The sequence below is a fragment of the Canis aureus genome, chromosome 29 (genome assembly GCF_053574225.1).
Source record: "Canis aureus isolate CA01 chromosome 29, VMU_Caureus_v.1.0, whole genome shotgun sequence".
Lineage (NCBI taxonomy): Eukaryota > Metazoa > Chordata > Mammalia > Carnivora > Canidae > Canis > Canis aureus.
This window is the reverse complement of record NC_135639.1, coordinates 14,254,680-14,316,717: the sequence shown is the minus strand read 5'-3', so window position 1 is coordinate 14,316,717 and position 62,038 is coordinate 14,254,680. Positions and strand designations below refer to the sequence as shown.

Here is a 62,038-nt window from a genome sequence, read left to right as displayed (position 1 = left end):
TGGCTCCATCTAACTCTCTGCTTTTTTTCTCCCTGACTTGCTATCTATTGAAGTCACATCCTCCTTGGAAATGCAGCTCATATTCTCAACCCCTACTGGTAAGTCTCTCAGATCACCTATATCAGACTTAGTCTTTCTCCCTCTGCCATATTCCCCTAGCACAAGCTCTTGTACACAGCCTGCTTAGGAGTTATTTGTGCATGTTATGTCCCATTTGATAGATGATGACCTCCAGGAGGGCAGGGCTTGTACCTTTCAATTTTGTGTCCTCTCTGTAGTACCTAGCAGAGGTTTTTTAATACTTAGTATATACTCAATAAATGGTTGTTAAACTTGGTTGAACCTACATTTTGTTTTTCTTTTTTGGCAGATGCCCTGAGAAAAACATAAAATAAATGAATTACTTTTCGTCTTTTCATTGCAATATATATGCCCTGGGCTAGGGGTATTTGCAAGCCTGGTTTAGAACCTAGGGAAGTCATCAATCTAAGAATGGACAGGAAATGCATTTTAAATCACAAGAGCAATATAGCCTTATGTAAGGCCTTCTAGCAAAGCAATTATCAATGGCTCAATAACCCAGGTGCTAGAGTTATTATGAACAAAAGTCTGAGGTTGAGAGACAATGAGTGATCTTAACTTTTATATTCCATAGGTATGCAATTCAATGAAACATGTACAGATGGAAGGTTTAGATCTGAAAATCATATGTGGGTATCATAATGCAAATAATTGGCTTTCTTTCTAAAGAACATCTGTTGAAACATCTGAAAGCAGTTGTTTATACTGATGCCAAAATGCTGAAAAATATAATAATTCTCCTATGAGGTTAGAAATATCCGGGGGAAGAAAAATAGTTTTTATGTAGTTCTGTTTTTATTAAATCCTGTTGTTGCTTCTCTAATATGGCACATAGGAGATGCTCAATAATATTTGTTGAATGAATGTTGAATGAATAGCAGAGACTCATTAAACAGTTGTTGGATGAATCATTTTTTTAAGACTTCTAAGATAACATTTTCAGAAAATGGTATGCCCTAGTTTTACCATGCCATATACCATTTTTATTTGGCATAAATTGAAGCAATGCTACCCTTGCTCTGAATATTATAGAATGTAATCAGCATGTATATCTAAAAGAATAAATATCTTACTGAAGAAAATATATGAATAAAGCTAGTACATGATTGAATAAATCTAGTGTATGATAATACTATTTTAATATCCTAACATGTTACTTTTACCCATTATTATAAAAGACTTAAAATTGGAATTGTGGGCTTGTATAATCATGTTTCAACAAATAAAAGAAAATAAAAATCCCTGCTGATATCTATAGTGGTGGCACCCCTAAGACTAATTGAACTTGGCATTTCAAAGCATCACAATATTCTGTGATATGAAGACTGCAGAAGAGGAAGAAGTCATTTCTCCCCATAATCCCATTCCAGAATTTCCAGCAGTTCTTCCTTTGCATACGCCTGTGTGAGGGAGGCAACTGGGCTCCCCAAAGGCTGCCCAAATTCCACTCTGCCAAGTTTTCAGTACAGAAAGAACATGTTAAATAATAAATGTGAGTTTGAATGTAACTAATAAAATTGGAATGTTAAAGAGCAGCATGCTTTTGAAAAGCAGCCTCCTTGTAAGAATGCCCCCTGTGCAAGTCCACGGGAAATAATTCTGAAGGGAGTGATATTAATTAGTAATATAATTTATCTTCTGGAAGCCCTTTCCTTTGATAGCGCCATGGCACAGTTCATAAGCTTCCAAACGAGTGCTCAAAGAAAATGGTTCAAACCACAATTTCAGTTTTGTTTTCCATCCTTGAACAGATAAAAGAGTCAAATTTATTTCAGTATATCTAAGTTTTACACATGCATCACATGATGGAGAATTATGAAGATATAAAAGTGTATTTATGAAGAGTTTTCAATGAAATGGTAAAAGGCTTATGATGTAATCAAAGGAAAACCCAGCAGTATCCAAAATTAAATTCATGGCCTCTGATCTCAGATTTCTTGGTTTCAGCTCTAGCTCTGTCATGTACTAGGTATGCCACCTCGGCAAGATACTTAACTGTTCTGTTCTCCGTTTTCTCATCAAATGCTATGAAGGTAATAGTAAAAATCATTATTTGGAATAGTGCCCAGCAAATAAGAAATAATACTAATAGTAATTAATATTATTATTTATTCACAATATTTTCAAGCTTGTAAAAGAAAATGCAAGGTGAGGAGGATTAGCTGGAAGGCAGTAGCCAAAATGCTATTCATATTTGCATCTGAATGGTAAGTTTATAGATAATTCTTTTCTAAGCATTACACTTTTCCATATGTATTCTTTTATAATAACAGTTTAAAAATGAAGTTTTGGGCAGCCCGGGTGGCTCAGCAGTTTAGCGCCACCTTTGGCCCAGGGCCTGATCTGTAGACCCAGGATCGAGTCCCCTGTCGGGCTCCCTGCATGGAGCCTGCTTCTCTCTCCGCCTGTGTCTCTGCCTCTCTCTTTCTCTGTGTCTCTCATGAATAAATAAATGAAGTCTTTAAAAAAAAAAAAAAGAACCTTTATGCACACATGGCTTGGTGGAAGTTGAGGTGGAAATTTGGAATAGGTTAAAAACTCATAGCCCAATATACTACAGCATTAATGAAATATCAATTCTTTTATACAGATGATGTGAAGGAATTCATATTTACCATCTTTCAATTCTAATACAATCTAATTAAAAATCATTTTTTAAAGTTTAGCCAATGTCAATTCTACAGTCACAAATGATGTCAGATGTTTATTATAATCTTACAATTTTGGCCTACTAAAACTAAAAATGCTTTATTTTTTAATTTAAAAATCCCATGCAAAAGTCCCAAAGGTGCCTTTCATGTTTAAGCTTTAATTAGCAAGCACTTTGGTCTCTGACACATATTGTGCAGATGCTGAAGTGTTAATATTACCGAAGCTTGATTACAAAAGGCAATGATTAATGTTAAAGCAGACTAAAAAGATATGCCCTGATTACAAAGGAATGATTAAGGCGGAATGTCAGGCATCGCACATTTATAGCAGCCTTTGGCACAAAGGATAAGACGCTGCAGTCTATACTTAGCATCATGAGGTCTTAGCTCTCTGTAACGCGGGGGTTCGCGGGGCGCAGGAAGCTCCCCCAAGCGCAGGCGAGGCCCGCGCACCTCGGCCGCCACGTGGCCAAAGCGAAAGAGCCGCAGGCGCGGACTGGGCCCAACGCGCCGCCGTAGCTCGGTGCCACCCGCGGGACCAGGCCAGGCACCTGGGGGCGGCTGCGGAGGGTCCCGCGCACGGTATTGTCCGCACGGACACAGCCCGGGGCGGGGGGGGGGGGGGACGGGGAGCTTAGGAGGACCTGCTCCCGAAGAAGAGGCGGTGGGGCGGAGAGGCCAGCCGCGGCGGGGGCTGCTGCCCGGGCGCTCAGAAGCCGGGCTCGGGGCCTCCATGTTGATTTGGCAGCAGGACGCAGAGGGAACCCGCGGGAGCCCGGGGCCTCCGTGGGGGCGGCCGAGTCCAGACACCCGGGGGAGACGGTGGTGGGTTGTTAGAGACGCGGGGAAGCGAGGCCGGGGCCTGGCGCCCCACCTGGCGCGTCCTGAGCCCAGGCTGATGCAGGTGGTGGTGCGGGTGCGGGTGGGGGTGGGGATGGGGTGCAGGTGGGGGTGCAGGTGGGGGTGCGGGTGGGGGTGCGGGTGCGGGTGGCGGTCCGGGTGCGGGTGGGAGTGCGGGTGTGGATGGGGGTGCAGGTGGTGGTGCGGGCGGGGGTGCGGGTGCGGGTGGCGGTGCGGGTGCGGGTGGGAGTGCGGGTGCGGATGGGGGTGCAGGTGGTGGTGCGGGTGGGGATACGGGTGTGGATGGGGGTGCAGGTGGGAGTGCGGATGGGGGTGCGGGTGAGGATGGGAGTGGGGGTGCGGGTGGCGGTGCGGGTGGGGGTGGGGATGGGGTGCAGGTGGTGGTGCGGGTGGGGGTGCGGGTGGCGGTGCGGATGCAGGTGGGAGTGCAGGTGTGGATGGGGGTGCAGGTGGTGGTGCGGGTGGGGGTGCGAGTGGCGGTGCGGGTGCGGGTGGGAGTGCGGCTGTGGATGGGGGTGCAGGTGGTGGTGCGGGTGGGGATACGGGTGTGGATGGGGGTGCAGGTGGGAGTGCGGATGGGGGTGCGGGTGAGGATGGGAGTGGGGGGTGCGGGTGGCGGTGCGGGTGCGGATGGGGGTGCGGGTGGCGGTGCGGGTGCGCGTAGGGGTGCGGGAGCTCTGAATACCTCTCCTCCTTCGCGGTGCTCTCTGGGGTCCTCACACTCCCGCTGGCAGATCCTGAACCGACCCACGGGCGTCCGGGGCCTGAGATGAGCTTAGAGTCCCTGTTCCAGCACATCATCTTCTCGGAGCATCAGGCCGAGGAGAGTCGCCGCTTAATCCGAGAAGGTCGGTGCTCCCGTCTCGTGCTGGGTCCTGTCTCCTGGGGTGGGGGTGGGAGGGTGGTGCTTCTGGGGGGGGGGTGGGGGCTGGAGCCAAAAGCAGCCCGGAAGGTGCGGTCCGAGCCCTGAGGGGGGCCCTACTGTTCACGTGCACAGAAGTGGGGACTTTGGAAAGATGGAGAGGGCACCTGGGTGGCTCAGCGGTTGAGCACCTGCCTTCAGCCCGGGGTGTGATCTTGGGGTCCTGGGATCGAGTCCCACATCGGGCTCCCTGCATGGAGCCTGCTTCTCTTTCTGCCTTTGTCTCTGAGGCCTCTCTTTCAGTGGCTTTCATGAATAAATATATGAAATCTTGAAAGAAAGAAAGAAAGAAAGGAAGGAAGGAAGGAAGGAAGGAAGGAAGGAAGGAAGGAAGGAAGGAAGGAAGGAGAGAGAGAGAGAGAAAGAAAGAAAGAAAGAAAGAAAGAAAGAAAGAAAGAAAGAAAGAAAGAAAGAAAGAAAGAAAGAAAAGAAAAGAGAAAAGAAAAGAAAAGAAAGATGGAGGTGTTTAAGGATTTCATTTGTATTCCAGTAAGGTCGGAAATAAACAGATGTCGTGAAGAAATTAAGAAAGCAACTGAGTTGCTGAATGAAGAGAAAATCAAGTTGGAATTGAAGGTACCTTGACCTGTAGAGCATGCTCCTTCTCCCTTGGGGGAAAAAAAAAAAATCTATTCTAACTTGACTTTTTGAGGCTCTTTTACTATTTAACTAGTTGTCACGCAATTAGGAAGCACACTACTGGGCCGGTTAGTGCAGTTCAGTGTTGCTGGGTAATATTTCAAGCTCTCAGTCCAGGGACACTCATCCTAATAGGCACTTGTCCTAAAGAAGCCAGTTTAAGTAATGAAGAATTGATGGTCTACGTGGGGTGGTTAACTTTTTTAAAGAGCCCAGTGTCCCTGGAAAAAAACAATTATTCAATAAGTAGTTGGTGCAGTGTGTAAATTTTGAGTAGTAAATAATTTAAGAAGTGTGCTGTGTTGATGCACCATTGAATGTAACTTTCCAAAGAGTCTCTGCCTTTTGTTTTTCAATTCTCTACCACATTTTGGACATTTCTTTCATCCAAAAGGATAATTTTTTTCACTGGCATTTCTCTTTTCTGCATCATTTGTAAAGTTCTGTTATTTTAAATAGAAGCAAGGCAATCTGATGGCTTCTTGAAGGAGGATTTTGAAGGATGGGTAGAGTTTTGGAAAGGCAGAAATAAGTAATAGGAGAAAAGCATTTGGGGAGATGTATGAGAGAGGATATATGAACAAAAGGGAAACATGCCCAAGGCATATTGGGAGAGAAATCTAGTCAAAGCAGAGAGCTATCTGGGAATAGGAGGAAACCATTCCAGGCTTTTGATCAGGGAGTGGCGTGATAAAAGTGGTTTTAGAAAGATTTCCTTGAGCCCTGGGAAGAAGGGAACTAAGAACATCATCCAAGTATGCCCTAAGGAAGGCCTGGCCTATGGGGGAGGGGAGGCGACAGTCATTCAAAAATATTTATTCAACACCTAGAAATAAACTAAGCCAGCTGTGCGCAATGGGAAATCTGTTTGAGGAAGTCTGTTTGCTTAAAATATGTCTATTTTAACTTACCAGTGTAAGGCAGTTCTAGTTTTCTTTGTGAACAAAAGTGTTCATAGATCCCTATCCCTTCTCTACCTGGTGAGATCTTCCTTCAAGGCTTACTCAAATGTCAGCTGTGAACCCTGCCCTTGGCCAGGTTGGGACATTTTTTTAAATTATAGTTCAGTGTACCCTGTTACAATTAAACAACAGTACTTGCATGTTTATATCCCTCACTATTTTGGGAGCAAGATACCTGGAATTTTTTTTTTTCCTGAATCATCTGCTTCCACAGTTTGTATCCAATGCCTAGCACAAAGTTTACTTTGGTGTTTGGATGGATTAATGAGTACTAATAGTAAGATAATAGGGAGAGTGCTGTCTTTTAAAGTAGGATTTGGACTGTTAACTCAGACTGTAGGTCCTGTTTTGCTTATGAGTAGCAGATAAAGTAGCTACTAACAACACTATAGGCTGATGGGAAGGGCAGAGAATTAAGAATGTCATGATAAAAGAATTAAGATACTTTCAGGATTGGTAACTGGAAGCTAATCGAAGCAATAGGCAACACATACAATTAGGTAATGCTTAGCTGATGCTTACTGAGCACTTACTGTATGCTGGGCACTGTTCTAAATGCTTCACCCATATTAACTCCTTTAACCCTGCCAGGAATCCTGTGACAAGGCACCATTATTAATTTCCCTTTATGGATGAGGAAACACAGAGGTTAAATGACTTTCCCATGATACATAATTGAAAACAAGTAAGCTACCATAATGAAAATAACAAGTAATGGTAGCATATTTTATTAAAACATTTCTTGAGCTCATCTTACATTTTTTTCTTCATGAAATCCACATATAATAATGTATCTGATGCTTTTGCAGTTAATTTAGGGCAGTTTTTTAAAAGGTCACTTACATAAGTTTTTATACAAAATGTATTTTTCCCAGATTGGTGAAGATATTGACCTGACAGATAACAAATGTTTAAAAAAAAATTTGCTCTTTATGTGTCTTCTTTGAAAAAAAAAAAAAAAAAAGGTTTACTCTTTGTACTGTTTTCTCTTTTAGCAGCCTATTTTGTTGAAAATGGAAATGAATTTGTTGCTAAATACACATACATAAAAAATGTTGACTCAAATATTTATACTTGAGAAAAGACAGAGCAAATCCTTAACATTGTTTAGAAACATCTGCTGAGATTACTAATTAATATAGGCCCTTAAGTGTGCATTGTTTTTTAATCAGCTCATATATAGGGGTTATAGTACAATTGTCTCTTACTAATAAAATTAACATGAGGTTCACAGTGTATACAATACTAATTTCAAATTGAAATAATTTGATTTATAATATAGTCAAAACGGCTTGTGTGTGTGTGTGTGTGTGTGTGTATATATGTGTATGGACAAAGATTTTAAAAGTGGAATCACAATTATAATGTAAATGACTAATGGGAAGAACTAAAGAAGTAATCATAAATTGATTTCTTGTATATTTTATTCTCAGAGTTAATTATATGTCTGCCAATAACAATGAAAATATATTTACTTGAATATTTGATTTGGCATTTATTGACCAATTTATCAAGTAGAAGCAGCATTGGGAGAAACTAGAACATAATTTGAATAGGCCAGTGCTTGAGCTATTTGTACAGTGATACATTCAGACAATATTTGGGGCATTTATTTTGGAAGTTGCTTGTGGTTAAAAAATGTATTTAGGAAGTACAGTACTCGTGTTTTTTTTTTTTTTTTTTTTTTCTGTTCTGTTCTGTAAAACCCTGGTAGCATGTAATTAGAACTTGAATGATAGCATTTGCCTTTCAGGGCTCAATGAGTCCTTTAAAATATATGGTTGCAAAAGTCTCAGATTATATAGTATGAGTACTTTGTGAATTGGAGAGCTACAGTATGGGTGGTTAGGTTTGGTAATATGAAAACAGAAAGACAGGAACATGCCCTGGATTGCATTAATGCTTACCAATATAACATACCTAAAGCTCCTGATAGTCAAGGAAAGGTTTTTTTAGTATTGATGACAGAGCAAATCAAAATTAAGGACTTATAGAACATTTGTAATTTCTCCTAAGCATTTTTTTTCTGTTTTAAAAGTATTATATAGTTAAAATTTAGGCATTTAATATGTATAAACATATTATAAAAAAAAAATGCCATACTGTCTCAAGAGAAAGTAAAGAGAGGAAAGTCTGAGGCTGGCTACTTTAATTTTTCTTTTCCCAATTTTAACTTACTATGTAAACATTAAAGCAGTACTAAAATAATATGTCATGAATTTTTAAAAGAAAGTTAATTATATTGAAATAAACAAGTAACTTAAGGTAGCTTCATTTACTTTTCTTCAAAATGCACACATTACTTTTTTTTAGTTGGTAAAAACCCTCCCAGTAGGAGACCCTCCCAGAACAGCAGACAAAGTCATATCTGTTAGTACTCTATTACTCTACTACCTAAAGAGGGAAAGAACAAAATCACAAATTGTTATCATGTATAATACTGAAATGGAGTTTTGTTATGGAGATTTTTCCTTTTGTAAAAATTGTGACAAAAATTTATAGCCTTTTTAATTTTATTGATTAGAAGTTACTCAAAAACATAAGTAAAAGGCAGTCTGGGTGGCTCAGCAATTTAGCCCTGCCGTCGGCCCAGGGTGTGATCGAGTCCTGCGTCCGGCTTCAGTCTCCCTGCATGGAGCCTGCTTCTCCCTCTGCCTGTGTCTCTGCCTCTCTCTCTCTCTCTGTCTGTGTCTCTCATGAATAAATAAATAAAATCCTAAAAAAAGTTTAAAAAACATAAGCAATAAAGTGAATTATTTAACCTCAATTTTAGAAAATAACATGAAAATTCTGTTTATCACAATTTAATACTTTTCTATATATAGTTTTGTTCATTGTGACCAAGACACTTTTGAGGGTAGTTATACTTAGTTGCTTGCATTCTCTCTGACTTTTTCACGTGAAAGTCCTTTAAGCAAAATCCCTCCTTGTCCTAAGCATGTATAGCTGATTTTTTAAAAAATATGGTCTAGAACTTTAGGTATTCTGTCTCTTATACATTCACTTTGGTCATATGTACAATTCCATAGCCAGTGGATGTATTTCAGAGTCTGAAGTCCATTCTACAAAGTATTTTTCTTTTACATTCAGGATACTTGATAAAGGTTTGGTAGATGTTTTCTTTACTCCCCAGTGCTACTTCCAGAACATTTCTCTAACCACTTATGATGGCTCTTGCTATGTTCTACCAACTTTTCCCAGCTTCTTTTTTCTGTTATCCTGCTAATTCAGTGATACTCTCTTTTGCTCTTAGGATTTGGTACCTGGTCCCAGGCTTCCACTTTGTCTCAACTCTTGCCATCATTGTGAATAATGTTGTCTGTAGGGACCATTCAGCTACCAATCTGGCCTGTTCTTTGCTCGCCACGGTTTCAGTAACCTTTTTCTCTTTTCCACTGCAGCCACCTATTTCCATAATCATACTGTGCCATCACCTAAAACCATTTCACTTTCAAAATCAATAAAACATTTCACTTTTCTTCCACGCTCTTTGTTCTCTAATTTCATCAGGACCTTGTGTCCATTTCTGTCTTTCTCCACTAGTACTTGTCTGTGTATTCATTTCCTTCTTTATTCTTAGATTTTATGGTTGGTCATTCCACTCTTCTTCCTGACTCCTCTCTCATTTTTTTTCAACCCCTGGCAAGACTCCAACTCCATGTGAACCAATTGTCTGTGTCAGCACTCAGTTCCAGGGGAGATTAGATCCAGTATTCATGAATGTTACCTTCAGTTCAACTGAGATCTCCATACTGCCTGGAAATACTACTACATTCCTTTTTCACTCTGTAATAACTGTTTAAACCTTCACTCTTCTCATACATATTATTCTCTCTTCTGAACTACTTAACTCTCAGGAGATAACTTTGCATTTTGTTTCAGGGAAAATAGACCATCCACCAGGAAATTTTTTATTTTCCTACCTGGTGTTCTCCAAACCCATGGTGAAGATCATCTTCTCCCCTTTTCTTCCTGTTATGAAGGATATGCCCTTCCTCCTGACAAAGGACAATTCTATCTATGTTTCAAATCTCATCATCTCCTGTATCATCATTATCATTGTTATTATGCATATTAATGGGAAGGGACCTATAGAGAGATAGGTTGAAGATAAAGACTAGAGAGAAAAGATAATCATCCCTAAAAGTCCCTAAAAAGGTAGAAGAAGGATGGGTGGGATCCAGATCATAAGGTAAGAATTAGCCTTTGATGAGAGGAGGGATACCTCTTCTGTTGTAAAACTGCCTGGGTGGCTCAGTCCATTAAGCATCTGCCTTTGGCTCAGGTCATAATCCCAGGGTCCTGGGATCCAGCCCAGCTTCAAGCTCCCTGCTCAGCGGGGAGTCTGCTTCTCCCTCTTCCTTTTGTTCATGCTCTCTCTCCCTTGCTCTCTCCAATAAATAAATAAAATGTTTTTAAAAAGCCTTAAAAGTAATAGGTAGTATTGAATAAATCATTATTATATATCAGGTCTTATGCTAAGCATTTTACAAACCTGATCTCAATTAATTCTCACAAGAATCCTGTGAGGTTGGTAGAATTATTCTCCCATTATTCATTTGAGAAAACTGAGACTTGGAAACCAAGTACCTTGCGTGAGATCATGTAAGTGGCAAGCAATAGATGTAAGATTTGAAGGTATATAGGGTTAACTAGAGAGCCCTTACTCTTAAACCCTGTAGTATAGTGCAAAGAATGGAATGAGGAAAAGATGAGGATATAGGAAAGTTTGGAGACAGTGCTAGGGAACTAAAGGCATAGTTCACTAAAAACCTTAGCTTTGTTAGTTCAACAATTTTGATGTATGTGTCATATGCGTTTAATGAAATTATTAATAAGAATGTGTCGTTTCTTTCTTCCTGTGCTTTTCCAGTTGGGTGGCCATATGCAAGCAAGGTAATAGCGTGAGTTTGCAGAAGTTTCCCTGTAATTGTAGGGGCTACTCATCAGGAAAGATCTATTTCAGTCAGGCAGTGGGTTAGCCCCTGAGGGTTTAGTCAGAAGTACTACCCCTTCCTTAGAGAGGGGCTTCATCAGGTTAGGATGCTTTCATTTGCAAACAACTTAAATTGAGATCAAAACAACTTAATATTGAGAAACTATTGACATATATTTGAAAACCCAACATTTGATTCAGCGGTTATATCAGTTGGAATTGCATCAGGTTGCTTATAAAAAAAAAAAAAGTAACCATGGTGGCTTTACCAAATAAGGGGTTATTTGCTCCAGGAAGTCTGAAGTTGGAAACCCGGGGCCATTTATTAAAACTGCTCAAGGAAATCCTGAAAGACCCCAGCATATTCTTTCTGTTCCACTCTCCTTAGCCTGTGGCTTTAGTCCTTATAGTCCTAGTACTGCTCTATCCTCAGGCATCATATCTGAATTCCAGCTGGAAGAAGAGGAGAGCATGAAAATCAAAAAGTCAAAAGACTTCTCCTCATGTGGCTTTTTCATTGTTTTGGTGGAAGGGAAGTCCTCTCTAAGGACTTAGTCCTGAATCTTAAGGATTAGAATTTTGCCACATGATCAACCCTGGAAAATGGAGACTGGGAATGTAAATACTTTTAACTGGATATGTTACTGCTCTGAATAAAATCGGAATTTTATTAATAAAGAATAATGGCAGAATGCTGGTTGTTCTTGTGTTCCCCTAAAAATAACTAACAAGTCCTAGAGTCATGCTTTCTCCTTCTAAATCAGGAAGAGAGGGAAAAGGAAGTTTGTAGAAACTTTCTCTGAAAAGCAAGAAATTATCCTCATCAGATACTTTCTTACATCTCATATCCACAAATTGTGGCCAAGTGTAGTAAATTCTCCCAAATTCAGGGGGCTGTCTAGGGATGGCACAGGTTTCTAAAAACTAATAATTAACCAAGGAAAGGAAGAATGCATATTTTGGAGGCAACTACAGTGTCTACAACAAGTATTTTGGTGGTGGTTAAAGCCAGAATGGCCATGTAAAGAGTCCCTATAGTTGGTTGAAATATGTAAGATTAATAGATTATATTTAACATTTAATCTTAGTATGATTTATCATATATGAAAGAATATAATGCAAAGTTTTCCCTTGTAAGTTATCCCTCAGTCAAGCAAGAGGTCTTTTATGTTCAGGTCGTTATAAAGCCTTTTTTTTTTTTAAAGATTTTATTTATTTATTCATGAGAGACACAACAGAGAGAAAGAGAGAGAGAGAGAGAGAGAGAAAGAGAGAGAGAGAGGCAGAGAGAGAAGCAAGAAGCTCCATGCAGGGAGCCCTACGTGGGACTCGATCCCGGGTCTCCAGGATCACGCCCTGGGCTAAAGGCAGCGCTAAACCGCTGAGCCACCCGGGTTGCCCCTCATTATAAAGTCTTGATGTTACTACATGCGCTTAAAATTCCTTTATTTTATTTTGAAGAAGAACTGAATGATAGTTTGAAATACTTGAAGGAATCACCTGATTGAATTGATTTTTAAAAGTAGACAAAGACATTTAACAGATTTAGTTACTATTCCTGGGACTTTGACCTCAAAATTATAAATGCTAAATTTCATTGTGAAAAAGCCACTAAATAATGACAAAAAAAATCCAAAAATCTCTAAAATATAATAATGTAATTTAAAAAGGGGGTACATAAGTATGATACCATTTAAAAACACACAGAACATCTATGAGGGATTATAAATAAATAGTGGAAGTATAATGACATGCTGGAATGATAAGTAGCAATATCAAGTAGTGATTATCTCTGATGGGGTAGATGATAAATGTAATCAGGGAAGGGTATACAGGGCACTTTATATACATACGGTTTAATTTCTTAAGTTGGGGGTGAGGGCATAGCTGTTATGTGACTTTTAAAAATACGTTTTAAAAATTACAAAGCAGTGTTTTTTAGTCTATTCAAAAAGTTATGCAATCATCCCTAATAGAGAATATTTTCATCACTCCAAAAAAGAAACGCTAAGCACTTAGCACTCCTCCTCCATCCCTTCAAACCCCACCAGCCCTAAGTCACCACTAATCTACTTCTGTCTCCAGATATTGCATAGAAGTAGAATCCTTTGATAGATGGCCTTTTCTGACTGGCTTCTCTCACTGAGCATATTTTCATGGTTCATCCATATTGTAGCATATATCACTACTTCATTCCTTTTTATGGCTGAATACTATATTCCATCACATGGTTATACCAAATTAGTTTATCCATTCATCAGTTAATAGACATATGGTTATTTCCACTTTTTAGCTATAATGAATAATGTCACTATGAATATTTGTCTACAAGTTTGTGTATGAACATATAATTTCAGTTCTCCTGGGTATTCCATCCAGGAGTGGTATTTCTGGTTCACATGGTAAGGATGGGTTTAACTTTTTGAGGAACTGCCAGACTGTTTGCATAGCAGCAGCACCTTCTTACTTTCCACCAGCAGTATACCATGGCTCCAGTTTCTCTATATCCTTGCCAACACTTGTTATTTTCTGGGTTTTTTTTTTTTTTAATTTGTTTTGTTTTTGTGTTATAGTCATCTTAGTGGGAGTAGGGCAGTATCTGCTTTATACTTTGGTTTTGGTTTATATTTCAAGTTCCTTAATGACATTAATGCTGAACATCTTTTCAGGTGCTTATTGGCCGTTTGACACACTCATTCTTAAGATGAGCTGCTTGATTAATGGTTATGTCCATGGTTCCAATTCTTTTATGAGGGGGCCGGTCTCTGAGAAGTAGTGATCTCTCTTCGTTTTGACAGAACTGAAATGATTATATTTCTAAATGAAGTGAAAAATATTATATATAGCATTTATTGAACTCCTTTTTCTCAACTTTGTTTTCATGATCTTAAGAAAATCCAAAGAATATTTCAGGGTAATAGCAGTTTAGAGCAAACTCTACAACAGTATGCTAGATAGCCTTTCTATTTGCAAGTGCTTATAAATCAGAAAAGTTGCACACTTCCTGGCTTGGGCCCACAAAGTGGAAAATCTACTGCACTGCTTCTAATTGTATAAAATCTACCACCAATGTGCCTATTTCTTTCTTTTTTTCTTTTCTTTTTAAAGAGCTACTCTAAGTAAATTGTTTAGGCTAAAATGTTAGAAATGTTCTCAACAGAAAACAAAAAACCAAAAACAAGACTTCCTTTCCAGGAACTGAGAGAAGGGTTCTCTAATTAAAGAACACTACGTTTGTGTCTCAGTGTGCAGAAAGCATGAGATTACATTTAGTTTGCTGACCTCCTAAGACTATACAGCACAAAAGAATGCCCTTTCAAAAGTTTGCTTTTTTGCCTTTTGTGATTTTTTAGAAAATCAATTAACTGTTTTCTTCATTTCTAAATATCTCCAATCACACATTGGATAATTATTCATTTAACAAACATTCATTAAGCAACATCTACATTGCACCATGAATAACTGGAAATAAATTACATAATGACTTTCTACCTTAATTTGGGAGTTGACATCAAATAGCTTCAAGTGCATAAACTTAACTATGAATGCAAAATTCTTGATGTTCTCCTTTCTAAAAAAAATCTGTAATAACTTCTGATGTTTTCTGTGTGGTTCTGTAAGGAAAAACTTCACTTTTGTCATGAGTAATTAAAGCATAAAAATAGATGAGGTCACTGGATGTCCTTAGAGAATAGCATTTGGCATTTTTGTGGGGATAATCTAATTTTCTAAGGGTGTTTACCTTTGTAGTGGGTTCTTTTGTTCTTGGATATGCCAGCCATTTTTTTACTTCAGGGATTTTTTACCTGCTATCTCTTCTGCCTAAATGCTTTTTCCATCAGCTAGTGGGGTTTTGTGTACACTTCTTTGAGGTCTTTTTCAGTAGGGTGACCAACCATTCCACTGGAATATGAAACTTTACATCAAGACAGTTGCATGCAAATCTTGATGGTTGGTTACCTGAGGTTGCAGTTGCCACTTTAGACCTATGGTTTTTGTATGATCTGCAACCATAGGCATCCCCAAGACTCTTTCAGGAGGTCTGGGAGGTCAGACTTTTTTCTTAACAATGCAGAGGCATTTTTTGCCATTTTCACTGTGTGCACATGCACATTGATGCTAAGTAAAGGCAATGATGAGTAAATCTGTTGGTGTCCTAGCACAAATCAAGGCAGTAGCACCAAACTGTACTAGTAGTTATTGTACTCTTCACTGACATAAACTCACAGTAAAGGACAAAACCCGCCAGTTTCACTAAATGCCTTGTTTTGAAGCTGACCGTGGAGTATGAGTTTTTAATATTGCGTGTGATAAAATGATAGGTTCACATAAAGTACTACTGTATTCCAAAGTACAATGATTGTCTCAAGGGTGAGCACTTACGTGATTCAGTTACAAAATGTACTAGCTCTTTTTTTCTGGAACACCATTTTTACTTGAATAACTGACAGACTGTAGTTATTTAAACTTGAATACTTGGCAAAATTTTCTCAAAAAATGAAGTGACCCTGACATTTTAAGGCAAACAACTGATAGTAGTAGTAGTATCTTGCCAATGATAATATTCAGCCTTTCAAACAAAAATTAGAATTTTGGAAGACTCATATCTGTCACTATAAACTTGATAGCATTTTTCCCAATACTTAAGATTTTTCTGATGAGTTTGTTGATGATATTAATGAATGTTATTTTTTAGTATCATATTATGACATGCATCAACATTTGGAGGATCTGAATACTTCAGTGAAGCAGCACTTCCCAAATGGCCAACACATAATGTTACAAAACCACTCATGGATAAAAGATTCTCTGAAAGCACAAGATAGACCAATTGATTTTATTGTAACAGAAGGTGAAAAGTTTATTGAATTAGTTTCAGATTCTACATTGCAACTAACCTTTAAGGAACTACCACTAGTTTAATTTGGGTGCAGTATCAAGCATACCCACAATCATTTGAAAAGGGTATTAAAATATGTTGTGTGAGGCCAGATTTTCTTCATATACTTCAACCAAAAAAACTTATTTTGAAAGATTGAATAAAGAAGCAGATATGAGAATCCAGTTGTCTCCTATTAAGCCAGACATTAAAAAAGATTCACAAAAAATGTAAATGCAACTCTTCTTACTATTTTTGGGGGGGATATTATTTTTTCATAAATATATGTTTTTAAATATGCAATAAATTTATTGGTAGTTCTTAATTAAATGTTTCTTAAAATTTCTCAGTTTTAATATTTGATACAGAAAATATTGATAGGTCTAGCTTATAAAAATAATCAAAAATATCAATAATTTTTTAAGACTATAAAGTCCTTAAAGACAGAAAAGTCTTCAGACCAAAAAGTTTGGTTATGACTACTGAAGAGGATCCTCCCTGACCTCCAGGATATAAAATAGTATCATACCATCCCATCTCTGTCTATTCACAGTCCTTTAGTTTGTAACACTTACTGCATCTTGACATATCTTATATTGATCTGTTTATTACTTGTCTCCCCCACCAATGAACTGTACGCTCCACAAGGAATACAAATTTATTTAATTTGTTCACAACTGTTATTTCCAGTATCTAGAATGGTGCTTGGGTTGCAGTGGTGTTAAATAAATATTGCTGGATGACTATATTAAAACTTTTCTCATATAATTCTGTTTTCTGTGAATTCTGCTTGTTTCAACTGATGGCTTTCTTATGTAGTTGTATTTTGTTATGAGCTTTAAATATTTCTATTGTGAACTTATTTTTCACGGGGTTTATGTTTCTTAGGAATATCACATATTCTTTTGATAAAAAAAGACTGCTATGAAGCAGTTTCACCCCTATTTCCAGGGCCTTAACAAGTTTCACTTGTTCAGGACCATTTTTATGTTAACTTCTGAGCTTAGGATTTCTGCAGTACATGAATAAGAGATATATGAATTTCCTATCCATGAACCGTTCAAGCTTGGGGTTGGAGCTTCTTGGGAATGACTCCTTCCACTCATGACTCAATGGTGGCAGCTTGTTTATGTGCTGCTTCTCTAAAACAGTGAATGGAGTTTTGTTATTCCACGTGCACAACTGGCTAGACACTTCTCAATTCCTGACTTTATCCAGTGAGCCTAGTTCCAGCTCCTTCTGGTCTTGACTTTTGGTCTTATGTGAGCATTTAAAACCTTAACCCCTAACACCTGTATCCAATCTCAAAGATTTCCCTTGGGCTTTAACTCTAGCACAACATCTTTACCTTGAGTCATCTCTTTGTTTCTGGTATGACGATTTCCCATTCTTGCTTTCAGATTGGCTGTGTAAACAGTATCTGTTTTAAATGTAGTTCTAGTTTGTATAGCATTTCTCTATATTTGAGTAAAAAGTGCGTCCTTCCCACATTTTGCTTAGACTGCCATATTAACCAGAATTCTTCACTTTAAAATTTCATAATGCTTCAACTTCCTCATTCTTGAGTTCTTATTTCTTTTTTTATCTTTTGGTCAATCTGTATAATTGTTAAAGTAATTCTTCAGGAAAAATATGTGCATGATGGATTTTCTAAGCCATTAAGATTTTAAATTTCTTTCTATTGTTTTCACACTTAAATGAAAGCTTGTCTGTATACAGAATTCTTGGCTCACACCTGTTTTTAGAAAATTATGTAGATCTAGCGCTCCTGATTTTTTAAGTTTTTACTTAAATTCCAGTTAGTTAACATACAATGTAATATTACTTTCAGGTGGATAATTTAGTGATTCAGTACTTACATATAACACTCAGTGCTCATCACAACAAGTAGCACTACTGATTTTTGAAATTTATTAATGCAGAAGAGATATATTGAAATCAGCCTGGTTTTTAAAAGTCCTTTTCAGGTAACCTGTTTTAATTTTTCTTTCCTGATTGATTGTACAGATTTTTTTTATCCTTATCATTCCAAATTTGTTCACATATGTATCTATTAGTTTTGTCTAGACCATAGATGAGTCTCCCATTTTAACCTCAACTATTAATTGTGATTTCTTTTTCAAGTATTCCTATTGCTTATAAGATTAGATCTTTGCTCTCTCTTCTCTGAACCCATCATCTACTCAGCAGCCTTGGAGAATTCCTTATACTTTACATTACTGATTCCATCTTTTGCGGTATTGGCTGTATTATTTAATACTGTGTAAATTTAAAAGCTCTGTTGGGCTCTTCTTTTTTATATTTCTTTCATTTCCTATCTTCCTTTTTATCTCAGCTTGTATTTTTGTCTAAATCTTTTATGTCCTTACTTGCTCTTGTTTTTTAGGGGACATACCTTTGCATCCTCTTGAGGACATTACATAATTGACTGACAAAATTTATCTTTTTGCACCCTATAGCAGTAATCTATTTTAGAGACTTAAAGTTCTGTAAGCTTTTGGGCAATTCACCATTTATCTACCATTACAGTATTTTTTTGGTGGGGTTTATGCTGTTATTATGTGAGAACTGTCCAGACTTACAGCTTGCCAACAGATACAGTATATACATTGTTCCTTATCCCATCCTTGTTTTCTCTAGTTCTTAAAGAATGAACTGTCTTCCTAAAGCTAAAGCTGCTGGTTGACAAGTTGATGTGAATATCCCCAACCTAGTTTATTGTAGTATACTTGACTGAGGTATGATCTCTTCTTGCTCATGTGCCAAGTTTTCTTACTATGAGGAGGAAAATGTATGTTTTAAAGAATCTGTGAAATTTTATAGTTTTCCATTAAAAGCAGTACGTGAAAAATCACTACCTGCAGCATCCCATTGTTTTATATCCTGACAGAATAGGAAGATGTAGTGATAGGTAAGATAAGGTACTGCCCCCCTGAATTGTCAAATAGCATAGAAGTTACCTTATTTCAAAAAAAAAAAAAAAAAGAAGTTACCTTATTTCAAACTATCTCCACAGTGAGTCTTTCAGATTAAGAAGTATCATTACAGATGTTCTTGGCCTATTAGTATTTGTGCATTACTGCTCTTTCCCTAATCAGATTAATATCTAGCAAAATCAGCAGTTCTTTGGAAATAGGAGTTTTATTTGAGGAAAAGGGGAAGAATATGTTTGGAGTATGGGAGTTATTTTGAGAAGGTTAGACTTAGGTTGTCTATGGATTTTGTAACACCAGATGGTTCAAAAAAGGAGAATGGAAGAGGTTAAAAGCAAACTGGCTACCCACAGTTGTGCCTGTGATCTTGAGGTTGGTAAAAAGAATATCTCATATAGCCTTTGGTACTTAATGTGGTTTTATGAATTGTTATTGCCTGAATTAATATCTCAAGATAAATTGAAAGGTTGCCTACCTCAGCTTCTTTGATTCAGTCTAGTTCCATGGCTTTAAATATAGTCCAGTTTTTCCTGGTTAAAATTCTAATTAATTCCTTCTGAGAAAAGACAGAAAAGAGGAAGGAATGGGAGATATGTGACTGCCACAGTAGGATAAAGGATTAGGTTGTTCCTCTAAAATTGTCTTTTTCTCTTTATTATGAAGCTCCTTTTCCTTTCTCTTTTATGAGGAGCATTTGCTTATGTTGCTAATAAGAGAAGGTTAAATTCTCAGGAAATATAAGGGCCTCCTACCATTATATTTGATGAACATACAGCAGACATTTTTTTTTCTGAATTGAACGAGCTTTGTTTTAATTCTTCATAAAAGTAGTATATGTTTATTGCAAATTATCCCCAAAATAGAAACATGTAAAACACAGTTAAAACTATCAATAGTTCTACTGTATATACTATTTTCACAGGTCTTTCGAAATTATTTAAGTCCATGTATAATTTTCTTAAATGACTTGCTTTTTTCCCATTTACTGGGTTCCACATATCTCAGTAAATCTATATCTAAATAAACAGTTTTTAATAATTGTATAGTATTCCACTCAATGGCTATACCATATTTTAGTTAACTACTTTCCTACTGATAAATATTTATGATTATTATTAATTATTATTAATATCACTGGGGTGGGATGACAGTCTTGCACATGCACCGTGATGCACTTAGATTTTTTAAGGATAAAGTCCTAGAAATCAAGTTTCTCTATCAGTAATTGTATACTTTTAAGACTTTTGATAATTTCTAAATTGTCCTCCAGAAGTTTTTCCAGTTTATTTTTGTATAATTTCACTACTCATATAATTGAAATGATCAATTCTTTTGGTAAGTATAAGAGAAAAATGTCATCCTTTTATGGTTTTAATTTGAATTTTTTGTTTACTTATATTTTTAATTTTGTTCATTGCTAATATTTACCATGTGTTATACCTAGTCATATCCTCTCCTTGTTTTTTTCTTATTGACATCTAGCTTTTTATATGTTACAGATAATTACTCTTCTTTGTCATTTGTTGCAAATGTTATTTGTACAAAGCTTGCATTTTTATGACATATTTTATCTAGTCAAAATTTAGAATGTTTGTGTTGCTAGAATTTTTAATCTTTTTTGTTTGTTTGTTCTGAAATCCATCTCAGACTTGGGAAAGCCTACCCTACTCCAAGATTTTAAACAATGTGTTTTTCCACATTTATTTGTATCTTTTATGTTCTTCAGTAGAGGTTCTTTTTTTTAATATATGTCTTATATTTTCTAAGCTTATTTGTGTTTTCTTTATTTGGTTGCTGTTATGAATGAGATCTTTTCCATGCTTTTTTTCTATTTATTGTTGGTAACTAGAAAAGATGCTTAGTTTTTGATATTTGTTACTAACCTTTTTATTTAATTCTTTTTTTATTTCTAATAGTTTCTCAGTAGATTCATTTGGATTTGTTAGGTATGTGACAATGGCATTTGCGTAAACAAATGAAATTGTATACCAGCTTTTTTGATAATTATATCTTTTTTTTTTTAACCATATTGTACTAATAAGAACTTCCCGAACAGATTTAAATAGCAGTGGTCTTATCTGGCATCCTAATAACCTTCAATGAGAAGATGAGAGATGAGCAAAGACTCAACTGAAGTAAAGGAGCAAACCAGGAGGAATCTGGGAAAAGATTTTCAGGTAGAGAGAACAGCCAGTGCAAAGACTATACGGAGTGAGTGTGCCTGGTATGTCCAAGGAATAATGAGGAAGCCAATGTAGCTACAGAGAGTGAATGAAGAGAATAATAGAAGATAAGGTTGGAGAGTGAATAAGGGAGTGCAGACCACAAAAAGTCTTACGAGCTATTGTAAGGACTAATATTTCCTAATATTGAAACTTCTGACGTTGGATCACTGTGTCATAGTGAATTTTAAGTACTAAATCTGTGGTTAAGAGATACATTTATAAAATATATATATATATATATATTTTTTTACAAAACCTTAAATCTATCGATACAATATTCATTGATGTACTCTAGAATTTACAATGTCTATTATTGTAGTCATAACAAACACAGTCTTTCCCCGATTGCTATGAGCTTACAAATGTGAAATCTACATAACTCTTATGTAAAGTTGCCTTACACTATGAGGCAGACCATTTAATCAGCAAAATGTCAGTTCCTAAAGTCTGAGACTATTTTAAACAACAGCAACCACAACAAAGAGAAGCTTTATACTTTGCTTACTTGGACCTAAACATTAATTTAGAATCCTCAGTCATTTTCAATTTTCAAGTTCTTCTGGTAGAAAAATACCTAAAGGCACCCAGGCAGCAAGAGTAGTGAAGAGTCACAAATCATGGCTATGCTGAAAACTGACCTAGTTGACCAGATAAGTCAGCTCACTGGGAAAACTATAAGCTCTGTTGAAAAATCAAATATCCCAAGAGGAATAAAATGGAAAGAAAAAAATCTTTATTGCTGAGGGAAGCAGAATTAACCAGAATGTTGGCACTGCTATAAATTAAAATTTTCCAAAACAGCAATATTTTCTGACAAAGCTTGGCTGTTTGATTCTAGAATATAACTTTAAGGCTGCATGCAACTATTTTCTCTTCATTTGTAGTCAGGGGAAAAAGAGAGAAGAGAAAGAGAAATTTATATTAGTATAGGAACCTTCTACTCTTTTCTTTTTTTAGTCATACCCCTTGATATTCCTGGGTAACTTAGTTAGGAGATAGAGTTAGTGTCTCTTAAATGTTTATGGTAAGATGTCCAAGCTACCATAGATTATAAGATTGTGCCTCAATTAAAACCTGACTGGGAAAGATATGTTCAAAAATATTTTGGGAGGTGGTTCAAGATGGCAGCATAGGAATACCTGAACTCATCTCCCATGCACACACCAAATCTCCAGCTACATATTGAAAAATTCCTTCTGAAAAAGACCTGGAAACTAGCTGAAAAATTATTCCACAACAAAGGATAACAGACAGGGCCACACTGAAATGGGTGGGGGAGACAGAGACATAGTCTCACCAGACCTCCCTCCCTACATTGGCACAGCAACCCTTGATCAGGAGGGAGCTTACAAATATGGAGCTTCTCCCTGAGTAGCACATCAACATCAGGCACACCAATCCTTGGGACCTACATGGGAATGATGAACCCTCAAAACATCTGGCTTTGAAAACCAGTGGTGCTTATTACATCCAAGAGATCCAAAGGACTGTATGGAACTGAGATTCTGCTCTTAAAGGGCTCATATGTAGAATCATTTGCCCCAGAACTAGTACAAAAGCAGCAGTTTGAAAAGCACCTAGAGTATATATGTGTATATACATGTACACACACACACACACACACACATATGCATGTGTGTAAAGGAGAAATTTATTTCTTAATCATAAAGCAACTGTCAGAGGGACATGGGCCTATGGGACTCTCTCCAGAGATGGCGGCACAGGCGGGGCACCATTTTTTCACTCTTCCTCTACCTTGTGCCATTTTGCTGACTTGCTAGCACCAATGTTGGTGGGAGCCATTTTTGCACTCTCCCTTTACCTTCCTTGTACTGGTAGGTGCACACAGTCATAGCACTTTCCAATTTCCCTGCTAACACTAGTGGATGTGCCCTACCCCTGCACTCTCCTGCTGCCTTGCTAAAACTGGTGAACATACAGAAAAAAAAAAATCACTCTGATTTAAAGATAAGCAGAGAATCTAAATAAATATTTTTCCAGAGAAGACATACAAATGGCCACCAGGCACATGGAAAATGTTCAGCATTACTGATCATCAGTAAAATATAAATCAATATCACAATGAGATATCACTTCATATCTGTTAGGATGGTTATAATAAAAAAGATAAATAAACAAAAGACAAGAAATAACAAGTGTTGGCAAGGATATGAAAACAGAACCCCCTCACACTGTTGGCAGTAATATAAATTGGTACAACTACTATGGAAAATGGTGTGGGGGTTCCTCAAAAAATTAAAAACAACTACCATTATGATCCAGCAATTCCACTTCTGTGTATTTATCCAAAGAAAATAGGAACAATAATTTGAAAAGATATGTGTATCCCTATGATCATTGTGGCACTATTTACAATAGCCAAGATAAGGAAACAATCTAAGTATCCATCAGTGAATGAATGGATAAAGAAGATGTGGTAAGTACATAATGGAATACTACTCAGCCATAAAAAAAGAATGAAATCTTGCCATTTGCAACAACATGGATGGACCTTGAGGGTATTATGCTAAGTGAGGTAAATCAGATAAAGACAAATACTATATGATTTCACTTGTATTTGGAATTTAAACAAACTAACAAAGAAAAACCAAACTAACAGATACAGAGAATAGATTGGTAGTTACCAGTGGGGAGGAGTTTGGGTGATGGGCAAAGTGAGTGAAGAGGGTCAAGAAGTACAGTCTTCCGGTTACAAATAAATCATCATGTCATAGTACTCAGCCTGGTGACCACGTCAGTGATATTGAAAGTTCCTAAGAGGATAAATCTTAAAAAGTTCTCCTAATAAGAAAAAGAAGATTTTATAACTTTGGTGACAAATGGTAACTACACTTGCTCTGGTAATTATTTGACAGTGTATATAAGCATCAGATCATTTTGTTGTACACTCAAAACTAATATAATGTTATATGTCAATTATACCCTAGTTAAAATTATTTTTAAGTCACAGTTTTACATTTCTTCTAATATCTTTCCAATTCTGATCCCCACCCATCACTCTTACAACAAGAGATATTTCTGATAATTTATTCTGTGAAATGACCTTATCTTATGATCATAGCAATATGTTTGGGGTTATATTTGGAATTATTTACCTATTTTACACATCAGAGGGTCTGGTTTTCAAACACAAGAGTGTGAAAAATAGTTTACAGAGTTGGTTGTGATAACAGCAAAAACAAAAGAAATAATGAGAAACACATTCTGCAAGTAGGGGGCCATGAAAAGCTATTTCAGTTTTTAAGAGTAACAACGTATGCTTAGCAAAGAGGAACTGGGAAAATCCAAAAGTCTTTGTCCGTTAATTTTTCATTAAAATATGAAAAAACTCTATTAATAATAGACCTGGGTAGCTACTGCAACTCTAACTTACCTTTGTCTTCACCATGTGAATCATCATATTGTGGACAATAATTTTACTGACTTGAGCTTTCCCAAACTCCAGTCTTTTTTTCTATTATGCTTTTTCTTTTACTTGCCAATTCCTTCTTGTATTAAATGTTCTCATCACAGATCCTAAGTGAATTTAAAAATTAGTGTTACTGTAATTTTTCTGTAGTTATTGACTCTGGAACTTCTTTAGGTTGCTCTACAGAGGAAAATGTGGAAGTAAAAGATAAAGGCAGAGTATAAGACAGAAAGTGGGAATAATGATGAGAAGCAGGCCAATAATAATAATAAAGTAATAATAAAAATAACAACAACAAAGAAGCAGAAAAGACCTCAAAATGATAATTCCCATAGAAGTTTAGGGGAAGAGGAAATTTATAGTTATACCTTTCTTATAAAGCTTTTGAATAGCTGTCTACTTTTCATTTGGGGTATATAGGTTTCATTTTTCAGATTATGGTAAAATATTCCAATTAAATGACAGCTTGTCTAATAGCTCTCTTTAATATTTATTTTCTTTTTTAGGAAAGAGGACATGAGCTCAGTGTAATTTTAGATCTTAGTTGGTAATAGCTGGAATGGGACACCTTAATTTTTTATTTCTTAACATAAGGCTCTTTGAATCTGAATAATAAATTTAGTTATGTCTTACTTAAAAATTTCTTAGTCTGATTAATATTTTCTTCATTTTTGGGTTTCATCATAGGTCTTTCACAACAGATTCTGATTGTGGCAGAAACAATCAGAATTCAGGAACTTTGATTCATACGTGACATACCTTATTGAATTAAAATTTATCCAGCCCAGTATTTGGTCTTAAAGCAATCTTGAATGCATTCATGCTTACCCTCCAGAATAGCAATTCTGAGAGTTGGGTATACTACAAGCACCCTTTTCTCATTAAGTTCTGATACTTTTTGTGTTTCTCAAACTTACATACTTTACCCTTCTACTATTACAGAGAATGGAGTTCCTTTTAGTTCCAAAAGTATCTCAATTACTTTGAAATAGTTCTAGTCCCATAGAAGAAAGGAAATCAGAAGAGCTGGATTTTAGTCCTTGGTTTGCCCATAATTAATTACATTACCTTTGTTGAGGAATTTCACTTTTCTGGACTCATTTTATTCTCATTTATATAATAAATAGTAAATAGCTCTGAAGTGTTTTCTTATTCTAAATAAATATGGTAGATTCATGATCATACTCCTGTTTGCTATTGTTACCATTTTCTATGTGATTTCTTAGATCTGGCCATATGTTTTATGATTTCTTTCTTCTTTGTAAGATAACTAACTGCCTCAGTCCTGCTTCCCCCATTTTAAAAGCCTTTTCTGAGTTTCTTTGGTCATGAAAATTGTATCTCTTTATTCATTCTCTATTGATGTCTTTCTTAAGATAGAGTTGATGAGAACAGCAGCAAGTACTAAAGGTGTGAGTAGATGTGCCATGACATAATATACATGCAAGATCATATTTTATGCTTTATTTCTGTTCCTTTCTTTCTCTTACTTTTTTAATGCCAGTATTTCCAGGACTTTTTAGCCATATCATTTCAAAATCTCTTTCAGGCCAACCCTTTGCCTCTGGACTAGACTATTCCTAAGCTCTTTACTATTCAGTATCTTCTGGGACAGAGATTTCACACTCTGTCTCTCACCTTCAGGAAGTTCTTATGGCTAACATAAATCTTGCTTTCTGCAATTTAAATTGAATTTATTTCCTTTTTCTTTTCACTATGGAGATGGGAACAGCCCCAAACTAAAAGTGATGCTTTCTTATGAGGGCCAGTACTGAATATAGAGGAAAGATTATTCCCAGTCTGGCATCAATTTTAGCTTTTATATATTAAAGCTTCCTGACTTCCATTTCAATATTCATGGTCTCAAGAGATGCTATTCTTTATGGCCCAAATGAAATAATAGTTACATATCCAATATTAATGTTTATTATGTCTCTTGCTAACTAGAACCAAATGAGGTACTAAAATTAAAAAATGAGTTCTCAAAAGCATTTGAGGACTTTAGCAGATTTGTGTTTTTCTTAGTATAACTGTAGTCATGGGACTGGGTTTTTGCCTGTGGTTTGTAGATTTTATCTCATTTTATTAGTCATACTGTATACATGTTTAATTCATCCATATCTTCCTTATAAGTGATGAGAATAGAAACTTGCTCTTTAACACAAGCTGTCTTGAAGCAGATTTCAATGTGTGTAGTTAAAAAGCTTTGGTACCTAAGCTAAGAAATGTGTTAGGTATTGCAAAGAGAAAAGAAAATGCATTTTCTGCCCATAAGGGGCCTATGTCTTATTGGGGGAAAACATTTTAAAACTTGTAATTATAGAACACTTATAAAATAATATATGATAGTGCATTTAAAATAAGATGCTTAATGTGAAATTTATTTTGTTTTTAAGGTTAATATTTGTTCTCTTAACTAAGGCACCCTAATTGTTTCATTCTGATTTCTGTTTTTTTACTTTAAAGGTTCAGCAGTTTTCTGAAAAAGCCTTCCTCTTACAGCTTTGGAAAATTCATGAAAATGCCTTAGAAAGACAGTGTAGTGAAATTACAAACCAGAGGAATATGCTTCTTCAAGCCTTTGTAAGCCTACAGCCACTTAGAAATATCTATTTCACTAGCAGTATTGAAAAGTATTTAAATATACTTAGGTGTACTTTTAGAAAATTATCTGTATGCATATTGGCAGATACTCCTGTTCAGATATGGAAAAGTATTAAGTGCTATTTAAAACCAGTTGGTAGAGTAATATAGTTTGAAAGAATTCTATTGGCAGGAATGCAATATAGAAATTATTTGCAATTGTAATAAGCATAAAAAAATGAGTGAAACTGATTTGAATTGCTCAGGCTTTGAGACCCTGGTTTTAATGCTTTTGAAAGGCAGAGAGTTCACACTTTAGGCATATTTATGGATCTTGGTGAAAAGATTTTGTTTATCTTTTTATCTTAAGTCAGAACCAACAGACTCAGTAGTTTTAAATGACAGGGCCAGTTTAGGAATGTGACTTGTAATTAATTGACATTTTAAAGAAAATACATTTAAAAATATTAAAAATATCTGAAGTCAAAATCAACAGACTTGGTACTTATGTTAACATGGCCAGTGCCCAATGTAGTTCACAACTAATTGACATTTCTTAGAAAAAAAATAGAAAAATACAGTAGTGTTTAGGTTCTAGAGTTTCTGGAAATTCTTATTTCTTTTTCATATTCATGTTTCATAAAATGTAAACTATTTTGTAGAACTGACTTGGAAATAAATATATAATTTTACCTCCTTTGCTATATTTTAAAAGGTTTCCTTCGATTTCCTTGTTTGTTTTTTTTCTATAGAAGTAATTCCCTTGAGTGTACATTTTCATGTTCAGGTTTGGACATTTAATTATTTTACCCAAATTTATATTGCAATGACCAAATGGCACCAATGGCTATAAGTTTAATATATAAACACAGATACAATGATGAGTAGTAGAAATTCTACCTCAATAATATTAAAATATTATATATAAATATATAAAATATTAAAGATAAAACTTCCATGTGTAAATAGTTGGTATGTAATAGCTTCATATTGCTGGAGGAATAAAGCATTTTTGTAATAATAATGGGAATTATAATATTATATATTTGTTGTTAATATTCAAAATGATTGCATTTTGAATCACTAAAGAATAACAGTACAATTACCATCTATATTTCATATTTTGTTTCTGTTTTTCAGGAGGCTGTGAAGAAAAAAGTGACAGAGGAGGAAGAAAAATTTATTAAGGAAATTACAGATTTCAATAATGAGTATGAAGTAACAAAGAAAAGAGAACTTTGGATAAAAGAAAATGTCAAGATTGAAATATCTGACTTAGAAAACCAGACGAACATTTTGAAGAGGGGTATGAGTATATAATACCACCTCATTTTTGTATCATTAATGAAAATAACTTATTTGAATCAATGGATGTTCCAGAAATTTAACCTTTTCATAAGTAAATTGGGTTATTGCATAGCTATTCTTTTACCTTTCTCTTAATTAACCTAATGGAAATGTATCTTTTACTGTGAGCAATCTCAAGTTCTTTAGACGTAGGTGTGACATGAGCATTTTAGTCATTCATTCAATAACAAATATCTATTGCTCCTTCTGTATGTGATAGGCATTGCTCTAGGTCTTTGGGGTATAAAACTAAAAAGTGGAAGAATCAAATATGTAAGCAGATATTTATAGTACAGTGTGATAGAAGCCATATTAGGGGTAGGACTGGTGGGATGTACCTCATTTACCATCAATGTAATTTAAACTAGAAAACAAGGTTACACAGTGGGGTGGGGAGAATTTCATTTCAGGAACCCTAGCATGTAGGTTATTGTAATCTGTGATAAGATCCTGAATTAAAGACCTTGCCAAATAGAAGAGAGGTTGAATTAAAGAAATGTTTAGGAACAATAACAGGACTTCATCACTTTTTAATGTGAACAAAAATAGATAAAGTTAAGGATGAATTATAGTTTTCAAACATCAGAGTTTGGGTAGAATGTGGTACCAGGAGGAAGAGCAGAGATAGAAAAGCCTGTAGGAACTATATAGCCTTTTCTGGACAAAATAAGTTTTGTTTCAGGTATTTTTAGGTGGAGATGTCTATGAAATACACAGAGGGGAATTCCCAGGTGGCAGGGGAAGAGTTGTTTGTGAAGCTGGTAAAAGAAATCAGAGCTAGACCATTAAGTTTGGAACTGAATCCAGAGAAGTCAGTGATATCATTCTGAGAAAACTTATTGGGGGGACACAGATAAGGAACAAAGACCAAAGCCAGAAACATTTAAGGAAAGAAAGAAAAAGAATGGGACAGAGCATTCAAAGAAGGCAAGAGGAGAACCAGCAGAAAGTAATATTTTAGAAACCAAAAACAAAATATGTTTTTCTTTAATTAGTGGAAATCAAAATAGGTTATTAATTTGACAATCAGAAGATGTCAAGTGCAGTAGCATAGAGTAGAGCAGTAGAAGACTGGTAGTAATAGATTGGAATCAATGGGAGTCAAGGAAGTAGAGAATGAAAATATAAATGATATTAAATGGATAATTAGTTTTTAATGGAAGCCTTTCTAAAATATTCTGTTTGTTACTTTGATGCCTTTAGTAAATGGAGAATAATAAATGCATTTAACTTTTTTGACTTGGAGCTATCAGTATGAATAATTTATTGTTTTGCTTTGCATATGACAACTTTTAAGTAATATTTATCAGGCTTATTGTATATAACAACCACTATCCTAAAGACTATAAATGCTAATGTCATGTTAATTTCATTTAAATCTTAATTTTACCATTTGGTAGTTATGTGATTTGGGGCAAGTTGCTTGACTTTTCTTTGGCCCAGTTTCCCCATCTGTAAAGAAAGGGGTTAATAGTAATGACCTTAACAAAGGTTGTTGTGAGAATTCAATGAAATAATATTGAAGCACATAGAATGCTGCCTGCCACATAATTAAGCCCTCAAAAATATGAGAATTATATTTTTAGTTTCTTTTTATAGATGATGGAAATAATGTTATCATAGATAAATTACTTAGAGTAGACAGTGTAGGACAGAGGCACGCATCTGGAAAGCTTCAAAAAATATTGAATGCTTGAGTCTCATTCAAGACCTATTGAATCAGAATCTCTGTGGGATGGGTAGGGAACATAACTTTTTTGTCCTTAGGTGATATTGATGTGTATTTTCAATAACAAGTTAGAATACAAAGTTAAATGGGTACATACTCTGTAACTAACTTTCTATAAAAAAAAGTCACGGATATTTCCACTTCTATTCACATAGTGTTAGAAATTTTAGCCAAATCAATTAGGCAAGAAAAAGAAATAAAGACATCTAAATTGGAAAGGAAAAAGTAGAATTATCTCTATGCCCATGTGATATGCTCTTATATATATAGAACACCTAAGGATACCACAAAAAAATGCTAGAACTAATAAATAAATATAGCAGAGTTGGAATATACAAAATCAACACACAAAAATAAGTTGCATTTCTATGTATGAGCAATAAGTGATCCAAAAAGGAAAAAAAATTAAATTCCACTTACAATAGTATCAGAAAGAATACTTAGGAATAAATTTAACCGAGGAGGTAAAAGACTTGTACATTGAAAACTCTATAAAACATTACTCAAAGAAATTAAGGAATACTCAGATAAATGGAAAGACATTCCATGTCATGGATTGGAAAATTTAGTACTGTTAAGATGATATTATTACCCCAAAATGATGTATGGATTCAATGTAATCCCTATCAAAATCCCAACAGCATTTTTTCATGCACTGAAAGACACATTCTAAAGTTCATATGAAATCCTAAAGGATCCCAAAGAGCCAAAACCATCTTGAAAAAGTGGAACAAAATTGGAGGACTCACACTTCTTGATTTACTAAAATGCTGCAGTAATCAAACAGTGTGGTCCTAGGATAAGGACAGACATATAGAAAAACAGGATAGAACAGAGAGCTCAAATATAAACCCTTTTGTATATGGTCAGATGATTTTTTTTATAAGCGTCCCAAGACTATTCAATGGGAAAGGACAGTTTTTTCAACAAATGGAGCAGGGAAAACTGAATACCACATACAAAAGAATGAAGTTGGGCCCTTACCTTATACAATATACAAAGATTAGCTAAAAATGGATGAAAGTCTTAAGAAGTAAAACCACAAAGGTCTTACAAGAAATCATACAGGAAACATTTCATCATGTTGAGTTTAGATGTGATTTCTTGGATACCAAAAACAGACAACAAAAGAAAAAGAGACCAATTGTATATCATTAAAACTAAGATCTTCTGTATATCACAAAAAAGAATGAGTTGTGTTTTTTATGGAAGAAAATATTTGCAAATCTTATCTTTGATAAGGGATTAATATCCAGAATATTTTTAAACCAGTAGGGCTTGAACTCACAAACCTGAGATCAAGAGTCATATGCTCTACCAACTGAGCCAGCCAGGTGCTCCTACATGTGCAGAATATATGAAGAATTATAACTCAAAGCCAATAAATAAACAACTCAATTAAAAAGTTGGCAAAGGACTTGAACAAACATTTCCCCAAAGGTATGGCCATTAAGCATATGAAAAGATGCTAGTCATTAGAGAAATGGAAATCAAAACCATAATGAGATACCACTTAACACTCATTAGAATTCTATTATCAAAAATATACAAAGTCTCCACAACATGATATTCTCACAAGTTTCAGGATACAATCCAAAATTATTTGACCTCTGAAGAATCAGTGAAATGTGACTTAGTGTCAAAAGAAAACCATGAGATGCCAAACCCCTAATGATCTAGATATTGGAATTATCAAATACTTTATAGCAGCTATTCTTGAGCTATGCTCAGTGAGATAAGGAAAATGCACTTGTAACAGATGAAAAGATAGATCATCTCAGTGGAGAAATAGAAAACGTAAAAAAAGAAAACATTAGAACTGAAAAATCCATTATTTTAAATAAAAATGTCACTGAATAAGCTTGATAGCAGAATGGAACTGATAGAAAAGCCAGTGAACATGAAGATAGATTGATAGAAATTGTCCAATCTTGGGATCCCTGGGTGGCGCAGCGGTTTAGCGCCTGCCCTTGGCCCAGGGCGCGATCCTGGAGACCCGGGATCGAATCCCACATCGGGCTCCCAGTGCATGGAGCCTGCTTCTCCCTCTGCCTATGTCTCTGCCTCTCTCTCTCTCTCTGTGTGACTATCATAAATAAATTTAAAAAAATTAAAAAAAAAAGAAATTGTCCAATCTGAAAAAGAAAAGTTAAAATTAAACAAAAAATTAGAAACATAGGGACCTATGGGACAATTTTAAAAGGTCTAACATTCAAGTAATTGGAATCTCTGAAGGAAAGGAAAGAGAATTGTCAAAATATATTTGAAGAAATCATGGCAGAAAATTTCTTAAATTTTTGAAAAGACATTAATTTGAAGATTCAAGAAGTTCAGCAAACCCAAATAAGATACCTTCAAATAGATCTATGCCTAGCTATTCAATAATAGTCAAACTGTTAAAAAACCAAAGAGAAAGAGAAAACTTTGAAAACGGGGAACAATAACTCTAATGATTATGTACCTGTCACTAGAAATGATAAAGTCAAGAAGACCGTGGAATAACATCTTGGAAGTGTTGAAAGAAAATTTTTCTATATCCAGTGAAAATATCCTTAAAAAAATGAAGTTAAAATAAAGACATTTTCAGATAAATAAAAATTAAGGGAATCCATTGCCATCATGCCTGAATGACAAGAAATGCTAAAGAAGTCCTCAAAATAGAAGCAAAAATGATAACAGAAACTCAGATCATGCTGAATGAATTAAACAGAAATGGCAAATATATAGATAATTATGAATACCTCTTTTTTAAACTTTAAAAGCTACATGTGACAATTTAAGCAAATAATATATTGTCTTGTGGAATTTATAATGTATGCAGAAGCAGTTTGTATACATGTATACCATATGCATATATGACAGCTATAACATAAAGGACTGGAAAAAGAGACTGGCAAATGGATCTAAACAGCCCTATGTGACTTTCAGGAAACCAGGAATAGAGGGGAACTTTCTCAACCAGATAAAGAATCTGTTTGAAAAGCTTACAGCTAATATTACACTTAATGGTGAAATATTGAATACCAATATCATATGTAATGGTAACATATTAAATGCATTCCCCAAAAGGATTGAGAATAAGCCAAGGATGCCCATTCTTACCACTTCCATTCAATACAACTCTGGATGTCCAAGTCATTTTAACCATTTCAAGGAGACAAAATAAATTTGCCTCTATTTACAGGTTACATGATAATTTACATAGAAAATTATAAGGAATTTATAAAACAATTACTAAAATTAATTCAATATAGTAAGATTATAGAATACAATGTATATATTTAAAAATCCATTGAGAGGCACCTGGATGGCTCAGTTGGTTAAGCCTCCAACTTGATTTTGACTCAGATCCTGATCTCAGGGTCATGAAATCAGGTTCCACACTGGGAGTGAAGCTTGCTTAAGATTCTCTTTTTCTCTTTCCCTATACATCCCTCTCCACTCTCTCTCTCCTTCTCTCCCCACCCCACACAAAAAAACAACAGTTGAATTTTTATATATTAACAGCAAACAATAGAAAAGTGGAATAAAAATACCATTTAAACAGCATCAAAAAAAATAGAAACAAATTTAGCAAAAGACATAATGGACTTCTACACTACAAACTACGGAGAATTACTGAGAGAAATTAAGGAAGACCTTACATAAATAGATCTACCAAGTTCATGATTAGAAAATTCAGTTTTGTTAGTAGATCAGTTCTCTTCAAATCATAGGTTTAACAGAATCTCAGTAAAAATCCTAAGTTTTATTAAGCCATGACAAGCTGATTCTAATATTCGTCTGGAAATGTAAATCACTTAGAACAGCCAAAACAATTTTTTAAAAGAACAAAATTTAGGGATTTATACTCCCTGATTTCAAATTTTGCTAAAAAGCTATAGTAATCAAGATAATGTGTCACTGGCTTAAAAATAGGCAGATAGGTACCATTCGAATGAAAGAGTCCAGAAATAGCCTTACTCATGTGAAGTCAATTGATTATCAACAACAGTAACAAGACAATTCAGTGAGGAAAGGAAATTCTTATTCAGTAAATGGTGCTAAAACAATTGGACATCCATTGCAAAACAATGATTTCTAAATCTTACTTCACACCATATTAAATATTAACTCAGAATGGACATACATGTAAACATAAAAGCTAACATCATGGAACTCCTAGAAGAAAACATAATAGGAAATCTTTGCTATCTTGGTTTGGATAGACAATGATTTCTTAGATGGGACACAGAAACATGAACCATAAAAGTAAAAAAAAAAATACATTGGATTTAAAATAAAATTTAAAAACTATTAGGAAAATCAAAAGACAAACCACAACTTGGAGAAAATATTTGCCATGCATATATCTGCTGGTGTACTGTTACCTAGACTATGATGAACTCTTACAACTTAATAATAAGGCAACAAAACTTACTCTAAAAGGGGGAAAAGGGCAGCCCCAGTGGCCCAGAGGTTTAGTGCCACCTTCAGCCTGGGGTGTGATCCTGGAGACCTAGGATCGAGTCCCACGTTGGGCTCCCTGCATGGAGCCTGCTTCTCCCTCTGCCTGTGTCTCTGCCTCTCTCTCTCTCTCTGTGTCTGTCATAAATAAATAAATAAATAAATAATCTTTAAAAAAATTTTTAAAAAGGGGTAAAGATTTGAACTTCACAAAGGGGCATACACTAATGATCAATGAACATTTGAAAAGATACTCAGTATCTTTTAAAATACAAATTAAAACCACAATGTTATATCACTATACATGCATTTAATTAAAAAGACTGGTCATATCAAGTGTTGGCGATAAAGTGGAGCATCTGAAATTCATAAGGTATGATGGGAATGTAAAATAAATGGTACAACTTTGGAAATTGTTTTTCAGTTTCTTAAAACATTAAACATACATTTGCTAGGTGACCCAGCCATTCTACAACTAGATACACCAGAGAACTGAAACATACATCCACACTAAGTTTTTAGTAACTTTATTCACAGTAGCCAAAAACGGAACAGAACATAAATGTCTATTAAGAGGTAAATGGGTAAACAAAATTGGTGTACCCATGCAGTAGAATACTCAAAGATAAAAAATAACAAATCTACTCACACACAACATGGATGCATCTCAAAATGATATGATGAGTAAAAGAAGCTAGACACAAAAGAACACATATACAATACAAAGTGTATGTGACAACAAGCAGGCAAGTGACAACAAGCTGATCAGTGGTTGCCTGGACCAGAATGAATAAATTGCAAAAAAAGTAGAGGAACTTTTCAGGATTGGTAGAAATATATGGTTTCTTGATTGTGGTGGTGGTTTCATGAGTATATGGCAGCCAAAATTCAAAGAATTATATGGATGTGGATGTACTTTACGTAAATGATTCCTCTAAAAAAGTGATAAGGAAAAAAGTCCTTGATACCACAAATACTGTTGTAGGCCTCTTTTTGTATCCTTTCTTCCAGAAATATGCATTTATTTTAATAGATTTACTTCCATGGTCCTGGTACTGTTGGTCTTTGTACTTTCACAAAGCCCATCTCTACGTATATCATAACATTTACATATGAAACTTTAAACTCTGTAATGGCAGGACTTTGTTTAGTTTAATGCTCTGTCTCCAATAGTATGAGAGAGAGAGAGAGTTATGAATCAATGACCGCTTCAAAAGGAGACATGTAAAATGAGGTGAGAACATATAATAAGAGAACTTAACCTGGACTAGGAGTTAGGGAAGATCTCCCCAAGCAAGTGACCTTCAGACTGAGACCTTAAGGGTGGTAGGAATTAGCCACATGACAAATCTGAGTGTAAATATCAGTAAGTCAAGAGCGCTGAGGGAGATTTAGGCTGAGACTGTTAAATTTGGGAGTCACCCAGGAAAAATGTATTGAAAGAAAATAATAGAATCCTGAGGAACACCAGGATTTTCAAAGGAAGAAGAAGAAAAGGGCCAGGGAAGAATGTAAAAGGTAGGCAGGAGATCACCTGTGTGAAATGGAGATCACCTTGGAGACCACCACCGTGTTTGAGGGAGTGATCAGCGCAAGTTAAATGTTGTCAAACTGTCAACCATAAATACTAAGACACAGCCATGAGAGGTCTCTGGTGATCTTTAGGGGAAGGAACAGATGGGGACAAGAAGAGAGGAAGACAGAGGCCATGTTGTAATGGGTTGAGCAGCGGGATCAGAGGAAATGGTGATCATTAGTGCCCAGAAGCCCTTGAAACAAAGTTTCTCTGGATGGGAAAGTCCAGTAACCCAAGGGAATATGAGGTCAGGGGAAGACTTTTAGTGGGGAATGTGTTGTCCTTTTTGCATTTCTGTTTCTTAGATGGGAGATTTTTGAACATATTAAATACTGATGGGTCGGAGCCCATGGAGAAGTAGAGTTGAAAATTTCAGAGAGAAGTAAAGTTCCCAGAGAAGATAGGAAATGGTTCACAGGTGGAGGGACGGGTGGTGATTTCAGAAGAAAACAATACAAAATAAAAATCAGAAACAACCTACATGACCATCAATAGGGGCCTCTAATTATCCGAATATATATCTCCCTATACTTTAGTGACTATATTTCTGTGGTAAAATCTAATGAAACTGCTAGGTTGACAAAAATATCGAGAGAATTAATGCCAAATTATACTCCTTAAAGCACTGAGTTAGTCAATTTACCTACCAACCTATAGGAGAGAACTTGCTTTCCTAAATTAATATCCTAAACTACTAACAATCTGGGCATTATCACTGACTTTAACCTTGGCCCATCTGACAAGCAAAAACATTATTGTTATGTTGATATAATTTACATTTCTTTGATATTGCATGATGTTGAATTTACTTCTCTGAATTTATTGATCACTTAAATTTCTTTTTATTTTCCTGTGACTAATCTATTCATATTCTTTGTTCATCTTTCTACATTTTTGTTCTTACTGATTTATATGAGCTCTTTGTAAATTTAAGGAAGTTGGCTAGTTATTTAATGTCGTGTATTATAAATTTTGTGTTCTAATTTACTGTTTACCTTTGAAAAATTAGTAGATGACCTTTAAAGGACGAATTAGAGTTTGTTGTGCGGATAAAGAGAGGAAAGATATTCTAGGTAGAAACAGCAATATTAGCAGTGTTATGGAAGAATTGTAGCCATATGTTGAGTACTATGAAATATTTTAAATATGCTTTACTTATGAATGATAGTTTTCTTATTATCTCATTGGGAAGCTTGTTTTACTTGGTGATGTTACATTATTTTGAATTCTCTCTTGGTAGTCTAACCATCAATTAACTCATTCTTTTGTACCCCATTGTTGTTTAATGAATCCTGGTCTGTTCATTAGAGACAGTTTCTAGATGGCCAAGGGAAGCCTGTTGGAGCTTAAAATTGACCATATGAATTGCTTCTTGGCCTTTTGGTTAAGATCAAGTATAGTATCTGTTCTTGTCAGTTTAAAATTGACCATGTGCTGCTTAAATTTTGATTACAGACACAACAAGTTAATAATTGCTGACATATTTAAAGCAAAGCCTAAATGGTTAAAATGTGGGGTTTTTTGTCTATTTGTTTCTAGAAATGAAGTCAATGGAACATGATAGTGGCCAGTTAAGTGAACTTCAAAAACAAAAGAGTGAATTAGAACAAGAATTACTTACTGTGCAGAGAAAACTTAAAGGTATTATCTTTATGAGCTTAGTTTACTTTGCTGATGAATATAATTATATACACATAACAGGATCATACTATTATTTCAAACTGTACTAACCTATTGGGATATAGTGTTATTATTGGTGTAAAACAGGAATGGGAGGGCACCTGGGTGGCTCAGTTGGTTAAGCATCTGCCTTCAGCTCAGGTCAGAATACCAGGATTCTGGTATGGAGTAGGCATCAGGCTCCTTGCTCAGTGAGGTGTCTGCTTCTCCCTTTCCCTCTGCCAGCTGCTCCCCCTTCCTGTGGGTGCATGTGCTCATGCTCCCACTATCTTTCTGTCAAGTGAATAAATAAAATCTTAAAAAGAACCAGAAATAGATAAAACACTAAAATGAACAGAATTAGATCTGGTATTTTTAATGTCATAAATTTTGTCAAAATCTTTTTTGTGCCTTTAATTGCTATATTAAAGTAGAAAAATAAAAATCATGAGTGCAGGCATTTTACATGAAGCATCAAAAATTAGAGTATTGTTCTTATGAATGAGTAAAGTTAATTAACTCTTATGTTTATTTTTTTAAAGATTGTAAGCACTTTCTTAATTGTTTAGTTTTTGAAGATAAAAAGAATGAAGCCATTTGTACTACCAAATACCTAGAGGCAGAAAAAGTAAAAATCAATGAAAAGCCTCAAAGTGATGCAGAATGCTTAAGGTAAGTATTTCCTACTATATTTTGGTATAAAATCTGGTAATTTTTCAAGTTGTCAAACAGATTTCAGCATAAAGCTAAATGTGTAGTGATTTTTTTAAGTTCCAGTTAAAGACATTAATTCCTTCTATGTGCATTACAAAATATGCTAATGAGAAAATGCTTCACTACCTAGAAAGTGCTACGTGTAAGTTTCACAATGCATGGGGTTGATAATACTGAAATCAATTTTATCTTTTGTTTTACCTCATGGACTCGGTGTTCCTCACATCTCAATAGATTGAGACAGAGTATTGGTTTCACAACTCTCCTTTCTGTTATTCCTAACTTTTTTTTTAATGATTGAAATTCTTTTTTATCTTTCTAGATTTCAGGGAAAAAGAATCACAATCTACTATTTTACTTGAAATCTATTACTTTTTGTGCTGAAAGAATGAAATGTATTTTCTGTATAGAATATTGACCTGCTCTTTATGTATTTGGATAATGAAAGAATGGCTGATGTTTGAAACAGCATAGTCATACACACAAGGAGAAAACCTTCAGTTTGTTAATTTTACTATTATTTATTAATAATTCAATGCTATATTTGCTGGCTTAATTTCTAAGAAGTTCATACACTTTCTAGGCTAAATATAAGGAAAGAAGCCTCATTACTGAATCTATGAGAAGCAAATGAAGCCTTCTCTTACATAAATCATATAGAAATATGTCCACTAGAGCTGAACAAATGCTTCATATTAGCAGTATATTGCCTTAGGCCATAATTTTAGTAGATTGTGAGAAAATATTTGCAATTTAATTTTATGTTAAGTTTTATAAGCATGAAATATCAATCTCTTGGGTGATATGTGTGATGCAGAATGAGTTTCTGTAATGACAATCTGCTCATTGACTATTTTTACACTTTTAAAAATGATAATGCCCACTGGTATCATTATGGTTAGTAGTGTAAGGGCTTCCGATGTGAACTCCAGTTTTGTGGGTTTATCACACAGTCATAAAAATTTGCCCTGGGTTAAAATTAAACACACAAAGTCTGTTATAGAGTGTTTTTTTCCTTCACAGATGGTGACAGAGGAAATTTGAATAGAAAGAAACAGTAGTTTAGATACATTGTCCATTTTTTGCATTTTAGCAGATGCCAAATAAAATGCCAGTATTTTGCCAGTTCCCACGTTAAATTATTTGGTATGTGTAAATTAGTTTGCTAACTGATATGTTCCATAGACGTTATTTCAAGTATAAAGAACCACGTCAAAGTATAAAGATTTTTGGAAATAGGGCCATAAGCCTTATAATTAGTGCAATAACAAGAAACTAATGATGGCAAGAAACAATGTGACATTTATTCAACATCATGAAGGCCAAAATTAAATTGGTTTTATCCTTAAGTTTTGAAATGTTCTTTTCTGTGTGTTCAAATGTATACTGAAATCTGTTGCCTTTTTCTTAAATTTTCAGGTTTAACTGCTATTGGTATATATGCCATTTTATAGCAGAGTTCTCAAACTTGGCACTTTGACATTTTGGTACAGGTTATTCTTGGTTGCAAGAGGGCAGTCCTATGCAATTTAAGATGTTTAGCATCATTTCTGGCCTCTACCTACTAGATGCCAGTAGCACCTACCACCCCTAGCTTTGACAACCAAAAATGTCTCCAGACTTTGCCAAATGTCCCCTGGGAAGAGAGGGGTGCGCAAAATTGTCCCCAGTTGAGAACCAGTTTTATTTTAAGGTTATTATAATTGTACGTCTACTTTTATTAAACTTTAACCAGTAAGAAAGCAATTACAAAAAATTAATATTAGTTTATTTCACTGAGCTTATTGTTCCTACTTTTAGTAATTAGAAAATTCTATGCATATTTTATTCTGTCTATATTATTGGAATTCTTTCATAATGATTATGGTCTTTTTTTTTTAAGTTAATCTGTCATGTTCAGATTATTTGTTGGACTCTATCTTGATGCCATCCATTAATGTAGAGAACCAGTACTTACATTCACAGTGGTTTAATAGTCTCTGCTTTAGGTAATCTTTTCCTATTTATAAATACCAAGATGTTTATTTATTTAAAAGATTCTATTTCAAAAAGTATGGGATCATACTTAACATATGTTAACGCAGCTAACTTGTAGAATATTGCTATGATTAACACTTAAGTCAAAGATTGAATTAATTCATAAGAAGCTCCCAGAAAGTTGTATAACTATCTCGTTTTTTTCATATAGTTCAGGGAGGAGAGAAATAATAAACATCAGGTTCTTGAGAGGCAGTAAGCATAGAAGTTAAGATTATAAACCCCTTGAAACCCTGCTCTGCTAATTTAGTAGTTAGTAACCTTGGACAAGCAATTTAACTTGTCTATGCCTCAGTCTGTACATCTGTCAATGGAGGTTCACAATAGTACCTACCTCACAAGAGTATAGTAAAAATTAAACGACTTAATATATATAAAGCCCTTAGAACAGTGCTTGGAACATAGTAAATGCTATATAATTAGATATAATTAAATTATATAATTATTTATGATTGCATTTTTATTTCATATTATCCATGAGCATTTCATGACTTTCAGACTTCTTTCTCATTTTTTCTTCCACCTTTTTTAAAATTTAAATTTAATTAATTAACATATAATGTATTATTAATTTCAGAGGTAGAGTTCAATGATTCATCAGTCTTACATAATGCGCAGTGCTAATTATATTAAGTGCCTTCCTTAATGTCCATCACCCAGATACCCAGTTATCACATCCTTCAACCCCCTTCCCCTCCAGAACCCCTCAGTTTGTTTCCTAGAGTTCATAGTCTCTTATGGTTGTTTCCTTCTCTGATTTCATCTTGTTTTATATTTTCCTCTCCTCCCCTATGATCCTCATTTGTTTCTTAAATTCCACATATGAGTGAGATCGTATGGTAATTGTCTTTCTCTGACTTGTTTCACTTAGCATAATACCTTCTAGTTCCATCCACATCATTGCAAACGGCAAGATTTCCTTTTTTGATGGCTAAGTAGTATTCCATTATATATACCACATTTTCTTTATCCATTCACTGTCAGTTGACATTGTGGCTCTTTCCATAGTTTGACTATTGTGGACATTGCTGCTATGAATATTGGGGTGCAGGTGTCCCTTCGGATCACTGCATTGTATCTTTGGGGTAAATCCTTAATAGTGCAATTGCTGGGTTGTAGGGTAACTCTATTCTCAACTTTTTAAGGAACCTCTATCCTGTTTTCCATAGTGCCTGCATCAGCTTGCATCTCCACCAACAGTGTAAGAAGACTCCCCCTTTTCTGCATCCTTACCAATATGTTATTTCCTGACTTGTTAATTTTAGCCATTCTGACTGGTGTAAGATGGCATCTCTTTATGGTTTTGATTTGTATTTCCCTGATGCCGAGTGATATTGAACATTTTTTCATGTGTCTGTTGGCCATTTGTATGGCTTCTTTGGCTGTTCATGTCATCTGTCCATTTCTTAATTGGACTTTTGTTCTTTGAGTGTTGATTTTGATAAATTGGTTGCTGCCTGTGTTCTCCTCTAGGATTTTGAAGGATTCCTTTCTCACATTTAGGTCTTTCATATATTTTGGGTCTATTACCTGCCTTTCAAGAACCTGAGGTTTATTATTTCTATCCTCCCTGAACTATATGAAAGAAATAGATCAGTCATAGTTATACAACCTTCTGGGAGCCTCTTATGAATTAACCCAAACTTCAATTTAAGTTTTAGTCATAGCAATATTCTAAACAAGTTAATTGCCTTAGCATGTATTAAGATGACCCAAATATGGTATAAGAAAATGATCCAGTTTCATTCTTCTGCATGTGGCTGTCCAATTTTCCCCACACCATTTGTGGAAGAGACTGTCTTTTTTTCCACTCAATATTCTTTCCTACTTTTCAAAGATTAGCGGACCATAGAGTTGAGGGTCCATTTCTGGGTACTCTGTTCTGTTCCATTGATACATGTATCTGTTTTGGTGCCAGTACCATACTGTCTTGAAGATTACAGCTTTGTAATAGAGCTTGAAGTCCAGAATTGTGATGCCACCAGCTTTGATTTTCTTTTTTATCATTTTTTTGTCTACTTGAGGTCTTTTTCTGTTTCCATAGAAATGTTAGGATTATTCCAGCTCTGTGAAAAAAAAAAGTTGTTGGTATTTTGATAGGGATTGCATTGACTGTATAGATTGCTCTAGGGACTATAGACATTTTAACAATATTTGTTTTTCCAATCCTTGAGCATGAACATTTTTCCATTTCTTTGTGTCTTCCTCAATTTCTTTCATGAGTGTTCTATGGTTTTCTGAGTACAGATCCTTTGCCTCTTTGATTAGGTTTATTTCTAGGTATCTTATGGGTTTTGGTACAATTGTAATGGGATCGACTCCTTAATTTCTCTTTCTTCTGTCTCATTATTAGTGTATAGAAATACAACTGATTTCTGTGCATTGATTTTATATCCTGCCACTTTGCTGAATTCCTATATGAGTTCTAACAATTTTGGAGTGGGGTCTTTTGGATTTTCCACATAGAGTATCATGTCAACTGTGTAGAGTGAGAGTTTGACTTCTTCTTTGCTGATTTGAATGCCTTTTATTTCATTTTGTTGTCTGATTGCTGAGGCTAAGACTTCTACTACTATGTTGAACAACAATGGTGATACTGAACATCCCTGCTATGTTCCTGACCTTAAAGGAAAAGCTGTCAGTTTTTCCCCATTGAGAATGATATTCTCTGTGGGCTTTTCATATATGGCTTTTATGATATTGAAGTATGTTCCCTCTGTCCCTACACTGTGAAGAGTTCTAATCAAGAAAGGATGCTGTACTTTGTCAAATGCTTTTTCTGCATCTGTTGAGAGGATCATATGGTTCTTTTCCTTTCTTTTATTAATGTAGTATATCACATTGATTGATTGATTGATTGATTGATTTGCAAATGTTGAGCCACCCTTGCAGCCCAGGAATAAATCCTACTTGGTCATGGCTAATAATCCTTTTAAAGTACTTTTGGATCCTATTGGCTAGTATCTGTGAGAATTTTGGCATCCATGTTCCTCAAGGTTATTGATTGTAATTCTCCCTTTTGGTGGGGACTTTGTCTAGTTTTGGGATCAACGTAATGCTGGACTCACAGAACAAGTTTGGAAATTATCCTTTCATTTCTATTTTTTGAAACAACTTCAGAAGAATAGGTATTAGTTCTTCTTAAATGTTTGGTAGAATTCCCCTGGGAAGCCATCTGGCCCTGGAATTTTGTTTGTTGGGAGATTTTTGATTACTGCTTCAATTTCCTTGCTGGTTATCAGTCTGTTCAGGTTTTCTGTTTCTTCCTCTTTCAGTTTTGGTGGTTTATAAGTCTCGAGGAATGCATCCATTTTTTCCAGATTACCTACTTTGTTAGCATATAGTTACTCATATGTTCTTATAATTGTTCTTATTTCCTCCATGTTGATTGTGATCTCTTCTCTTTCATTCATGATTTTGTTTATCTGGTTCCTTTCTCTTTTCTTTTTGATAAGTCTGGCCAGGGGTTTATTGATCTTACTAATTCTTCCAAAGAAATAGCTCCTAGTTTGGTTGATCTGTTCTACTGTTCTTTTGGTTTCTATTTCATTGATTTCTGCTCTAATCTTTATTAATTCTCTTCTCTTGCTGGATTTAGGCTTTATTTGCTGTTCTTTCTCCAGCTCCTTTAGGTGTAACATTAGCTTGTGTATTTGAGATCTTTCTTGTTTCTTGAGAAAGGCTTGTATTGCTATATTCTTCCCTCTTAGAACCACCTTTACTGTATCCCAAAGGTTTTAAAATGCTGTTTTATTTTCATTTGTTTCCATGAATTACTTTAATTTTTCTTTAATTTCCTGGTTGATCCATTCATTCTTTAGTAGGATACTCTTTAATATCCATGTATTTGAGTTCTTTCCAAATTTCCTCTTATGATTGAGTTCAGGTTTCAAAGCATTATCATTTGAAAATGTGCAGGAATGATCCCAGTTTTTTGGTACCAGTTGAGACCTGATTTGTGACCCAGTGTGTGATCTATTCTGGAGAATACCATGTGCACTTGAGAAGAATGTATATTCTGTTGCTTTAGGATGAAATGCTCTGAATATATCTATGAAATCCATCTGGTCCAGTGTGTCATGAAAGGCCCTTGTTTCCTTATTGATCTGCTTAGATGATATGTCTATTGCAGTGAGTGTGGTGTTAAAGTCTGCTCCTATTATTGTGTTATTATAAATGTATTTCTTTAATTTTTTTATTAATTGGTTTTTATAATTGGCTGTTCCCATGTCAGGGGCATAAATATTTACAGTTGTTAGATTTTCTTGTTGGATTATGATATAACCCTTTAATTATAATTTAGTGTCCTTCCTCATCTCTTATAGTCTTTGGTTTGAAATCTAATTTGCCTAACATAAGGATTGCTAACTCAGCTTTCTTTTGATCTCTATTAGCATGATAAATGGTTTTCCACCCCCTCACTTTCAATCTTGAGGTGTCTTTGGGTCTAAAATGAGTCTCTTGCAGACAGCGTATCAATGGGACTTTCTTTTTTATCCTAATACCCTTTATCTTTTGATTAGGGTTTTAGCCCATTTACACTCAGAGTAACTATTGAAAGATATGAATTTAGGGCCATTGTATTATCCATAAAGTCACTGTTCCTGTATATTGTCTCTGTTCCTTTCTGGTTTATGTTACTTTGGGAATCTCTCTTCACGTAAAGTTTCCCCTTTAGCATTTCTTGAAGGACTGGTTTAGTGATCACAAATTCTTTTAGTTTCTGTTTGTCCTGGAAGTTTTTATCTCTCCTTCTATTTTGAATGACAGCCTTGATGGATAAAATATTCTTGGATGCATATTTTTCTCATTTAGCACCCTGACTATATCATGCCAGTCCTTTCTGACCTTCCAGGTCTCTGTGGTAGGTCTGCTGCCAGTCTAATGTTTCTACCCTTGTAGATTACAGACTTCTTATCAGAACTAATTTCAGAATTTTTTCTCTTTGTCTCTGAAATTTGCACATTTCACTATTATATGTTGAGGTGTTGACCTATTTTTATTGATTTTTGAGGGGAGTTCTCTGTACCTCCTGAACTTGAATGCCTGTTTCCTTTCTTAAGTTAGGGAAGTTCTCTGCTATAATTTGTTCCAATATACCATCTGCCCCCCTCTCTCTTTCCTCTTCTGGGATCCCAATCATTCAAATATTGTTTTGCTTTATGGTATCACTTATCTCTCGAATTTCACCCCTCATGACTCAGTAGTTGTTTATCTTTTTCTCAGCTTTTTATTCTCCATAATTTTGCCTTCTATATCACTAATTCTCTCTTCTGCCTCATTTATCCTAGCAGTTAGAGCCTCTGTTTCCTATTGCATCTCATTAATAGCCTTTTTAAAATTTCAATTTGATTAGATTTTAGTTCTTTTATTTCTCCAGAAAAGGATTCCCTGGTGTCTTCTATACTTTTTTTCAAGCTCAGGTATTATGTTTATAATCATTTTTTCTGAATTCTAGTTCTGACATCTTACTTGTAGCTATACTGATTAGGTCCCTAGCAGTCAGTACTGCCTGTTGTTCTCTTTTTTTGAGGCAAGTTTTTCCATCTTTCATTCTATCCAGAGAAGAATAGATGAACGAGAGGACAAAAGACTAAAATGGCAAGAATGACCCCAGAGAAATATACACTAAACAAATCAGAAGCAACCTGAAGCAAAAAATAAATAAATAATTTTAAATGAAATTTTTTAAAAATAAAAGAGAGTATATAATAAGACAGGTGAACAGAGCAATACACTGGATCCTGTGTGTATTTGGTCTGTTTGCTAGAAAACTAGATCACAAAATTGTAAAGAAAGAAAAACTTATATATGTACAAAAATAAAATTTAATACAATGAAAATTAGAGAGGGAGACAAACCATGAGAGATTCCTAACTCTGGGAAATGAACAAAGGGTTGTGGAAGGAGAGGTAGGCAGAGGGTTGGGGTAACTGGGAGTCAGGCACTGAGGAGGGCACTTGATAGGATGAGCACTGGGTGTTATACTATATGTTGGCAAATAGAACTTTAATAAAAACAAATTAAAAATAAATAAATACAATGAAAGGATAGAATGTAGCTGTAAAAATTAAAATCAAAGACAAAAAAAAGGAATATAAGCAGACAGGTGAACAGAACAGAACAATACACTAGATTCTGGGTTTATTTTGATCTGTTTGTTAGAAGAAACTGAATCCCAAAATTGTAAAGAAAGAAAAGCTTTTATTTTATATATATATATATATATACAAAAATAAAATTAAATGCAATGAAAGGATAGAATATAACTTTACAGTTATATCTTATAAATGAAAATTTAAAAAGACTTGCAGAAAGTGGTAACTTTTCTATTTGTAGAGTTGCAGCAATTCTTTTCTTAGAACTCCAGTTGAGTTCACAGGTGTTCAGAATGATTTGTTGCTATCTAGCTGAATTCCTGGGACCAGACAAAACTAAGGTCTTCTACTCCTCTACCATCTTGGACTCCTGACCCCTGTCTTTTAAATGCAAGGTCTCCCTAAAGGTTGATTATCTTCTTTCTTTGTACTTTTTTATGGGCTACCTCATATGTTTAATGGTTTTAGTTATCACATATAGACAATTTTCAAATGTTTGTCCCAAATCCCTCTTTCAGAAGCTCCAATCCTGAATTCTCAACAGATTAATATAAACATAGATCTGAAGTGATGTTACCCTGATTAAATAAACAAAAAAGTAAAAATAAAAATTTTATCAGAAGTTCAAAGGTCTTTTCTATGCCAAACCACCCTGAACATGCCCAATATTGTCTGATCTCAGAACTTAAGCAGGGTTGGGCCTGGTTAGTACTTGGATGGGAAAATTCCAAGAGATCTTCATAATCTGTGTCTTTCCATTATCTTCCTGCATTTTTTTCATATATCCTATACTACTAGTACATCAGAATACTATTTATGAAATTCTGAATATGCCACAGGACTTCACTCCATTTTCTTCTCCATGAACTAAAATAAAACTTAGTCTTAAAGCTCAACTCACATGTCATTTTTTTATGGGTTTTTATGGGTCAAATCTAAAATGTAGTGGGCATTTTTGATGTATTTACAAATATTGTCATTCTCACCCTACCCTAATCCATTACCAAGTTTTGTTGCTTTTGCCTGAAAAATATTTCTTGAATCCTTCCAATTCTCTCTTCCCATTGCTAACATCCTAATTCTAGCTACCACCTCTCTCACAGTAACAATCTCTCTTCTTTTCCCTGTTCATGTACTCTTGGATCAGTCAATCCATTGTAAATTGAATCATGTCACTGAAGTCGTTCACTGGCTTCCTAACGAACATAATAAAACCTAACGTCCTTAGAATGGCCCTGTCACGATATGGCTTCTGACCACTTCCCTGATGTTATTTTCAGCTGTGACCCCCTCTTCATTCTGCTGCCTCAAGAACTTCAAGATTTTTACATTTAAGGACCTCTGTCTCTCTGTTTCTTTCTCTTCAAATGATCTGTTAGCCCCTCTGCCTTCCTATCTCCTACCTAGGTGGAACATATACTATCTTTTAGATCTTGGTTGAAATGTTTCCTCAAGAAGCTCTCTCTTACTCTGTGATCTAAATTGTATTATTTTTTAAAATAACATCCTACATATTTTTCCTTTATAGCACAGATTCTATTTTGTAATCACATACTTACATGATTTATTTTGTTAGTGTCTGTCTCTGTCATGTGCTCAACAAGAAAAGAGATCTTGTCTACTCAGTTTACCATTGTATACTCATGTTCTAAGACATTGGTACAGAGCTTGGCATATAGTAGGTGTTAAATAAATAAATGAATAAATTAATGTAATAAATTATGGAAGGCTTCCTGTATTGTTCCTTTCTCTGTATTCATAGAGCATATGTTTATAGTTCTGTAATCATATTCTATGATAGTTACATGCATCACTCAACTGGGAATTCCCTCTACTTCTTGTTCATTTTTCTATCAATCTCACATCTAGCACAGTCAAGGGCACACCAAATAAATAGTTGGTCCGGAGATTGAGTTGCCATATAATTTAATTTTCACTACAAAGAAGATACAAATCCTTCACATATTTTCAATGTTATTTGAAAAAATGTAGCATATTTTCATCACTGGGATAGCCCCATGGAATTCTTTTTCCACTCCGGATTTTTTTTTCCATGTGGAAAAAGCTTTATACGTTTAACCCTCCCAACTCTCCCTAACACCCTCCTTTCTTTTTGGAAGGTGGGGAGAAGTGATTCAATCTGACTGGTAAATTTAGAAGGGTAGACAAGCACAGCCCCTTTCCTTGCCCTATTTCCTTGGAACCTGGCCTGCCTCAGAGAGTGTATGTTCCTCCTTACTCCTCTATCCCTTAACTTTTACAGTGGTAGGAACCCATAAGAGAAAGCCTGTGGCATCCAACTGTGCTGGTAATGGTGTATCTTAAGTTAGGCTAATCCTGGGGTTCAATATTAGTAAGCCCTTTGCTTGCCACATTCTCTACTATCTCTTATATTCCTAATACATGTGATATCTTCTGCTTTCCTTATTTCTCAATTGGCAGAATTCAGGCAGAGTGTTATATATTGGACCCTTTCAAACTCCCAACACCTATTATTATTATTTTTATTATTGCCCAACACCAGGGTCACCAAAATACAGTTCTTAATCATGACTTTTTATTGGCTCCAAATAGTGACATACCAGACAACTTGAAACATTTCAGGCATTTTCCTTACCCATGAAACTTCTTTGTAGAATGCTTTTACATTTTTTTATAACCAGTATTTGTGCCTGTTTAATACAATAGGAAGTTTATTTCAGAAATGAAGCTGCAAAGTCAATAACATGGGATTTTCCTTCTGAACTTTTGAAGATAGTGTGGTTTTGTGAAGAGATATTTGCAATGGAAACTGCACAAAAGTTAATACACACCTCCTACTGAGAGACTCTAAATGCATTAATATGAAGTAGTAAATCAGTGCTGTTGCCTTTTCAGTGAGAAAGTCATCCAGTTAAGTTGGTTGTAGAGGTCACATTGATGGTCCTTCAATTTATAAGAAAGCATAAATACATGATGGTATTGAAACACTCCCAACCTCTCTAAAAGATACACACACACACACACACACACATATATGTATATATATATATATATATATATTTACACACATTTATAATTTTTATTTTTACCAAATGTTTATAGGTGTTTTTAAATTATGAAACTAGGCTATGCTGACAGAATACAAAATTCAAACACTATATGAAAATATAAAACATCAAAGTCTTCTCTCTTAACACCTTACTCCAGAAACCCCCTGTGTAACCATTGTTAAAAGTTTAACATGTATCTTTTCAGTGTTCAACATGCATCTCTTCAGTGTTTGTGTGTGTGTACATACAAACATGCCACTGTGTATGTGTTTAGCATAAAATGGGATCACACTTACTGGTCTGTAATTTACTTTATTACCTAGAAAAATATTATAGACATTTCTCATGTTTGTGCTGATCAACTTCATCCTCTTTTAATGCCAATAATATGGAAATCCCATATTGATATAGCCTTTCTCCCGCTGATAGATGTATAAGAGTTTCTAAACTTTCATAATTGAAAACATTTTTATACATGTATCCTTAAATAGTTGTGGCAGTGTTTTTATAACATTATTTGGAATAATTATTATTTAGTAGAGCAACAGGAATTGTTATCCAGGCTACCTGAGGAAATAATGCACAGGTATTTTGCCATACTCTGTATATCAACAAGAATGAACTCAAAATGGGTAAGTGTAACAAGACCTCAGCATTAAAGTTTCTGGAAAATACTAGCCAAATAATTATATACCTGTAGCCAATCCAGGCCATCTCTCTCTCTTTTTAACATTTATAAAATATGGAAATCCCCATTTAATTCCAGCATTATTCTTAGCTCTGTGTTTTGTTGAATATTTCTGTTGACTCTGTATCTTTTCTAGTAAAACTTCATCATTTATTCACTAACAGAAGTGTCTTTATAGCATTGATTTTGTAGCCTTCAAGCTAATAGAGATCTCCTGTTTTGTGAATTTTTGGCACATACTATAGTTATTAAAGCTTCTAAGTAAATACAAGGGAAATTTTGATGACAGAATCAATTGATTATTTTAAACATTATATTCTGATGTAAATGTGACTATTTGTAGATGTTCCTAAACTTCAAAATAATTTTATTGTACAGGCCATGTATAATATTAAAGTAATCATTTTCAAAAATCACTCATGTCTTTTATAGAAAACAGATTTTTTTTTCCATTTTCATCTATTTACCTTTACAAACAACCCCTTTTGGTATGGGGGTAGGGAGATGATAGGAAATACATTGTTAAAGAAGGTGCCTAATTCAGCTCACCCAGGATTTGAAATAAAAGAGATGCTGGCAGGACCCATCCCTCTTTTACCTCCTTCTAAGTAGATCTCTCTGATTCAGCCTGATGTACCTGTGAAGGTTATGACCTGTCTGCTGGTGGCCTGGACTGAAGGAAGACATAATTAGAACACTGAATTCTGCTTTCACACATTCAACTTTTAAACTTACTTTCAAAAGTAAATTGTATATGAAAGAGAGTGACCTTTATGTCTTCAAAGAGTGTATTTGTGTTTAAATGGCACTAAAATAATTTTAATATAAAATAATATAGAGAAGAATATAAAAGTCAAGCCTTGAAAACACTGGTGAAAAGTAGAAAGAACTACTTAGCAAACCTCTGGTGTGATTAAGAAAACCAAAAAGGATAAAATTAATACACTTAACATATGAGATTTAAAATTCCACAGTAACTTCTTGCAAGATACATCCACGAAGGCAAAAGAAACAAAAGCAAAAATGAACTATTGGGACTTCATCAAGATAAGAAGCTTTTGCACAGCAAAGGATACAGTCACCAAAACTAAAAGACAACCTACAGAATGGGAGAAGATATTTGCAAATGACGTATCAGATAAAGAGCTAGTTTCCAAGATCTATAAAGAACTTATTAAACTCAACACCAAAGGAACGAAAAATCCAATCATGAAATGGGCAAAAGACATGAACAGAAATCTCACAGAGGAAGACATAGACATGGCCAACATGCACATGAGAAAATGCTCTGCATCACTTGCCATCAGGGAAATACAAATCAAAACCACAATGAGATACCACCTCACACCAGTGAGAATGGGGAAAATTAACAAGGCAGGAAACCGCAAATGTTGGAGAGGATGTGGAGAAAAGGGAACCCTCTTACACTGTTGGTGGGAATGTGAACTGGTGCAGCCACTCTGGAAAACTGTGTGGAGGTTCTTCAAAGAGTGAAAAATAGACCTGCCCTATGACCCAGCAATTGCACTGTTGGGGATTTACCCCAAAGATACAGATGCAATGAAACGCCGGGACACCTGCACCCCGATGTTTCTAGCAGCAATGTCCACAATAGCCAAACTGTGGAAGGAGCCTCGGTGTCCATTGAAAGATGAATGGATAAAGATGTATGTATACAATGGAATATTCCTCAGCCATTAGAAATTTCAAATACCCACCATTTGCTTCAATGTGGATGGAACTGGAGGGTATTATGCTGAGTGAAGTAAGTCAATCGGAGGACAAACATTATATGGTCTCATTCATTTGGGGAATATAAATAATAGTGAAAGGGAATATAAGGGAAGGGAGAAGAAGTGTGTGAGAAATATCAGAAAGGGAGACAGAACATAGAGACTCCTAACTCTGGGAAACAAACTAGGGGTGGTGGAAGGGGAGGAGGGCGTGGGGTGGGGGTGAATGGGTGACAGGCACTGAGGGGGGCATTTGACGGGATGAGGACTGGGTGTTATTCTGTATGTTGGCAAATTGAACACCAATAAAAAATAAATTTATTATAAAAAAAGATTTAAAATTCCACTTGTCAAAAAAAGTTCAGCATCATGGAATGATAAACTGGGAGAAATTTATAGTAGTTATTAATATAGAAATTTATTGTAGTTATGACAAAGGATAACAGCTTACCAAATAATCAACTGATAAAAAAAAATCAGTCAGGAAATACAAAATCAATAGTTCTCATTTCATGTATTTATCCAACCAACATGCATTGAATGCATACTTTGTATCTCACACTATGCAAGTTAGTAGGGATAGGAGGATGAATAAGTCAAATGGTAAATCAGTTATACTGTTTATCAATTAAATGCAAATTAAAACCACTGACTATAATTTTTCTATCAAATTTTGAAAGACAGGGGCACCTGGATGGCTTAGTGGTTGAGCGTCTACCTTTGACTTAGGTCATGATCCAGGGTCCTGGCATGGAGTCTCCTGGGATGGAGTCCCTCATCGCGCTCCCCACAGGGAGGCTGCTTCTCCTTCTGCTTATGTCCCTGCTCTCTCTCTCATGAATGAGTAAATAAAATCTTTAAAAATATTTTTTGAAAGACATTCTTAAATTCTTAATGACATTCTTAAGTACCAAAATTGGCAAGGGTGTGGTACAGAGTTAATTCATATATTGCTGAGGCAGTATACATTGTATATATTTGGAATGTACATAATTCAGTGTAAGCATCTTAATTTTTATACCATTTAACCTAAAATTTACACTTATGAGCTCTATCCTAAGGAAAATAATTCTAAGTACAGAAGAAATTTTATGTACAAAGGTATTCATAGAAGTATTGTTTGTGGTAGAAAAATACAGGAACAACTTAATTGCTATACCATAAATGAATGATTAAGTTAACTCTGGTGTAACCACTTGGACTACTATGTATTTATCTTATATGGTATTAATTGGCATGTAATTAATTGGGAAAAATATAAGTGATAATGTTAAGCAAAAGAAAAAAACTGGAAAGTAAAGTTGTATAATCACCATCATATGGAAACAAAGACCACAGTGAAATATACCTAAATTTCAGTATCATTTGAGTTTGTGTACTAGGACTTTGGGTGAAATTTTTCCTTCTTTCCACTGGTATAGTACTTGTGTACAGTTCTATAGCTAAAAAGAATATTCTTTTAGTAAGTTGTTTTAGTAGAATATTCCTAAATTTTAATATCATTTGAGTCTGTCTAGTAGGCCTTTGGGTGAAATTTTTCCTTCTTTCTACTTAAATAGTTCTTGTATACAGTTCTATAGCTAAAAAGAGTATTATTTTAGTAAAGGCTTTTCTGTAACACTTAGAAGTAACTGAGAAGAATGTGCAGGAAATCATAAAAATACATGGAACATAAGTTTTGCAAAACTAACTAGCAGTATTGGCCCATCCTCGTAATTATTTGATGATTCAGAGAAGGGTGACAATAACCAATGCAAACTGCCCTGAGTTATTGTGCAGTAGGTGAAGGAAGTCCTTCTTGACTCCTGTAGGCAATCAGTCTATGCACTGAAGCATGAGATCTGCTTACCATTATATAGCTTTGGCTAGTTGCAAATGTATTAATATTCATACCATTATTATCTAGCCTCTTTTAAAGCTAGCAACAGCAATTTTTTCGTTAAGTGCAGATCTAAATTCTACAGCTTGGTTATATGCTGAATAGTGAAATACTTCCTATAATTCCGTCTAAATGCCCTCCTTAATTTCAGTAGTCTCTCATTCTCGCGGCGCGGATAGCTAACTGAAAAGGAAAAGTAGTAAACTGCCCAGTTCTGATGGACATGAAAAATCTTAGGGAAACTTCAGTTCATTTAAACTGAGAAGGGGAGGAGAGAGTATGGAAAATATGGTAGGAAGAAAGATCACTACCATTTTATTTGAAAGATAAATATATTCAAATGAAGCCTGAAGTATATTGTGTAGCTCTCCACAGTACATTGTAATTCTCCGTTTAACTTTCCACTTACTCTTTAAAAATATCCATTACAAAGCTTTTTATGCTTGTGTAAACATCTAATGCTCAAAATTAATAACTTGTTCTATCTTTCATACTTGAGCATTCCTTCAGAATTCCTATTTACTTTTAAATTCATAAGAGTTCAGAACACAGTGAAGTTCACATATATAGGGTATTGTTTCCCTTCCATCCCTACAATTTATGTCTGTCTTCCCTATGTGTAAGTTGTAAAGTATAATAATATAATGAGCACCTGTGAACTAAACTAGATTATAACCAGTAACTTGCACATGGGCTACTCTTTTATTCCATACCCTTCCTTCCTCATGTAATTCCTGTCCTATGTTGTGTTTCATTTTCTTGTGTGTGCATTTGTGATATGGCATTTAGTCCATTTTCCTATATATAATTTTCTTTATTACATTGTGATTTATTTAAATTTATGCCATATATTTATGTATATGATCTGTCTGCATATTGGTTATTTTCTTTTACTCCTGAGTTGTGTAAAAATGGTATGATACTGTTTGGGATTGTTTCTAAACTCATCCATGTTGTTTTTTTGTTTTGTTTTGTTTTGTTTTCATCCATGTTGTTGAGTGTGAATATATCACAATTTTTTCCCCTTTTAATGTACATTTGGGTTATTTCTAGTTTTTGTTTTAGCAAACAGTGCTTTTGTGATTATCCTGAGCTACATGTGTAAGAGTTTAGGTTATATGCCTGATAGAATTACTGTGTATAAGGTATATGATGGTTGAACTTTACAAGGTAATAAATTCTTTTCCAAAATGATTAAGCCAGTTTATATTTATATTAGTACATTATAAAATTTCCATTGAACTCCATCCTCTTCAGTACTCTATTTTTAGACTTACTAAAACTCTTGCCAGTCTCAGGGATATATATGATGGCATTTTGTGATCTTCATCTGTATTGCCCTGGCTACCCATGTGATTGAGCCTCTTTCCATCTGTTAATAGGTCATGTGTTTCCTTTTTTGTAAAATGCCTCATAATTATTTTGCAATGAGATTGGGTATTTGTCTTTTATTGATTTCTAGAAGTTTTGTATTTCTAGTTTTTTAATAATTTTGGATTTTGTTTGTTACACGTTAAAGACATCTTCTCCCAGTTTATGAAGCTTTTTGTTTTTGTTTTCTTTTTTTAGAGTTCCTTATACTCTTTATACTGTTTTAGTAGAGTTCTTCCTTTTACTATGGTTGAAATTACCAATAATTTCTTATTATGATTCGCATTTTTGTGTCTTTTCCAAGAACTCTTTACCTACCTAAGATCAGAAGGATAATGTCCTATATATTCTCTAATAATTTGTAAAGTTTGCTTTTTACATTTGTCTTTAGTCTATGTGGCATTGATTTCGTTTATATGTACAACAACATCCATTTTCATTTTTTTGCACATGGATAACCAATTGTCCCAGCAACATTTATTGAATGGTTTCTTCTGCCTCTAGTAATCTAAATGTCACATCTTTTATTAAAAATAAAAATAATAATATGCTATGGATATAACTCATATGTTATTATCTATTCTGTTTTATTGGGCAATTTGTTCATTTCTGCTCAGAACTGCCTTAATTACTACTAAATGCATATTATTCCATTTTAACTATTTAATTACTGGTAGTTTGTAATAAGTCATGATACAAGGTTGGACACCCCCCTTTGTCTTTTTTTTTTTTTTTTTTTGTCTTCATCAAGAGTCTATACTTGGCCTTTTGCTTTTTATATACATCTTTTTTTTTTTTAAAGATTTTATTTATTCACGAGAGACGAGAGAGAGAGAGAGAGAGAGAGGCAGAGACATAGACAGACGTAGAAGCAGGCTCCATGCAGGTAGCCTGATGTGGGACTTGATCCCGGGTCTCCAGGATCAGGCCCTGGGGTGAAGGCGGCACTAAACCACTGAGCCACCAGGGCTGCCCGCTTTTTATATACATCTATGAGTCAACTTACCATATTCATGAAAATCTGTTGTGATTTTGGTTACAATTGCACTTAGTATTATAGTTACTTTTGAGAGACTTTATATCTTCATGAAACTGAGACTTCCCCTCTATGAACTTAGGATATCTCAGTTTGTCTTTTAAAATACTTTTTAATAAAACTTTATAATTTTCTGTTTTTTTAATTCTACATCTTTGGTAAGTTTTAATTTTAGGTACCTTGTAGTTTTAGATGCTCTCATAAATAACATATTTATTTTAAATGACATGTTATAGTGTTCATTGCTGAGCATGAAAATACCACAAGTTTTTGTATGTTAACTTTATGGCCACTATCTTTGCTGAACTCTATTTCTTAAAAGAATTATTATAGATGATTTAAAGCACATACATAGGTAAAAAGGAAAAATATAATGAATTGTATGTACTCATCACTCAACTTTAACAGTTATTAGTTTATGGCCAATTATGTTTCATCTATATCTCTATGTGTTTTTCCTCCGTATTACTTGAAGCTAATCATATATATCATTATCTTATTGTTTCTCTTAAAAAATAAGAACTTTTAAAAAACATACCTAGAATCTATTATTATACATAAAATAATTAAGAAAAAAATAAAAATAAAATAAAATAATTAAGAGCAATTAACTTATATCATCAAATACCCAGTCAATATTCACATTTACAATTTATAGGTGTCATTTTTTTGTTTGCATGAATTAAGTTCCAAATAAGGTCTACACATGACAATCAACTGATAAATGTTTTAAATCTTGAAAATCCCCCTTCCTTCTTTCTTTTTTTAACTTGTAATTTATTTGGTGAGGAAATGATATATTTTATCCTGTAGAGTTTCCCATGATTTGGATGTAGTTGATTATATTCCTATTGTATGGTTAAAAATATTTGTTTGACTTTTATATATTTTTTATGAATTGGTAATTGAAGTTTGATCAAATTTAGGCTGTAATTTTTTGGCAAAGCTATATCATAAATGGTGGTGTTCTTCCACCAGGAGGCTATTGCCACTTGTTTTTGGTGTGTTTAGTGGCCATCAATGCTCAGTTCCTGGTGACTCTCTAATTAGTTTTTGTATTTTGTTCTGTGGCCTAGACTAAATTATGCTTTAGAAGCAAACAATCCTAAAATGTCAGTGATTTACAATGAGTGTTTATTTCTTGCTCACACTACATACATGTTCATTGGGAGTTAGCCACACTTCTCATCTGCATTCTGCAACCCAGTGGGAAGGAGCAGCCTCTAGGGCATATAGTCACATCCTCGTCAGTACTTGAAGTGCTTGTTTTTCATTGTAGCTATTCTTCTGGATGTGTAATAGCATTTCATTATGTTTTTCTTTTGTATTTACTTGATAATTAATGAAGCTGACCACCTTTTCATATTTTTGTTAGTTGTGTATATCTTTTGTGAATAATCTGGTAGAGGTTTCTGTGTTCCTTATACTCTTAGAGTTCCTTATACTCTTTATACTGTGGCTTGCCTTCTTAGGTGCTTGGTGATCTCTGATGTGAGCTCATGGTTTCTTAATCTGGGAGGCCTGTAGGTCTGAATATGTTAATCCTTTCTTTTGGAGAGGATTTTCTTTTGCTTCTACTAGTATACTGGGAACTGGGAAGGCCTAGAACCCCTTTCAGACTTTCCTTAAGAGTTGGAGTCAGCAGAGGTCCAGTTCAATCTATTCTCTTCACCTTGTGGCTGGCCCAGCTGGCCCAGGTTTGTGAGATCAATGTTGCTCTTGGTATTAGCCTTTAAGGCAGCCTCATCTCCTTGCTGCCCTAGCTCTCTACCTCTCTGACCACAGCTCATGGCTTTTGCTTATGCTTTTCTTTTTGTTTTTTTTTTTGTTGTTGTTGGTTTTTTTTTTTTTTTTTTTTTTTTTTTTGCTTTTCTTTTTGGAAGGAATGTTAGTCATAATGCTAGAAATAGAAGACTGTTTTTTTCACAATTATTTACATTAAATATAGGCATAATTTATTTAAATTTCTGAATATTCAAAGGATTAAAGATTTAACTGGAAGGAAGAAATATTGATATTGCTTTCTCACTCTAAAATTAAAATTACATATGTGTACTGTAAAGTTGATGTTTAATTTTAGTTCAAGAAGAAATCTCAAAGGTCATTTTTTCTTGTAATTAAAATTTTTCAGGTGAAGTTCAGAGAGGCTAAATGATTTAGCCAAGGTTTTTAAGCTTGTTAGGAGCCAGAACTAAAACAGAACTCTTCAGACGGTACTATATTTTTCCCACTAAACCATGTTGCTCTGTTAATTAACATAAAATTGTCTATTATTTATTTAGTCTGCCTTATTTTCTTTATGGGAGCTTTGTACTTCTTCAGAATTTTTACAGTCTTTTTAGAATTATAGAGAATTAAAATTTCTTTCCAGATTCTTTAATGTTAATTTAAAATTCTGATGATAGAATCTGCTAATCTGCCACTATCCATATAATTTAAAAAATTATTATGAAAGTTTATTGCTGAACTCACAGGGTGAATTTTTCCTTTAATACAGACTTAAAAAAGAATTACAACTTTATAAGGAAGATGACATGCAAAGTGCTTGTGAAGCTCTCCAAACAGAAATAGAAATTTTAGAGTTGGTAAGCCACCACTCATTCTTTAATTTCTCAGCATTATTTTCTCTACTAGCAAGAATGAGTTTGCTAAGATACGTATCACTGAACTAACTAGTGGTTTGCCTTTCACATGGATTCTCACTAGATACAAAAAAATAAAACAGCAACAATGAACAAAACTAAGGTCAAGATATAAATCTGTGAAGTGTTTTGAGTTCCTTGAGAGTTAGGTGCTACATAAAGCAAATTCTATTCAAAGAGAATATGTACAATTTCAAACTAAGTTAAAAAAAAATTCAAACCTGACCTCACAACATTCCCTTGACTGAAACCGTTATTAGAGGATTAATGCACTGAAGGAGTTTAACTATCATAATGCTTAAAAGCTTTTTTGTTTTTGATAGGCATAAATTATACTTTTATTATATTTGATCCTAAAACTTTCTTATTACAGATTTTTATGATCTCAAGAACTTTGGATTCAATTATTGGAAACTTATTTTCAGATTGTGTGGGAGCACTTTAAATTGCTTTTAACCTCTTACTTTGGTTGTTTATAAAATGAATGCAGTATTTGCCATGCTCTATTTTAATGGAAGACATATATAGCTAGCTTTAAAATATGTTAAAATGTAATTTTAATTTAGTACATTACATTTTGTTTCATATTTATTTTCTGTAAACATCTTTTGTTTAAAATGTTCCAATAGCTTATGTCAGGATTTGTATTTTTTTATTAAAATTTTCAAAAATAAAATTTAGAAAAGCCCAGTTATTGTGCTAAATTTACAGGAACCTTATGGAACTCCTTCATTAAGAATTTCATTTTCCTCATAAATAATTATTATATTTTTCATTTCAGACATTGGCACAGAAAGATCTTCAGGAAAACAAATAACTTGTGGAGAGTTGACCAAAGCTATCCAAGGTTTGATCAAAACATCTTAGAATCAAATCTTTGTGATAGACAAACGATACCCATTACAACCGATTTTTGTGGAAAACATGAGGTCCAGAATGTTCAAAGTTGTTGATATCTAGAATTGGTAGATTAGCACTTTAAAAATGTAATTTTTTGTCTTGTTACTTGCTGGAACTTTAAAGCGTCTTATGGGGATTTGATTTTATTTCTAAAAGCAGAAAAAAGCACAGGTAGATACTGTGTTCTCCAACTTATCTCCCCTGACCCTTAAGCTGATCTGTACTTTCTGATGTTGTTCATTTTTTGTTGCAGTTTACCTTGGGTCCAATCAAACACTGGGAGGGAGAAATGATCAGATTATTGACTCAATTTTGTCGATGCCATTTCCACCAACAAAGATGTTCACTTTCATTTTAATCCTTCTCTCACCATAAGATGTCTGTTGACAGAAGTACTCAGAAGCCTTTCATCTGCAAAAGCCAGTTTTCTCCCCTTTTCTCTAGGTGTGTCTGTGGAGTTAAGTCTGAGGTGCCTGCAGCCTTGGCCAGCGTATGTGCCTGCCAGTTTTCTTCCTGATGCCAATGTTGGTGGAATGAAATATGTCATCTTTTTGGGGATGTACATAATCTCCTGAGGGCTCTCAGGATTCATTTTCGCTGAAGCATGGCAACTACAACTCATGTTTGAATCAAACTTGGTATTCCCACCAAATTTGCAACATTATATAGCTTTCTGTGATTGACCATCCTGTCTAGGAAGAAAGGTGTATATACGTCTTACTAGTTTCTTAAAAAGTGCATTGAAACTGTTCAACAAGGCCTTAAACTATGGGAGCTGGGACTAGGGAGGGGAGCAAAACCTGTTTGGGGATATATTTCAAAGTACTGAGTGCAAATGCTAGAATCGTGTTTTCTTTTGTGGTTATAGTTGAATGAGTTTAACATCAACTATGAAATGTTCTAAACGTCTTCTCTCTACTGATGGTAAGGTGGTCTAGTTCCAGACCAACGCTTACTTTGGCATAGCTTTCTTTGTATGTTGTTTTACACTCTTATTTTTAAAAAATTAGTAAACTTAAAACTCTCCTTTGAGATGTGTAGCAATTGCCATCTGTTTAAATAATTTGCATTTTCAGAAGTAATTTCTTATTTTGATTTCTTAAATATTTGATAGTAAATTACTTTTGCTTAAGAAGAAAAAAATTAATGGTACCAGGGAATTACATTCTATTTTATATGCAAATATAGAGTAGGAAATGGTTATTGGGATTAGTCATGACTTCAGTTCTTATTTTATTCCATTTATCTAAATTCTAAGTCTCATGACTATCTACTTATTAAATTTGTATTATTATTAATATGCAGATTGAGTTTACACATAAAGCCTTTTTCACTTACCAGTAATTTTTGTTCGATATTGGTTTTGTAGCTAAACATTAATGTGAATTACAAGATCTGCCACATATTTGCATAACACATAATGACACATATGCAGAATAAACTTTTATTGATACAACTATCTTTTCATATATGTATCATACAGGATATCAGGATTAAATATTCAGTAATGGAATCAGGATCCAAATAAACTGAATTTGAGAAAAAAATGGAAGATTTGGTATTTTCATTGTTTCAAAATGCATATTCTAAGATTTAAACTAACTTTCAAACAATCAAATGTATGATTAATTTAACACTACATAGTAGAGTCGTTTAAATCACTACCCATGTGATAACAAGTCAAAATAACTGGGACTACTAGAATCAATGTAATCAAAGGAACAGGTTCACTGAACAAAGGAAATATAACAATCAATAGAAATCACAGTGTACTAAACTAAACTGCACTGTCAATGTAATATATCAGCAGTAGATTTGGTCCACTTTTAGTTTTTTTTTTTTTTAAGACAGTATTTATAAACCTCTTAAGTAGGAAAAATAACTGAAATTTCTGGGTAAAAAATGTGTCTCAGACTGACTATAATTATTCTGGAAGCAAGACTTTGGCTATACAGAAAGGCAGTTTTTAAATGGATGTTCATTCGGTAAGCAAATAATTCACTAAATTTTCCTTCTACTTAGTTATAGCAAGGCTCAAACTAACCCAGA

The 62,038-nt window shown here is 34.7% G+C and overlaps 1 protein-coding gene and 1 pseudogene across 2 annotated transcripts; both read left to right on the top strand.

Moving 5' to 3' along the window:
* The first annotated feature begins 3,190 nt into the window (after nt 1-3,190).
* Nucleotides 3,191-61,445, top strand: CCDC172 (coiled-coil domain containing 172). 2 transcript variants are annotated; one of them, XM_077877508.1, is made up of 10 exons: nt 3,191-3,314; nt 4,328-4,441; nt 5,006-5,091; nt 26,986-27,102; nt 28,243-28,408; nt 37,740-37,841; nt 38,429-38,531; nt 58,945-59,032; nt 59,871-59,936; nt 60,434-61,445. In XM_077877508.1, exons 2-9 carry the CDS (start codon nt 4,363-4,365, stop codon nt 59,904-59,906), a joined length of 777 nt encoding a protein of 258 aa, XP_077733634.1. In that variant the 5' UTR covers nt 3,191-3,314; nt 4,328-4,362; the 3' UTR covers nt 59,907-59,936; nt 60,434-61,445. The 2 variants fall into 2 exon arrangements, with proteins under 2 accessions (XP_077733634.1, XP_077733635.1); XM_077877509.1 differs by lacking the exon at nt 3,191-3,314 and adding an exon at nt 20,921-21,041 and having other exon boundaries at nt 4,403-4,441; nt 38,402-38,531.
* LOC144301500 (U2 spliceosomal RNA) lies at nt 37,565-37,700 on the top strand (annotated as a pseudogene).
* Nucleotides 61,446-62,038: the final 593 nt, after the last annotated feature.

Excerpts from the sequence above, each read along its gene's own strand:
- CCDC172 (XM_077877508.1), top strand. The coding sequence starts at position 4,363 with ATGAGCTTAGAGTCCCTGTTCCAGCACATCATCTTCTCGGAGCATCAG. Across the intron at positions 4,442-5,005 it reads TCGCCGCTTAATCCGAGAAG|TAAGGTCGGAAATAAACAGA; the intron begins GTCGGTGCTCCC and ends TTTGTATTCCAG. Across the intron at positions 27,103-28,242 it reads ATATGCTTCTTCAAGCCTTT|GAGGCTGTGAAGAAAAAAGT; the intron begins GTAAGCCTACAG and ends TCTGTTTTTCAG.